The sequence below is a fragment of the Theropithecus gelada genome, chromosome 4, assembly GCF_003255815.1.
Source record: "Theropithecus gelada isolate Dixy chromosome 4, Tgel_1.0, whole genome shotgun sequence".
Taxonomy (NCBI): domain Eukaryota; kingdom Metazoa; phylum Chordata; class Mammalia; order Primates; family Cercopithecidae; genus Theropithecus; species Theropithecus gelada.
In genome coordinates, this window is record NC_037671.1 from 153,280,142 (window position 1) to 153,352,230 (window position 72,089).

Sequence of the window (72,089 nt, forward strand, 5' to 3'; positions counted from 1 at the left end):
AAAAATCAACTGTGGATGCTGAACACAAATATTTTCTTTAATCTTTCTATATTCTTATAGGTGAATGGAATTTTAACAATTTATTGTAAATATAATAGAGATTTTTAAATGCTTTAGAAATTAATTTCCCATGAAGTTAATTTTTCTCATAACATTATATATTCTAAATAATACCCAGGTATACAGTTTGAACAATGAGGTGGCAGTGGCAGGCAGTAAAATCATAAAACTATTACCTGACCATTCTGCTTTTCAGAGTATTTTCTACAATTTTCTTAAGTCAACCCGTCATTCAGACAAGGTTTTAAAAAGTACATTTCAGCCTCCAAAATAAGGTTAAAACAACTAGAAAAACAAAACATAACAGAGCTCTAGCACCCCTCCATTAATACATACCTTGTAAATATAGAGCTGGAAATGTATATTATTTTTGACAGATAGAGCTTTCAATAGTGAGGGTTTTATTACATAAAAGACAGCAGGAATGGTATATGCAAAAGCTGTTAAGGTCTCCCTTTTCTTAAACTCAGCAGTTTGTGATTATTACTATTTGGCAAGCAGGAGTAAATTGGACCACAATTTCAACAGCCTCGTAGAAGTATTCCAGGAGACAGTGCTGATAAATGAGTCCTAGAATGCCATATAATTTTCCTGCAGCTTCATTGTTTGATGACTTACTTTTCATGGACACACTCTGCCCTCAGGTTTCATGTCCTGCTGCCAAATGTGAAAGCTGTTTGTCAGAAATCAACGGGCTCAAGTGGCCTATCAAAAGCTTCTGCCTTTTTGTTAATAGGAAACACTTTGTATAGGAATCTGCTTTCTAGAGAACTCATTGCTATTCCTTTTGTATATACCTGAACCTTGTCCCAGCTATTATTATGGTTTTCTTTGCCAGGGGATTCTCAGTGAAGGGTGCTCTGCCCAGTACTGCTTGGGATACTCTCAAGATGACAACTCCTCCAATACAGGAATGACTGCAAAGCTCCTATGGCCAATAGGATTCAGAGTGTCTTCTTCCACCAAAAGCCTGACCTAAATATAGCCTAAATATAGCTTTTTGTATTTTGTTCTAGGGGGTCATTGAGGTATTTAGGGTAAGGGATAGATAGGAAATTTTCATATGTTGTGAATGTATTATGTAGCAGGCACTGAGGTGCTTTCCGCATGCTATCTTTTTTAATTGTCACACAAAAACTCTCTATAAATTATATATTATCCCCATTTTGCAGATGAGCAATCTGCTACTCAAGAAAGATAATATTTGCTGAAAGGCAAATAACAGAGGTGGGATTTCAAATTCAGTTTTATCTCACTCCCAAGATCATGCTCTTTCTACTTAGCATTTGGTTAACCGGGTTTAATTTGCACTGAGACCAAATGACAGCGAAAGAGTTTCTCTTCTGGTAGGCAAACTGACAAATCAAATCTATGCTTTTGAAAAGTCTTTTACTTCCCATGACTCTGCTTTTTGTTTGTTTTCTATTGGTGAGAATAGAGCACATTCAGTCAAAAGTAACTCTGGTTAAGGTGGGATTTTGAAAGTTGGAAGTTAAGTGTCTGACTAGTTTTGTCCACTCTTTGTCCCAAATCTCCATTGTGATAGGTAGGATATGCTCAGTCCAGGTGTCTGTGTGTGATAATAGGTTAGAAAGATTCTTGTACTTGAGGCTTTATGAAGTTGACCAAAAGACATTAAGAATAACTAACTGGGCTGGGCGTGGTGGCTCACACCTATAATCCTGGTACTTTCAGAGGTCAAGGCAGGCAGATCACTTGAGGCCAGGAGTTTGAGACCAGCCTGGCTAACATGAAGAAACCCTGTCTCTACTAAAAAATACAAAAATTAATCAGGCGTGGTGGCATACACCTATATTCCCAGCTACTCAGGAGGCTGAGGCATGAGAATCACTTGAACCTGGGAGGTGGAGATTGTAGTGAGCTGAGATTGCACCACAGCACTCCAGCCTGGGTAACAGAGTGAGGCTCCATCAAAAACAAACAAACAAAAAAAGAATGACTAACTGCACTTAGGAATGGAGACTACATTCATTCTCTGTATAGATACTGGAGGTCTTACTAGGGGGTTGCGGGATTAGTCTTCATATGTAATTGTTCTAAATGCTTTGCAGCCTCACAGTTTTGAGTCTTTTGATCCCTTTGGTGGCTTATCCAGGCTTTACTACCTGGAACTGCTGATACTTGGTTTCAGAACTCTTATTAGCAAGATCTTGGTTAGTCCTTGCATCTACAAATAGCTAAAGTTCACTTTAAGTAGAAAGCTTATCAATAGATTTCTATGGAGACTGTGGATCCCTCCAATATGCTTGTTGCTTGATTTATTTATTAGCTCTCATCTCTTCTTGGCTTTATCTCTGCCTTTTTAAGTAGGAGTTTGTTTTCTCTTTGTTTTGTTTTTGGTTAAAGCAACAGAGAACTCAACTCAAATTGGCTTAAAAAGTGAAAATGATTAAAGTTTTCGTGGTATTACGGGCTTCAGCTTTTGATCAATGAAGAATCTGGCTCTATGTCCCTGTTATTCTTTTGGCTCTGGTTTTGCAGTTGTAGCTTTGCCCTAAGTCTGGCTTGTTCTATGGTTATAAAACGGCTGCCAGCAACTTCTGAAGTGACCTGTTTCTCCATTCAGATTTATAGAAAGGAAAGAGAGAATTGCTACTCAAGCCATTGAATTGAAGTTCTAAATATTTCTCTGAAGGAATCAATCATGGATGCTTGGGGTAAATGAGATTAACCTGATTTATTCTAATCAAGGTGCACCGCTGGAAGAGGTCAACTCTTCCAACAAATGCACGGTTTCTATACAATGAACAGTGACAAAGACTTATTTGGAGGTAATCAAAATGCCCACCACATTTCACTGATCCTAAATATTAAATTTTTCTTTATTTTTTTGTTGTCTGTTTTTCTACTAGCAATGGAGCAGAGAAAGTTGGAGGAAGGTTATTGGGATCATTTTGAAGAGAAAATCACATTCTCATTGGTAACCATGATGAAAACTTATTTTCTTGCTTATGTGAGTCTGAGACAGTGTCATAAACTGCTTTCAGCAGTAGTTAGTATGGTCTAACCGAGTGGTTCTCAATCAGTTCTAATCAGTGGCTCTTTCTCCCAGGCCAGCAGCATCAGCATCTCCTGGAAATGTTTAGAAATGCAAATATTGAAACGGAAACTCTGGGGATGGGGAAAATCTGTGTTTTAATGAACACTGCCATTGATTCTGATCATGCTGAAGTTTAGAAACCACTGGTCTGATGCTTATTTGCACTATTATACTGTAGTTTACATATAGGTTTGACAGGCCCATTTACTTTCATTTACTTACTATTTGAGATTTTGTCTGGTCAAACAACTGAGCCTCAGATAAATTATTTTCTTACTATATTCTGGTAAATACCAATAAAACTTTGAATACAACCAACATAAGACAGTCAGTTCTGCTATAATGATTTTTAAAATGGGAATCTGTTTCAATGCAATTAATATATTAGGAAACAAATTTAGCGTAAGGCAAAATTTGCATTTATTTGTGCACTACTTCATCTGCTCGACCAACCAGGTGAATGCAAGAAACCATTCACAGTTGAACTGAGTCTCATAAGAACACACAACATACACACACACCTCACAAGGACAATCAGTGGCCCAGCCCATGCACATCTACTATTACAACTTCTTGTCCATTTCCACCGCTTCACTATTATTAATACAAGCTGCAACTCTTCCACAAACAAACTTCAGGTGGTTTTCAAGATAAAGTGCCATATTTCTTGCAGTATTTATGTATTTTTTAATCATTTAATGAATGTAAAACTATGCTAACATGTATTAGCTCCTTCTTTCTATAAACGTTCCACTGACAAATGTTTTGAGTATTATCCTCCAAGGCCTATGATTTTTATTGTGTTCTTTTGCATTGCACAGAGATTTTTAGCAAACCCTATGTTGCACTAAAGCAGAATTGAGGCTAATTTGAGCAAAACTTAGCAGCTTATAACCGTTACAATCCTTATTTCAGGGCAAACTTTTCATTTGATAATCACAATTATTTTGTTTCCTCTTAAGTAGCACACACACAAACACACACACACAAATCTAAGGTGTTCACTATCACAGAATAATACCCTTTAGAATGTTTACTAGTTTTCATATTGATATATTTTGTTTGACTCTGTCATTCTGGGCTTTAAGTACTAAAATATATTAGTCTTTTTCAGAAAACATCCCAAGAAAAAAGTTAAATTCCTACCTAGTTTCCTCTCTCTTTGATAACCTATTGTCATAGTAATATACAAATACCTGAAAATTGCCCAGATTATTATTTTCTTCTTGGAACACAGATTTGTTGGTAAGTGCCAAAGGATTTTTACAAAAACATGAGAAGTTGGGCATCACGGTAAAATTTAAAAGGAAAGGTTGTTTATTATTAGTATCATCATTGCTATTACTGTTTCCTTGAGTATATATTTCTTTGTCTTATCTGTCCTTTTCCAAAAGATTTTTGTTCTTATATTTTTAGTTAGCTCTTTAAAGAAATCAAGAAATGCTTGTTGATTATAGTCATCCTTACTGTATAAAGGGGGAGAAGTTCTTTGGTAATTAGCTGTGTATGTGTACTGTTCATGTACAGAAAGAACTCTTGTATTTCCTTATTTTTCAGTATATTCTCCATTCCATCACACCTCTTTTTCCAATGATGCAGTGCGAAGAAAGTGTAATCTCTGGAGTAATTACAGTTCAGTGAGGAAATGATATCACCTGATGCCCCTATGAAGCATTTAGCAATCAAAGGTGAGTTGTCCAAAATGCATTTACCCTGAACAGGAATACAATGAAACTACTAAGTTTTATCTTTATAATGATTCGTTGCTTATTATTTTGTTGCTTGCATATGTTCTGTTTCCCACATCAGTACTGTCTTAGATTATGATCTGTCTTGACCTAGACTCTGTTTTCTACATTGCTCTGTGCAATTAAATGCTTTGTGATCATGATAAAAAGCATCATGATAACTGTTAGACTAGAGGTTTCCATACAAAGCTGTATCCCATGGAGAGCAGCTACTGGCACTGAACAATGGCTAGAGACACTCTACATAGGGAAGGGGCTGACAATTATTCAGTTTACATCAATCACTTGTGCATATATCTCAATAGAGAACACCAGGCTAGTTTGTGTGTGTGTGTGTGTGTGTATGTGTGTGTGTAACTCACTGCTTACTCTATAACAGAGAGAATACCAATTAAATTGGGCCATACAGGAAGATCAATTAATATATTTATTAATTGAGGGCCTTTTGATGGCCTTGCTGATCTCCTATGGTTTAATCTTTAAATCTATAGTGTTTATTAGATTCATTGCAGACTCTCAGTACATTGTAAGGCATTTGCACCTATAAATGCATTTTAAAATATCAAATTTTAAATTTTGTAGCACTAAAATGTGTCAGACAATATTCTGAATTAACTTGCATTATTTGCTTAGTGTCTGATAAATCACTAGACAAAGTGTCCTACATAATCAACAAAATACTCTTCCAAAATTAAACTAAAAGTATTTGTTAAGCTGTGGTCGGGCGCGGTGGCTCACGCCTGTAATCCCAGCACTTTGGGAGGCCGAGACGGGCGGATCACGAGGTCAGGAGATCGAGACCATCCTGGCTAACACGGTGAAACCCCGTCTCTAGTAAAAATACAAAAAGTTAGCTGGGCATGTTGGCGGGCGCCTGTAGTCCCAGTTACTCAGGAGGCTGAGGCAGGAGAATGGCGTGAACCCGGGAGGCAGAGCTTGCAGTGAGCCGAGATCGCGCCACTGCACTGCAGGTTGGGCAACAGAGCGAGACTCCGTCTCAAAGAAAAAAAAAAAAAAAAAGATGTGAACTTCTTCTTCTTCTTCTTTTTTTTTAAAAAAAAAAAAAAAAAAAAAAAAAAGAACACTACTGCGCAAATCAAGCCAGTGAGCCCCAGTCAGTTGACAGAAATATATATTTCGGACTCCTTCTCTAAATCTTTTATAAAAACACCTGAAGGATAAGAATAGTCATTTGCTTTCTTATTTTCAAAAGATCTGTTCCCCCAACTAAGTTTTTAATCTTCTACTTGTTACCAAATATCAACTGGACTTTAAAAGGAGAGGAGGAAAAAACAGACACCAATGTTTCATTTGTGAATGTAAACTTTGGTTTTTTGGTTTTCTTTTCTTTTTTTTTTTTTTGAGGCAGGGTCTCCCTCTGTCACCTAAGCCGGAGTGCAGTGGAACGATCTCAGCTCACTCACTGCAACCTTCACCTCCCAGCTCAAGTCATCCTCCCACCTCAACCTCCCAAGTAATTGGGACTACAGGTGCAGCCACCACACCTGGCTAGATCTTTTCTATTTTTAGTAGAGAGAGGGTCCAAGTTGCCCAGGCTGGTCTCTTAACTCCTGGGCTCAAGTGATCCACCCACCTCAGCCTCTCAAAGTGCTGGGATTACACATTGCACCTGGCTAAACTTCTGAAATTAATGAAGTGCTCCTAAATCCTTGATGAATGAACATCTTGAATGGCAAATTAAGTTTCAAGTGACATATAAGTCAACAAGTATTTCTAAGTTTCTAAAATAAATTTCCGAATTCGAAGTTATTCTTTCTTTGCTTTGCTTTTCTTTTTCTTTTCCTTTTTTTTTTTTTTTTTTGCCGGTCTGTTTTTAATCGTGGTAGGGCCTCACACACACATTCAGGGTTCAGATCTTGTTGTAAGCTGCGATGTCCACACTCTGCACATGCTCCTCAAACTTGGTGATCTCCTCCTCCATCAAGTCTGTCCCCACCTTGTCCTCCACCATACACTGAATATGCAGCTTCCGGATACCGTAGCCCAAGGGGACCAGCTTGGAGGCCCGGCTCACCAGGCCATCCAGCTTGAATGGAGCGCACACATGCCTCCACCTGGGTCATGTCCGTCTCATCGTCCCAACGCTTGATGTCCAGCAGGATGGAGGACTTGGCCACCCGCGAGGGATTCTTTGCCTTCTTGGTGTACTGCCGCAGCCGCTCCTCCCACAGCCGCCTTGCCTCTTTGTCTTCCTCCTTATTGTCGCTGCCAACAGATCAATGTCATCATTCTCGTTATCCTCTGCTGCCTGGCCTGGGGTGTAGTGGGGGCCGGGGAGAGCTCCACTTGGTGCATGGGAGACATGTGCTGGGTCTGCGGGGCTGTGGACCGTGGCCGGGCGAGCTCTTCTGTCTTCTCCAGCACGTTCAGCCGGGCCTCCAGCTTGCAGATGGCCCTCTGCAGCTCCTGCACCACGCCGCACAGGCTCTGGTTCTCCACTTTCAGGCTGGCGATCTGAAGGAAGAGCTCGCTGTGGTCTCCACTGGAGCCGCCGGAGGCCCTGAGGCCGAGCTCTGGCGGGAGGTGCTGGCCACAGGCCCATTCATCTGCTCTAGAATTTCCTTTCTGCATCTTCATATTTGAATTTGTCGAGCCAGATCTTCTCATGTACTAGGAAGTTTGTAGCTATTTTTCTGACTCCAACCAACGATGCGGCTACCAGAGATGAGGAATCGGTGGACACGGGACGCCTAAGGGCGAAGTTACTCTTTCATAACGTGCAAAACCCGTAAATCTTCAACAGAAAGTACCTTTTTTATCGAAAAGAAAATCCTGCAGTTTGAAAATAAAAGTTTGTATTTCAGAGAGTTGGTGAGGAAATAATCCATTAAAGACTGCTTTTATAAACATAAACTGCTGGGAATAAAGTAAGATTTTTAAAAGACAATGAAAACATTCTGACGTCTCAACAGGAGTTAGCCTGATGAATCCATCTCATACCAGAAGTCTTTGTTTTCTATTTCTGGCTCCTTCAGGAGCTCAAGGTTTGACCTTGGACAGGTCATTTCATCTCTCAGAGCCTTGTTTCTCTTATGTCAAAGGAAGAGGCTTGCCTGTAAAATCTTTAAAGTTCTTCTGTTTCTAAAATATAAAATTATCATTCAGATACTCGTGCTATAGTATTTAAAAATTCTTTAAATGTGTACGGAAAAATGTTTTGAATATTTTTCTATATACTGAGCTGCTATGTTGAGAAATTTCAGAGGTATCACTTCAGTGTACTGTTGCTCTGATGACCAGCTATTACTGGAGAGGGCTACTGTTTCTTCCTTAAAACTTGTGTATTCCCCTCAGATACTGATGGAGGAAAAAGTACATGAATCTTTATAGTAAAAGACAGACAATTAGATATAATTGATCTTAATAGATCTGTATATAATATGGACCATTATCTACATATCATTTGTTAAATTTAATGCGCTCTAGCACTCAGCTAAACTAATTGTATTGTGTATGTATATATCTTAAGCACAGTTGATTTCATAGATCAGCGCCCCTGGGCTAGGCAGGAAAAGGTCAAAGCTCTTAAACCAGTCCACCAAACTATGTTAACTAAAAGCCTCAGAACTAGTAGTATTTCTCGTTAGTCTTTCAGCTGCAGGGTAGAGAAAGAAAGTGAAATCACAAGGCAAGTATTTTTCTACAGCAGTTTGATTTAGCAAATGTTGAACAAATAAAACATTAACTAAATAAAATATTGCACACATATATATATATATAGTGTTTATTTTCATGTTGTCTGACATCCTGACAACTAAAGGGAAAATAATGTAGAAGTAGGCGAACTTTGTGTCTCTGAGTTTCCTGGGCCTGAAATAATTGGCAGGTGAATCTGAAATGCAGACACAGAAAGTCACCCTTGTTTTGATGCCCTTTTTTTTTTTTTTCCTTTTCATGTTTATATTTTGGTGCATTTCCCTCCAATATCAAATATTACCTTGGTACTAAAAAAATCAAGAAGGGAAAATGCAGGCAGGAAAACGAGGAGAATCAGCTTGTTACTTCTCTCCCATGTATGATTGGGCTCATGTGATTGGTGCATTAGACTTTGTAGTGTCATTTCACTCCTTTCTCTGTAGACATCAATACTAACAAATGAACTGCAAAAATCCTAAAGTGTGAGGATGAACACTAATTATTTATGTATGCACATCATTTGTATGGATTTCTAACTATTGATCTTCAGGTAAATGTCTAGACAGAAGTAGATTTACATATAGGTAGTTGTGCTATACTTTTACATTTATAGTAATTAATATCTAGAAAAGCAAGAAGGAAAAGACAAAATATCACTATTATTATTTTGCCTACTTGCCTCTGCAAAAACGAAGAAATAAAAGGATTGCCTTCTATCTACCTGAGACAGACATTTAAACTATAGTGAATTCAGAATCTTTAGGCATTCTCCTCAAAGTTTCTTTCAGTGAAAATTGATATGAATCAAAAATTTATGTTAAAAAAAAGTCTGGGCCAATGCTCCTAGCAGAGTTATCTGAATGACTTGCTAGGTCGAGCCATCGGTCAACTATTTTCCTCTAGATTGTAGGATTAGTATATCAGGCCAGATTCTTATCCTGTGCAATGTGGAGCACAGTTATTTTTGGAATCTGAGAGATCGTATGATTTGACGCTCCTAAAGGAGACCTTCTAAGACTTTACTTCCAAAAAACGGAGTGGATATTATAGTAAAATATAATTCCTATACTAAAATACAGCTGTAAAAACCAAAATGCAGTTTGAATACATTTAGAGGGAGTCTTCAGTGCTTTGTCCATTAGATAAAAAGATTGCAAATTAAAAGTACTCAAAAATTGCAGTTGACATTCAGAAACTCATTAGCTTCATTCTTTTCCAAAATCACCATAGCAATTAGTCTAAACTTTAATTGGTCAAAATTATTCATCATTAAAACACTGATTTCTAAAAGACTATTTTGTTTTCCCTCTGTCTTGGACTTACATTTTTTAGGAATTTAAATCTTTCTCTACCAGTTTCTGAAATGATTAAGCACATTTGCATGTTATGTGTCTAGAGAAGATATTCCTTCCCTTGAACTCTCTCATTCTGGCCTCTTCTGCTTGGTCAACTGTCTGTGGAAATTCTGTGCTGATCATCTATAGATTACATGCTAATCTATATTTCCTAAGAAAAATAAGAAAAATATGTACATAGGGTTCAGTTTATATTTAGAAATCTCAGGATCTTTGGTCAATTCTTACTCCATTTTCATGATAATCCCTACATTTTTATCTCAATTTAACTTATCCCGTTTAAGATGTTGCTTCCTTATTAAAATATTTATCACCTTAAAATTATCCACTACTATTTAATATATACAAGCTTTTATATTCCTTCCTTCCTTCCTTTCTTCCTTCCTTCCTTCCTTCATACGTGCAGCCAATCAGTCATTTGTTCATTCAGTATCTTCCAGTGCCAGCACTGTGCTAGAAACATGGAATAAAAAGAGGAAAGAGTATGTTCTATGATCTAAAAATGCTCATAAAGATCAGGTAAACAAATAAGTGCATTTAATTGTTAAGAGAACAAAGACCAGGACATGCTGGAGGCCCAGTGGAAGGTAGGAATTTTCGTATCTGGGAGGCAGGTGGTGAACCAGAAGGCTTATAGGTGCAGATGATGCTTGAACTGAATGTTCACAGGTGCTTTTTGCCAGATAGTCTAACAGATTAAGATGCTTTCTCTACAGAGGGAGAACCAGAGTGCCGGAAACTGAAGGATGAATTCAGAGAAAATGACAAGTAGTGCAGTCTGGCTAAAGCAGAAAGGCGTATCAGTGAGGCAGGGACCAGTTAATGGATAATAACAAGACAGAGAGTTTGGATTTCAGACCACAAAATATGGTCAGGGGAAGAATCAGCAAAGTTAAGCAAGAACAATAATATGACATATATTTTTTCATTTAGACAGAATGCACTGAATATTTAAAGAAATAGAAATAAAACATTTCAGAATCTACCTTTTGCTTCTCATTGACAAAGTCTTCACTAAGATGGAATAAAAATGGAAGCATGAAACAGAGAGAGAGAAACTGTGTTTCTGCATGGGATGACAAGAAGGGTAGTGAGGCTCACCCAAGTACAGTAATGTTTACAACTAATTGATCACAACCAGTTACAGATTTCTTTGTTCTTTTTCTACCCCTATTGCTTCACTTGACTAGCCTTAGAAATGAAAAAAAGAAAAGAAAAAGGGTAGATTACAGAGTTCAGGATCTGTGTTTCGGTCCCCATATTTCCAGTCCTTTTCACCAATGCTTAGTAAATATGTGGTTAAATAAAAAAATTGTATTCAATTAATTAATTATTAGTATTATTATTTTTTGAGACAGAGTTTCACTCTTGTTGCCCAGGCTGGAGTGCAGTAGTACAATCTCAGCTCACTGCAACCTCCGCTTCCCGGGTTCAAGCGATTCTCCTGCCTCGGCCTCCCAAGCAGCTGGGATTACAGGCAACTGCCACTATGCCCAGCTAATTTTTTGTATTTTTAGTAGAGACAGGGCTTCGCCATGTTGCCCAGGCTGGTCTTGAACTCCTGACCTCAGATGATACTCTCGCCTCGGCCTCCCAAAGTGCTGGGATTACAGGTGTGATCCACCATGCCTGGCCCTTAATTAACTTTTTTTGAAAGCTATGTGACAGTGACCAAAACTATATGATTGAGGAAATATTTGTAGAAATGATATATATGACAACAATAGCAAAAAGGACGGGGCAAATAAACAGAAGTCTTATTTTTCAAAATTCTTGCACTTTATTAGAAGCATTATAAAATTAACTGTAAGTAGATTGTGGTACTTAATAATAAATGTTGTAAACCCTACGGCATACACTAAAAATAATGTAAAAAATGTGTATTTAAAATGCCAACAGAGGAATTCAAAGGAATATTTTATAACAACATCAGTTAACCTAAAAGAAGACAGAAAATAAGGAAGGCAGGAACAAAAATACAGGTGAGATAAACAGAAAAGAAATAGCAAGTTATAGTTGGGTCTTGATTTTTAAAATCTGGGCTAAGAATTTCCATCTTCTAATGGGGAGAAGTAATCTATTTATAACAAATATAGTTATTAATTAAGTTGGGCTTAAGCCATATTAAAATATATAGATTTTTAGTCTGGATAAAAATGTATGGCCCCATTATATCCTGTCTATAAGAGAAAAACTTTTTGTTAAGAAAATACAGATTGATTGAAGGAAAATAATGGAAAAAATTACAGCATGCATTCAATAAACTTAGGCAATATGGGGTGCCTATTTTAATACCAGAAAAAAACAGACTTCAACGCAAAGAGTATTATCAGATATAAAGAAGAATATTCCATAATAATAAACTGCTGATTCATTAAGAAAGTATAACAATTATATATGTGGGAAGGTGGAGCAAGATGGCAGAATAGAAGGCTCTAACGATTGTCCCACTATCCTGCAATGACACCAAATTAACACCTATCTACACAGAAAAAAAAATCTTCAGAAGAATCAAAAATCAGGTGAGCAACTCAGTACCTGGTTTTAACTTTATTGCTGAAAGAGACACTGAAGAAATAGAAAAAACAGTCCTGAATCCCAATGCCTTCCTCCCCACCCACAGAAACTGGCAGTGTGGTGTGGGGAGCATCTCTCAGTGCTGAGGGAGGAGAATACAGCAATTGTGAGGCATTGAACTCATTGCCGTTCTGTTAGAGCAGAAAGGAATATCACATCAAACTTAGCTGATGTCCATCCACAAAGGGAGCATTTAAACCAGCCCCAGCCAGAGGGGAATTGCTGATCCCAACAGTTGAAACCTGAGTTTCTGCAAACCTTGACACCAAGGGCTACAATGCTCTACGTCTCCAAATAAACTTGAAAGGCAGTCTAGGCAACTTTTAGGCAAGTCCTAGTGCTGAACTAAGCCCAGAACAGTGGACTGGGTGGGTGCTGTACATACTGAGACACCAGCTGGGGCAGGGCTGCACAGGGTAGAGTAATGCTAGCACTCCCTGAGCCAGACACCACCAGCTCTCCCTTAACCCTAGGCTGCACAAGTCTCTCCAAAAGAGACCCCTTTCTTCCACTTGGAGAGCAGAGGACAGAGTGGGGAGGATTTTGTCTTGCAATGTGGATATCAGTTCAGCCACAGCAGGATAGAGCAATGGCCAGAGTCAAGAGGCCCTTGTTCTAGGCCCTAGGTCCCAGACATTTCTAGACATACCTTGGGCCAAAAGGGAACCCACTGCCTTAAAGGAGAGGACCCAGTCCTGGCAGTATTCATTACTCGCTAACTGAAGAGCCTTTGAGCCCTGAATGACCATTAGTGATACACAGGTACTATGTCTTGGGCCTTGGGTGAGTCTCTGAGACTTTCTGACTTCAGGTGAAACTCATCATCTTACTAGCTTGGATGGCTATGGGTCAAAACTCCTTCTGCTTGTGAAAAGCAGAGGGAAAAGTAAAGTCTTGCACCTTAGGTACAAGCACTGCCACAGGTGAGTAGAGCACCAAATGGTCTCTTGGGAGCCCTGATTCTAGCACTTGACTCTTGGATGGCATTTCTGGACCTTCCCTGGGCCACAGAGGAGCTCACTGCCCTGAAGGGTAAGTCCCAGGCAAGGTAGCATTCACCACAAGCTGACTTAGAGCCCTTGGGCTTTAAGGGAACGTTGGAGATAGTCTGTCAGTACTGCTTGTGGCCTGGGGTGGTGGTGGCTATGGGGTGAAGCTCCTCTGCCTTTGGAAAGGGGAGAAAGTATGGGAAGGACTGCATCTTGTGGTTTGAGTACCAGCTCTGCCACAGTACAATAGAACACCAGGCAGACTTCTAAGATTTTTGACTCTAGTCCCTGAACTACCGGACTGCAACTCTGGACCCACGTGGGGCCTAGGGGACCTTGCCACCCTGAAGAAAAGGACACAGGCCTGGTTGGCTTTGCCACTGGCTGATTGTGTAGCCCCAGGGCGTCGAGTGAACATAGGCAGTAGCCAGGGAGTGGTTACAGTAGGCCTTGGGCGAGGCCCAGTGCTGTGCTAACTTCAGGTCTCACCCAGTGCAGTCACAGTAGTGGTGGCCGCAGAGGTGCTTGTGTTACTCCAACTTTAGGTGGCTTGGACATAGAGACTATGTTTGTTTGGTAGAAATTAAGGAAAGAGAACAAGAGCCTCTGCCTGGTAATCCAGAGAATGCTCCTGGATCTTGTCCAAGACCATCAAGGCAGTACTTCTATGAGTCTGCAAGAACCACAGTGTTACTGGGCTTGAGGTAACTCCTAAATCAGATACAGCTTAGATCATAAAACCTAAGCCCTTTGAAATATCTGGAAAGCCTTCCCAAGAAGGACAGGTACAAATATTCCCAGACAGTGAAGACTACAATAAATACTGAGTTCTTCAATGCCCAGACACCAAAGAACATCTGACAGCATCAACGCTATCCAGGAAAATATGACCTCACCAAATGAACTAAATAAAGCACCAGGGACCAATCCTGGAGAAACAGAGAGATGTGACCTTTCAGACAGAGCATTCAAAATAGCTGGACTGAGGAAATTAAAAAGAGATTCACAAAAAGACAGAGAAGGAATTCAGACAAATTCTATCAGATAAATTTAACAAAGAGAATGAAATAATTTAAAATAATCAAGCGGAAATTCTGAAGCTGAAAAATGCAGTTGGCATACTGAAGAATACATCAAAGTCTCTTAATAGCAGATGTCATCAAGCAGAAGAAAGAATTAGTGAGCTTGAAGACAGGCTATTAAAAAATAAACAGTCAGAGGACATAAAAGAAAAAAGAATAAAAAACAATGAAGCATGCTTACAGAATTTAGAAAATAGCTTCAAAAGGATAAATCTAAGAGTTATTGGCCTTAAAGACAGGGTAGAGAAAGAGGTAGGGGTAGAAGTTTTATTCAAAGGAATAATTACAGAGAGTTCCCAAACCTAGAAAAATATATAAATATTCAAGTACATGAAGCTTATAGAACACCAAGCAGATTTAATCCAAAGACTACCTCAAGGCATTTAATAATGAAACTCTCAATGGTCAAGGGGAAAGAAAGAATCCTAAAAGCAGCAAGAAAAAAAGAAACAAATAACATATGATGGAGCTCCAATAAGTCTGGCAGCAGACTTTTCAGCGGAAATTTTGCAGTCCAGGAGAGAGTGGTGTGCCATATTTAAAGTGCTGAAGGAAAACAACTTGTACCCTAGAATACTATATCTGGTGAAGATGTCCTTCAAACATGAAGGAGAAATAAATACTTTCTCAGACAAACCCGAGGGATTTCATCAATACCAGACTTGTCCTACAAGAAGGGCTAAAAGGAGTACTTCAATCGAAAGAAAAAGACATCAGTGATCAATAAGTAATCACCTGAAGGTATAAAACTCACTGGTATTAATAAGTATATAGAAAAACAGAATTTTATAACACCGTAACTGTGGTGTGTAAGCTACTCTCATCCTAAGTAAAAAGACTCAATGAAGAACCAATCAAAAATAATAACTATGGCAACTTCCCAAGACATAGTCAATACAATAATATATAAATAGAAACAACAAAAGGTTTAAAAATGGGGTGGGCAATGAAGTTAAGGCATAGATTTTTTATTTGTTTTCTTTTTCCTTGTTTCTTTGTTTATGCAAATGGTGTTAAGTTGTTATCAGCTTAAAATAATGGGTTGTAAGATAGCGTTTGCAAGCTTCATGGTTACTTCAAGTCAAAAAACATACAATGGAGACACAAAAAATAAAAAGCAAGAAACTAAATCATAACACCAAAGAAAATCACCTTCACTAAAGGAAGATGGGAAGGAATGAAAGAAGGAAGAGAAGATCACAAAACAACCAGAAAACAATTAACAAAATGGCAGGAGTAGGTCCTTACTTGTCAATAATAACATTGAATGTAAATGGACTTAATTCTCCAATCAAAAGACATAGACTGGCTGAATGGAAGGAACAAGACCCATTGGTCTTTTGCTACAAGAAACACACATCACCTATAAAAAATTGACTCAAAATAAAGGGATGGAAAAAGATATTCCATGTTGATGGAAACCATAAAAAAGTAGGAGTCATTATACATATATCAAACAAAATAGATTTCAAGACCAAAACTTTGAGAAGAGACAAAGAAGATCACTATATAATGATAAAGGGGTCAATTCAGCAAAAAATGTAATAATTTTAAAAATATATGCAATGAACACTGGAGCACCCAGATTTATAAGGTAAGTGCTAGAGCTAAAGAGAGATATAGAATCCAATATAATAATAGCTGGAGACTTCAACACCCCACTTTCAGCATTGGACATATCTTCCAGACAGAAAATCAACAAAGAAACATCAGACTTAATCTGCACTATAGACCAAATGTATCTAGTGGATATTTATAGAACATGTAATCCAATGGCTGCAGAATACACATTTTTTTCCTCAGCACACGGATTATTCTCAAGGATAGACCATGTGTTACATCACAAAATAAGTCTTAAAATATTTAAAAAATTGAAATAATATCAAGTATCTTCTGTGACCATAATGGAACAAAACTAGAAATTAATAACAAGAAGAATTTTGGAAACTACACTAATACAAGGAAATTAAGCAATATGCTGCTGAATGACCAGTGGGGTCAATAAAGAAATTAAGAAGGAAATTTAAAAATGTCTTGAAATGAATTATAATAGGAACACAACATACCATAATCTATGAGACACAGCAAAAGCAATACTAAGAGGCAAGTTTATTGTTGTAAGTGCCTACATCAAAAAAGAGGGAAAGCTTCAGAAAACAATCTAATAAGGCATCCTAAAGAACTACAGAAGCAACAACAAACCAAACCCAAAATGAGTAGAAAAAAAGAAATAATAAAGATCAGAGCAGAAATAAATGAAATTGAAGTGAAAAAAATACAAAACATCAATGAAACAAGAAGTTGGTTTTTTAAAAAGTTAAAATTGGCAAGCCTTTAGTCAGACTAAGTAAAAAAGGACAGAGGATCCAAATAAATAAAATCAGAATTGGAAAAGAAGACATTACAACTGATACTCCAGAAATTCAAAGGACCATTAGTGGTTACAATGAGCAACTATATGCCCATAAATTTAAAAATTAAAAGAAATGGACAAATTCCTGGACACATTCAACCTAGCAAGATTGAACAATGAAGAAATCCAAAACCTGAACAGACCAATAACAAATAATGAAATTAAAGCTGTAATAAAAATTCTCCCAGTAAAGAGAAGCCTCAGACCTGATGGCTTCATTACTGAATTCTATCAAACATTTAAAGAACTAATACCAATTCTACTTATACTCTTATTAATATTCTGAAAAATATAGGAGGAGGGACCACTTCCAAACTCATTCTACAAGGTCAGTGGTTACCCTGAGACCAAAATCCGACAAAAACACATTAAAAAAAAAGAAAACTACAGGTCCATATGTCTGATAAATATTGATACAAAAATCTTCAACAAAATACTAGCAAACAGAATTCAACAATACATAAGAAAGATCATTCATCATGTCCAAGTGAGATTTATCCCTGAGATACAAGAATGATTCAACATATGCAAACCAATCAATGTGATACATCATATCAACAAAATGAAGGAGAAAAACCATATGATCATTTCAATTAATGCTGAAAAAACATTTAATAAAATTAAACACCACCACATGATAAAAACTCTTAAGAAAACCTGGGGATGGAAGGAACATACGTCAACATAATAAAGCCATATACATCAGACCCACAGCTAGTATCATACTGAATGGGGAAAAACTGAAAATCTTTCCCCTAAGATCTAGAACACGACAAGGATGCCCGCTGTCACCACTGTTAGTCAACATAGTAGTGGAAGTCCTAGCTAGAGCAATCAGACAAGAGAAAGACATAAAGGGCATCCAAATAGGAAAAGAAGAAGTCAAATTATTCTTGTTTGACATTATATAATCTTATATTTGGAAAAATCTACAGACTCCACAAGAAAACTGTTAAAACTGATAAGCTAATTCAGTGATATTGCAGGATATAAAATCAACATACAAAAATGAATAGCATTTCCATATACCAATAGTGAACAATGTGAAAAAGAAATAAAAATGCAACCCCATTTGCAATAGCTACACATACAATTAAATACGTAGGAGTTAACTGAAGAAGTGAAATAGCTCTGGAAACTATAAAACACTGATAAAAGAAATTGAAGAGGACACAAAAAATGGAAAAATATTTCACATTCGTGGATTAGAAGAATTAATATTGTTAAAATGGCCACACTCTCCAAATCAATCTACAGATTAAATGCAATACCTATCAAAATACCAATGATATTCTTTACAGAAATAGAAAAAAAATCCTAAAATTTATATGGAACCACAGAACATGCAGAATAGCCAACTCTATTCTAAGCAAAAAGAATAAAACTGGAGGAATCACATTACCTGACTTCAAATTATACTATAGAGCTATAGTAATCAAAACAGCATGGTGCTGGCATAAGAACAGATGCATAAACCAATGGAACAGAATAGAGAACCCAGAAACAAACCCACACACCTACAGTGAACTCATTTTTGACAAAAGTGTCAATAACTTACCCTGAGGAAAGGACAGTGTCTTCAATAAATGGTGCTGGGAAAGCTGGATCTTTACAGGCAGAAAATTGAAACTAGACCTCTATCTCTCACCACATATAAAAATCAAGTCAAAATGGATTAAACACTTAAATTTAAGACCTCAAACTCTGAAAGTACTACAGGAAAACTTTGGGGAAAATCTCCAGGACATTGGTTTAGGCAAAAATGTCTTTACCGATACCCCAGAAGCATAGGTAACCAAAGCAAAACGAGACAAATGGAATGACATCAAGTTAGAAAACTTTCACACAGCTAAGCATACAATCAAGAAAGTGAAGAAACAACCCACGGAATGAGAGAAACTATTTGCACACTTCCCATCTGACAAAGGATTAACAACCAGAATATATAAGGAGCTCAAGCAACTCTACAGGAAAAAAATCTAATAATCCGATTAAAAAAAAATGGGCAAAAGATTTGTATAGATGTTTCTCAAAAGAAGACATACCAATGGCAAACAGGCGTATAAAAAAAATGCTCAACATCATTGATCATCAGAGAAATGCAAATCAAAACTGCAGTGAGACATCATCTCACCCCAGTTAAAATGGCTTTTATCCAAAAGACAGGCAATAATGAATGCTGGCAACGATGTAGAGAAAAGGGAACCCTTGTACACCATTAGTGGGAATGTAAATTAGTCCAACCACTATAGAGAACAGTTTGGAGGTTCCTCAAAAAAATGTATATATATTGAGCTACCATATCATCTGGCAATCCCACTGCTGAGTACATAGCCAAAATAAAGGTTATCAGTATACCAAAGATATTTACACTCCTATGTTTATTGCAGCACTGTTTACAATAGGTAAGATTTGGAAGCAACCTAAGTGTCCATCAACAAGGAATGGATAAAGAAAATGTGGTACATATATACATCAGAGTACTACTATTCAGCCATAAAAAGAATGAGATTCAGTCATTTGTAACAACATGGATAGAACTAGAGATAATTAGGTTAAGTGAAATAAACCAGGCACAGAAAGACAGACATCACATGTTTTCACTAATTTATGGGATATAAAAATCAAAACAATTGAACTTATTAACATAGAGAGTAGAAGAATGGTTACCAGAGGCTGGAATGAGTGGCGCGAGGCTGGGAAGGGAGGTGGGGATGAATAATGGGTATAAAAATTGTTGTTAGAATGAATAAGACGTCCTATTTGATGGCACAACAGGGTGATTATAGCCCATACTAACTTAGTTGTGCATTTTAAAATAAAAACAGTATAATTGGATTATTTGTAAATCAAAGGATCAATGCTTGAGGGGATGGATTACCCATTGTCCATGATGCGCTTATTTCACATTGCATGCCTGTATCAAAACATCTCATGTACTCCATAAATATATACACCTACTATGTCCCCACTAAATTTTTTAAAAAATTAAAACCAATTATATGTGTGTATGTACTAATAACAGAGCTTCAAATTCAATGAAAAAAAAAACCCAAAATTTGACAGAACCAAAAATAGAAATAGGCAATTCCAATAATTATATCACTTTTCTCTCATGGATGTGGAACAACCAGGCAAAGAAAACAGTAACTGTATGGAATATCAAAACAAAAATATCAGATACTTTCGTCTAACTAACATCAACAGAATACATCCAACAACTGCAGAATATACGTTCTTTTTAAGTGAACATAGAACATTCACCAATGTAGTTGATGTGCTAAACATGTCTAAATAAATTTTAAAACCTTGCAGTATTGCTGACTATAATCTCTAGCCACAATGGATGTAAATTAGAAAAAAATACATTGTCTAGGAAAGTCTGGAATATTTGAAAATTAAATAACCAACTCTAAATAATATTAATATATGGGTCAAAGGTGAAATCAGAAGAAATATTAAAAAACATTTTGAAGTGAATGATAATGAAAGTATAATATATAAGAATTTGAGAAATGGAATGGCAAATTCATTCTTTCATGAGGAAGTAACTAACATAGAATTTCCCCCTTTCTGTAAATAATTAGAAAACTGGACCAAATATGTAAAACAATTATTTTTAAAGATTGGCCTATAGATAACAAAGGACTATTATTTGCTTAACAAATGTGTTAAGCCCTACTAGCCAGAGGAAAAACAGGTATGTAAGGATGATCACAGATTTATCTTCATAGTTCAACAGCGACTATGTGTTGTCTGCATGAGATACACTCTTAATGTAATGATCCAGAAATACTTAAAAATAAAAGAATTGGAATATATGTACCATGCATTTAAAAATTGTTATGATATACTAAGAAGGCTACAGCACCATTTCTGTGGTATTCCTGCCAAAAGTATGTATCTTGAATCTAATCATGGGGAAACATCAGACAATCCAAGGTGAGCGAAACCCCACTAAATGACTGACCTGTCTTCTACAATAGTGTCAAGGTTATAAAAGTCAAGGAAAAGTCAAAGAAGTTGTTCCAGATGAAGAAAACTAAAGAGACCTGCAAGGGGTGATTCTGAACTGGAGCTTTTAAATATAAGTCTTGTTGGAACAACTGGTCAAACTTGAATAGGATTCAAAGAGGTGGCCTAAAGAGTTAAAAGAGTTAAGTGATAGTATTGCATCAGTGTTGATCTTCTGGTTTTGATGGCTACATTTTATTACTGTAAAAGAATGTTAAATGTCTTTGTTCATAGGAAATACACACTAAAGTAGTCAGGTATTGAGGCTTTAGGTTGATAATTTATTCTCAGATAGTTCAGGAAAAAATTCTTTCTGCTGTTTGTGCAACTTTTGAGTACGTTGGAAAATTTTTATACAAAAATCAACTTCAAAATTGACCATGTAAATGAATACCATTGAAATACCATTGAAATTCTCAGTAGTAACATTAGATGCTAGAGATTGTGGAGTAATGCCTTCAAAATTCTAGGGGCAACTGCTGTTCATCACTGAAGCATACCCTGATCACCTTTCAATCAAGCCTGAGGGTACAACAGCAACATTTTCAGATATATGAGAACTCAGAGTACCCATTCCCTCTATCAGAAACTGGAGAATCAACCTTATGCAAAAGAGGCAATAAAAAATGCATCCAGTAGTGGAAAGAAACATTAAAATGACAGTGCTCTGTTGGCCTAAGAGTTAAAAAGAGGGGCCAAAGAGTAGCAAAATGGGAGAGTGTGCAGAGATATATCTGGAAATTGGTATTTTCCAATGTAGATATTTTAAAATAGGTGCATTCATTCCTTTAATGACGATTAAAAATTATATTTAATATGAATTTAAAGAAGTGAGTGGGGAAATGAAGATGGCAAGTAAAGGCTATTTTTTTTTTTTAACAGCAAAATAAAGGAGAAAGCAGAGAAAGTAGTTAAAAAGGAATCTATGTTGAGAGACTGTTTTTCCTGCTAAATTAAGGGAAATAAGCACGGTAGTGTGATCTGAAGGAAAGCCAGAAACTGGGTGACCAAATAAAATGCACTAGAAAGAGTGCTTTTTCACTGAGGCTGGTAGAAAGGAGGTGATGTACCATGTAGATAGAAATAATTTGTAGTCTAGTGTGCTACAGAGAGCCTCACTTTTCTTTATACAAAGGCATATTCTAAGAAAAAAATAGGGCATAGATGGATAAAGAGGATTGCAAAGCTTTGCAAAAAGTTGAAATAACATCCGTGCCTCATAGTTGAGGGAGCTAAAAGAGGAACACATAGAAGAATTGCCCAGCAGCATGGATGGTCCTGCTGAGGAGGTGAACATGAATTTTTAACAGCATTAGCCATGCATTTGTATAGTGTTTTTTAAAGTTTTTATTCGAATGTTTTTGGCAGCCTGGGTGTAGCTACTAAATTTGGATTTGGGATTTGCCCAGTCTTGCAAACAAGTAATAACCCAGGGTATGGCATAAACTAAAAAGAAAAAGAAGAGAAACTATGCAAGTATGTCAGGCAGAATTCAATTGGAGGTCAAAATTTGCTGAAATAGCAGGTAGAGTGGGATTAAAGGAGCAAAAAGTGGGGATTCTGTGAAGTTGTGGTCCATGAAAGAATGAGAGGAGGAGGGGGAGAAATTCAGAATTGAAACTGACTACTCCAAAGACTCGCTGGTGAAAAAATCTGCCAATAAAAAATCAAGCATCCTTGTATACAAAGAAGAAAATCAAAGAGAGATGCCTAGGGACCTTCAGTTCTTTTCAGGAAGTTAAGCTGGCCTAGAGCTTCTTGCTGAGCATCCTTGCATTCATGGGGATGACATTTCTGGGACAAAGCAAACTTCCACCACATCAAACTACCTATGGATGATAAACCAACTACGATGAAGTTGGCCTTTTCCAGGTTTCTACCTTGGCACCAGTTTAATACTTGAGTCCTTTGTACCAAGGTTGTTTTTTATTTATGTTTTTTATTTCCTCTGCATTTCAGTGATAGTTGTCTTGGCACACAGTCCCAGCTGCAGACAGCTTTTATTTGTAGGTTTCCCTATTCAGAAAAAATAGTCCCATTTAGGGATTTCACTGTCATTCTAAGCTTTCCACTGAGCTACGACTCTGCAGCTTTCTTTAAATTCAAGTCACTGGGGAGGGCTTTTGAAATGCTCAAAAAACGAGACAACATTTTGTACAAAGGGGAAAAAGCAACCAAAAAGATATTCCAGAACCAAGTAGATACCACGAAAAAGAATGGAAAAGAGAAGACAGTGACAGGAACCAAAAGGGCAAAAGACAACACGTCGAATCTGTAATAAGCCAGCCAGAAGCCCCAAGGACAAGGGCAGTAACCTGCAGATAGAGGTTTGCACGTAGGGAAAGAAATTCTTACTTCGTAAGAATTCCCAAAAGCACCACCCAAGTTACTAGAGGTGACAAAAATACTTCCTCTTTTTAAGATAAGGAAGTTATTTTGGGACCACATTTTTAGTGAACTGGTTAGTTTTAGAGAGCTCTTCTAGAAACTCATTGAGGTATAGATTTTCAAAGTAGTTAAGTACATTGTTTGAGTAAAATAACATTATGTTCAACCTAACTTACAAAAGGAATAGTATAATTAAATAGATTTGTACCTGGAACTGAAAATATACTTAGTTAAGCATTGCCATATTTTATAAAGGATGTTAGAATCCCTTTTCCCTGTATTTAGCAATCCTAGCTGTGACGCAGGATAGATTAATAGATAAGCCACAAAGTAATTGTAATCAAACATAAAGGTACAATTTAGGAAATGGGTAATGTACCTATAGATGCCTAATCCAATATATACTTCATATGATGCCCAAATATGCCACATTTTTGGTCTGTTAGAGGAGCATGAAACAAGTGATGGTCAGGAAATGATTCAGACAGCAAGTCCTAAGGCAGTTAGTTGCAAAGCAGTAGAAGGAAAGTCCTAGAAAGCAAGTCCTAAGGCAGTTGCAAAGCTGTAGAAGGAAAGTCCTAGAAAGCTTTAATGTTTTGGGCTTGCAAATGGGTCTCTTTGTCCTCAAAATGTTTTAAGAATAATTTTTCAGTCATCATTTTGTAAAAACCAACGGCATTTTCATCGAAAATATTTTGGCCTCTTGAGGTGGACTTGCAAAAAATACTGCAACAGCACTTCTGTATCCCCACTAACCATTTTGATGCTGTATCATCTCCTGCCCTCACCCACTGATTCACTCCTGGTTACTGCCCTGTGTTCTTAGCATATATGGTACCCTGCCATGGCTCATTCATTTTCAGCAAGGGGACAAGGAACTCAAGAACTAGCAGCACAAGAGCAAGTTGCCTCAGGCCAGGGTTCAGACCCAGCTATAGGTCTCGCCTTGTCTCCTCTCCACTTTCTCCATTTCTTTGGCTCTCCTGACAATTTCTCATAGCTTCCCTGTTTGAGCACACATTTTGCTTTTCCCCTTGCATTTCTGTTGATCATCCAGAAGCTGTTTACTGGGGCCTCTACAACTCCCAGCTTGCAATATTTATGTCCATTCTCTTGATATCTGTGTGTATCCATTTCCCTGACATTTTAAAATGTGTTTCTCCTCAGTTTTAGCTCTTCTCCTGATTACTACTTTGCCCTGTCCCTAGATATCCTGCCATAATTAATGTTGAATGAAATAATCTAATCAACCAAGACTCGAAATTCATACAGACTTTGAAATGGGAACAAAATCTTACATTTTTTCTAGTGTGTCCTCATAGATTTGACTCTCACCCTTTGTACAGGGGCATCAGTGGCATTAAGTGACAAATTACTTCTGAGAGTTGTAGGATAATTCTGTATCAAGCTCTCCACTCAGATCCAATGAGTCACTAGTTCCTACTTATGAACGGGTATTAACTTGCTTCATTTGCAAACCCCAGCAAGAATTTTGGTCACAAGCCACAGTACCATAAGAACTGGCTTTGGAATAAGTTAGGTTTTGGTTCCTATGCCAGCTCTTCCATGTCATAACTTTGATCAGGATAACAATAATAATAATATTTTTTTCTCCCAAGACTTACCATAGAGTTTGGTACATAGAAAGTACTTAACTACTATAATGAGGCATAAAAATGTTTAATTAATCACCGAGATTTAAACTGACTTTTAGAGACACCTTCTTAGCAGGTACCCAGTTCCCCAAAGTTTCTCATATCCATGGCACTCACTATAACCTTAGCAAAGTTTATCAGGATCTTCTGTTGACTGTGCTGTTCTCTCTGTACTTTTGGCCTCTTGCAAACACTGTCCCTCCCAACAGTCCATGCTGACAGTTTCAAGCTGGTGTGATCGCGTCTGTCTAGTCAGATGCTAACTTTCAGCTTCCCAGAGGTATGTCTCTCAAAGTTGATCAGCTGACCTGAGGAACCATTTGGAAAGATTCCTTCCTTCAATATCTCTGGCCGAGTTATGCATACCTCCTCATCAAAGACAAATAGAAAACAAGGTCAGTACGAAAGTGGTGCTTGCCTATCTCACTGTCTGTACCTTTTCCTATTATAACTAGCCTCATAATCTTTAGGTTAGAATGACTTGCACTAACCTGTTCCTAGAGTCCCTTCCTTGTCCCTTGTGGCACTTTGCCACTTGTGATTGCAACTGGTGGTTTTAAGCATGTCTCCACTTCAAAACTCCAAGCTTTATGAAAAGCAAGAAGATGTATGTACTGTTCGACTATTGTTATATTCCCAGTTTCTAGACCAGGGGTTGGCATTATCACATAGCGGTTAAGAGCTTGTGATCTGGAGCCAGGCTGCTTGGTTCAGCTTACAACTCCACTCCATACTATTTACGTGAATTTAGGTAAGCTACTGAAATTACTCCTACTTCAGTTTACTTTCCTAAAAAATAGATATTTTCATAATAGTGTTTACCTCTTAGGAGAGATTAAATAAGTTAATATGCGTAAGCACTTGGGATAGTGTTTGGCACAGAGCAAATAACTATTAAAATAGGTGCTCAGTAAATATTTGCTGGATTAACAAATGCCAGAGTAGGTCCAGTCATCAGCATTCTGCAGACATTATTTAATCAACCCGAATAGTCCAGCTGCTTTAGAGTCTCTTGATTTTTTTTTCATGATTTTTTTTTTCATTTACTGCCTCTTAGGCTTTATTGCATTTGTGTCAAATCCGCTTGTCTAAACATTTAAAAAAGCAAAACAGTGTTACATAGTTTTAAAAACCATTATAATTTCAGTATATGAGTTTCTAAAACTTCATGTACAAGTGCTTAATTGTCTCATTTGAGGTTTTACATTGCTGATGAAATCCACTCATTTAAGAGGTAGGTAGTAACGCAGTGTGTGGGGTGTAAAGTAAGATGCTACGGGTATGTGTGTGTGTAGGTATGTTTGTGTATATGTGTGCCTGTGTATAGTTTTATGTGCGTGTGTTAGGGGTAGAGCTGGCTATGCCAAAGGTGAATAAGATAAAGTTCCTGCTCTACGGAATCTTGAAATTTAATAGAAGACATAACCATGCAAACAACTAACTAAATCACAAGGCACAATCCTCTGCCAGCCTATGAGTATCTGCATCCTGCTCTGGGAAAGTGTAATAATCTCTTTTTGTGTCTGCAATTGTACCCAGGCTGGCATCTGAATTAGATCGTAGGCTCCTAACATTTCACTTTATCAGTTCGTACAATGCCCCACATCTCTGCGAGCTAAAATAAAATGTTGCTATTAGCACAATGTGAAAAGAATGGTTTTTTTCCCCTGAAAGGAAAAAAGTAGTGCCATGAAGCTATAGAATAGGCACGTCTCTCAGTAAAACGAGTTTCCCTAAAAGGATTTCCTAAGGAACATCTTAAGGTATTAAACAAACAAACAAATAAGACAACTGAGTAGAATTTAAGTCTGTGTCTTTCCCTTATTCTCTAGTCCTGGTTCTTTTGACGTACAGTGAAACATTTTTGGGGTTATTTATTTCCACCCCCACTCTGTCGTAATATTAAGAGAATTCTCAGAGGGGAGAGTATAGAAGTCTGTCAGAAGCAGACTCTATTCTGGCAAGAAGATTATCCTATAAAAAAAGGAAGAAATGGATTTCCTCTCCTTGTAGTTCAATATTTTCTTCCTCTACACATTGGTTAAATTCTTCCATCCTATTTCCTTGAAAATGTCAGGGTTGGGCTGCCCCAGTCTCAGACAACTCTCTTCATTATGATTATCAGTGTTAATGCCATGTCATTAATCCTCATGAGTATATGGAGGCCTCACACTGAATGAATGGGGAAGGTCACCATGGAAACATTTGTCTCCATAGATGACTCACGGCAACCCCCATAACTGCTGAACCACATCCCGTCTCCCAAATGCACTGGATGAGGACACAAATTTGGCATTTCCTATAGGACCATATTATTTTTAAAAGCTATTAAAAATCTATGCCAGGGAAGCATTCTTCAGACTCATGGTAATAATACTCTTTGCAATGTGTTTAAGTGGGTGATGCTATGCAATTAGTTGTTAACACCTTTTAATAAATGCACACAGTAAACATTACCTGTGGTTTTTCAGCTCCCGGTTTCTTTGCAGTGCTGTCATCTCTGGAGACAGGCACTGGCAGAGAGAAAAGTGCCCATGTAGAAAATAAGCAAAACACCTGCATTCTCACATTTCAGAAATGATCCTCCTTAGGGGTTAGTGTGGTCTATCAACCTGCATCACAGTGAAGTGGAGGGGAATAAAATGGTCTTTGCTGGATTTATTTTTTTTGGCTGCCTCAATGAAAAAATCAAGCAAGATAACTCATGTAGAAAAATTACATTTGAGGACTGCAGACTTCTCACTTAGCCTTATCATGGAACGGCAGTATATCAACATTTCCTAGATGGAAAATTAGGTCTATGGTGGGAGCTATCAGGCTTAAGTAAAATCACATGAGAACTACTGTGTATACATATACCAGTCACCTCAGCACAGCTACGCTGAGCAATCTTTCTAGGGTTGCTATGTTCGGAGTTGGCCGTAACTATACACACCCTAAGCCCAGCTGGAAAAGCAAACAAGGGAGTGAAAAAGGAACAGACTATTTCCCAGGCTGTACACATTTGCTGAATCTTCACAGAGGCAGGTTGTCATTTCTTGTTTATTTTTTGAATCCTAGATGGAAACCTTGAACTTGAGTGATAATAATAGTAGACATTTGCTAACTGTACATATATTAGCTCTTTTGTGTCTGTAAATGATCATATAATTCGGGTAGTATTCTTTACTTCATTTGACAGATTAAGAGACTGAGGCATGGAAAGATTAAGTGATGTTACCATGGTCACGTAGCTCTTAAATAGCTGAGGCGAGACATGAACCCAGGAATCTGGGATCCAGAGTTTTTTTCCTTTAACTTTAAGCCATGTGTTTACCTCTTGTAGAGTCATATTTATTCCTTTTCTCTCCTCTTCTTTCCTCCTCTCTTTCTCTTCCTCTCTCTTTCTTACCATTTTTCTACTACTCTTTCACACCTGCCCCCAATCTTTCCCCTCAAGCCCACACCCACTTCCCACTTGTCTCCTCTCTCTTCTCTCTCTCCCTCTCTATTACTGGAAGTGATGGGCCCCATCTGGGTCCACCAGCTGGCTCCAGACAGGAGATTTTGGCCTCTCCCAAACTAAATCCTACTTGTAAAGCAGGAAAAGCTACTCCCTGCTTCCAGATCTCCCCTTCTCACTGACCCTCCCTTGTCCCTCTGTCACCTTCCTTTTTTTGCATAGGCTTCCAGTTCTCTTGTACTCTTTTCCCACAGTTTTCTCGGGAAAGAATGGGTTTTCTTAAAGTCATCTGATGTGGTTTGGCTCTATGTCTCCACCCAAATCTCATCTTCAATTGTAATCACCACGTGTTGAGGGAGAGAGTTGATTTGATCATGGGGGTGGTTTTCCCCACGCTGTTCTTGCGATAGTAAGTGAGTTCTCATGAGATCTGGTGGTTTTATAAGGCAGTTTCCCTGCTCCCGCTTGCTTCTCTCTCCTACCACCGTGTGAAGAAGGTCCTTGCTCCTCCTTGTCTTCCGCCACCATTGTAAGTTTCCCGAGGCCTTCCCCAGCCATGTGGAACTGTGAGTCAACACAAATCTCTTTTGTTTATAAATTACCCAGTCTCAGGTAGTAGCTTTACAGCAGTGTGAGAATGGACTAATGCATTATCATATAGTAAATTCAGTCTCATCATTTACATTAAATGTAAATGAACTCTTTATGAACATTTGCTTTTTAAAAAATTTTTGTTATTGAAGTACAGTTTACCATATAAATGGTGTCGTGGACTGAACTCTGTCCCAAAATTCATACGCTGAAGCCTTACCTCACAATGTGACTGTATTTGGATATAGGGCCTTTAAAAAGATAATTAAAGTTAATTAAGGCCTATAGGGTGAGACCTTAATCCAAGATGACTTATACCCTTATAAGAGAAGGAAGTGACACAGGGATATGTATAAATAAAGGCCATGTGAGGACACAGTGAGAAGGTAATCAGAGACCTCAGGACAAACCAAACCTGTTGATATGTTGATCTTGGAATTACAGCTTCCAGAATTGTGAGAAAATTAATTTGTTGTTGAAGCTTCCTAATCTATGACATTTTGTTATTGCAATACTAGTAGGTAAATACATATGGGGAAATACACAAAAATACACAAATCTTAAGTATACAGCTTGATGGGTTTCTACATATTTATAAACCCATGAAATCACTCCAGATCAAGAAATAAAACCTCTCTCCTGCCCCTTCCCACTCACGTTAGCAGTCTGTGCCCATATTTTCAGATCTGTTTCCCTGCAGAGAGGGTTCACTTAGGCCCTTCTCTCTCATGTGGAAGAGCTTTTCTTCTGCAAGTGCTCCTGTGCCTGGGTCTGGATATGAGAGTCAATTTTGGGAGTCACGGTTGGCAGGGCCATTTGGTCAAAGAGCTAACGCAACATTTTCCAAGCTGTTTTCACAAGTAATAAAGATGACACTATAATCTTCATCTGATTTCTGCATCGATTTCCCAATTGTTTCTGAACTAGGGAGGAGAAAAGGGTATAATTATCTCCTTGATACCTAACATCTTGTTGGTTGACTGTGTTCAAGTTTGGAATTTAAAAATAACCTATTTTTATTATAAAATATTTCAAACATTCAAAAATACCTATGCTAATATAATGAACTACCACCTGATTTCAATAAATAAAGATGATTTACTATATTTGCCTTTGAAAAACATTTTAATTTAAACTAGTAAATCAGAGTTTCTTCTAATAGTCTTGAAATCTAAAGGCTTTGGGTCTTTTGAACAAATAATGAATGCCTCTAACAATCAAATAAAAAGCACAACATGACACAAAGCTCTCATAATTGTCAATTCTACTTTTTATCTAATGCACTTTCTATCATGTTGCATGCCATCTGCTAACTAATGAAATGCCCTAAGGCTCAAATTGATAGATGTAAAAATCTCCCAATTCTACATAAAATAGAATTTGATATGTGATTGGGGATTCCAAGCTGATTTGGATTAGATCTTTGATGGAGTAGAGACAACTGAAAGTTTAAGCAAATTTGGGGTTGTCCTACATCACTAATATCATCCTCTGGGCAGGAATGGGTCTTGGGATCCATTTACTTTCTCTTCTCTCCTATATATATATAGGAAGAGCACCTGGTGGACCATGCCTTGATGATCAGGCAGCTACACCAAATGGTTACAGAAAATATGAATAGGTTTGAGAGGGGAAGGGCATCATAAATTCTTCAAAGAATTGCTATATGGGTTTAGAGGTGACAAAGCTATTACTGGTGAAGAGTCACCACAGAAAGTCCTGTGTCCTGAATGAAAATGCTCAAAAAATGAGAAAATCGGAACTTCAAAGATAGGCATAAACAAATGGAAGCATATTTCAAGAGAACCAGGCAGAGCATCAAATTCAAGCCAGGGTTAGTTATTGTTTTGGAGGAATTATCTAATTTAGGGCAGTGAATGTGAACAGCTATGAATGATTTTGAACATAAAGAACTCATTGACTTCGTGTGCTCACTCCAGAGATCTAAACAGCATGTTCGAAAAACAAATGGCCAAGGAGGGAGACAGGGAGTGAGAGAGGGAGGGAGGGAGGGAGGGAGGGAGATTAAGTACTGAAAGTGGTGTGAGCCCTACATTAGGTTGAGAAGAAACAGGATGTAATAAGAAACAAGTTAATGGGAACATGTTTTGATTTGCTTGTGTAATTCTTTTAATTCTTTAGAATTATCAATATGAATGATAAACCACATGCATCCAGTAATAAAAAATCCCGGTCTACAGCTGCTGAGGAAACTCAAAACCCATTCTGGTGTTTAAGTGAGATACTTCTGTCAGCATTCCACAGTAGTTTTGCAAGGATTTACACTGGGGTCACACCCCTAGTCTCGATCCAGCCCTCATATCCACCTACTCTTAGGAGAAGGAGAAAGTTACCTGATTGGTGGATTTAGGATTAGTTAGATACAATCAATGCAGCCCATTCCTCTCTTTTTCTTGAGTCTGTGTGCTGGGAGAAGGGATGTATTGTATGCTGTTTACCCTTTGATACGGACCCTGCTACAGTGTGGTGGGTCTGCCGCTTTCTCGCTGTACTTATGGACAGAAGGGAAGGGGAAAATTTGTTCATTTCAGAGGTGAAGTCTTAACAAGTTCACGCTGCCAGTGTCTAAGTCATAGTCTCCAATCACTTTTGTTAGTAATAAAAGTGTATTTTGTTAGTAATATACCTTTTGTCACTTTTGTTAGTAATAAAGGTATATTTTGATGTTATCCCAAAGTTGAACATGGAGGAAAGATTGTTTTTCAACAATGCTTTCAGCAGTATTGGGCTCTATTTCCTAAATGACTGGATAGAATTAAAATAAATTTGTACTGATGTACTAACATAAATAAATGAAGTATCAGTAACGAATATATGAATTAAGACAGAGCATGTAGCCTTGAACAAGCTGGGGGACAGAATATAAGGTCTTACATAATAATCATATTAGTGGCTAATATTTATTAAGTGTTTATTCTGTCCAATTAATTTTGGTACTATTGTGAGCCCCATTTTTTGTGAGTCCCAATATTGTGAGATGACAGCCAAAAAGATGTGGAGAATGGATTCATAATCAAGGGCTTGATCTCAGAGTGGGTTCTCTTAACTTAGAATATACTGGAAATTTATTAAGATAAATTTGTCTCTGAACTTCCTTGAAAACAGAACTTTTGTTATCAGTGCTAATACTTCTTTCCTTTTTCCTTTTTATATTGAGATACATTACCAGGAGAAAAAAAAATTATCTGTTAGGACATCCTGCAAAAGTATACTCCAAAAAGTTTCCCGCAATTTATCCTGCCAGTAAGGGGACATAAGTATGCACATTTTAATCCACCTTGGATTAAAACATATTTAAATTAAAATGTATTTAAAAATAGGCTGTTGTAACTTTTTATATTTAATTTCAGTCAGGATAGACTATGGTCATCCACAGTATCAAGCAGCCTCAGAACTTCATTGGCTTAAAACAACTTAGATGTATACCTTGCTCAAGCTACATATTTTTTTGCAAGCTAGATGGGTGCTCTGTTCTGTATCATCCTTTCTCTGGAATCCCACGCAGGAGAGCTGTATAAGGTTTTGCATCTGCTATTCAATGTTCTTTTCCAGAAGTAAAAAATATCACTTAGTTCACAATCCCATTAGTCATAACAAGTCATCTGGCTTCACCCACTTACAAGTTGCCTGGAAGTGCAAATCCACCATGTACCAAAAAGGAAGAAAGCTAGACAACACTTTGTGATCAGCACTAGGATTGCTACATGATTTTACAAGTTTTATAGCTGAAAAATGGCAACTAGCCTTATTTGGCATTTACATTACACGAGAGGTTATGCAATTATTTTCTCTTTTGTGAATTGTTTGTACATGCCCTTTTGTGTCTGACATATTAAAATGGGTATGTTGGCAGTGTCCGGTAGAAAAGTTGGTGGAGGAATTTAAGTTGTTCTCAAGTAATCAACAAGGGTTATCCACTTTTTCTCCCTGCCCCTTACCCGCTGCTGTCTCCCTTATCCCTTGGAACTAAAGTTCTATATAGGAAAATATTCTGGAGGGTGGTGGTTACCTCATCTGTAACACACTATAAGCAACGTGTCTTAGAATGGTTTCCATGGGGGCATTGATCATTTGGTGTTTCCTAACCTGTGATTGATTCATAAGTTTATCAATATCTCATGTCCGGCTACTTCAGGTACTCTGTAAAAGATACCTATTTTTCCAAGGTGTATTTCTTAGGCATCTCTTAATTTGAAGTGACATAATTCCAATCTGAACTCATTAAAAAAAAACAAAATGGTGTGTCCTCAAATAAAAGTTACAGGGGTTTCCTAGGTTTAGGCATGGCTGGATATGTGAAGTCAAGTAATAACATCAAAACTTATTCATTTATCACTAAGACCAAACTGGGAAGTTATGTGAGTCTTTTCTTGCTCATGTATGTATTGGGGATAATTATTATTTTTCTGCTGTACTTGTTGTGAGGATTCTTTCATTAATTCATGCAAAACTTTTTTTTTTTTTTCCTTGAGATGGAATTTCACTCTTGTTGCCCAGGCTGGAGTGCAGTGGTGCAATCTCAGCTCACTGCAACCTCTGCCTCCCGTGTTCAAGCGATTCTCCTGCTTCAGCATCCCAAGTAGCTGGAATTACAGGCATACGCCACCATGCCCAGCTAATGTTTTGTGTTTAGTAGAGACGGGGTTTCACCATGTTGGTTAGGCTAGTCTGGAACTCCTGACCTCAGGTGATCCACCTGCCTCAGCCTCCCAAAGTGTAGGGATTACAGGTGTGAGCTACTGCACCCGGCACATGCAAAAGTTTTAATACAATGCCTGACATAGTAATAGTAATAGAAGATAACTGCCTACTATTGTTCTTACTACATATACTATTACTATTTATTCTTACGTATGGATGGTTCAATACACTGAAATGATCTAATTGCATCTGTCATTTGGAGATTTGAATTTAGCTTAATTATTATCTTTAGACTTTATTATTGACATATAGATGAAGGTGATGGGTATGAAAGATTTGAAATATGTTTTTCAACTATGTCCTAAAACAAATTTCAGGAAGAGACTAGAAACTGGACTTGCCAGATTCCACATATCTCAATGCTGAGTGTGTGGAATTTTTTTATTTTTTTATTTTTTTTTAATTTGAGATGGAGTCTCGCTCTGTCACCAGGCTGGAGTGCAATGGCGCAATCTTGGCTCACTGCAACCTCTGTCTCCAGGGTTCAAGCGATTCTCCTGCCTCAGCCTCCTGAGTAGCTGGGACTAGAGGTGCACGCCACCACACCCAGCTAATTTTTGTATTTTTAGTAGAGATGGGTTTCACCATGTTGCCCAGGATAGTCTCAATCTCCTGACCTCGTGATCCATGTGCCTTGGCCTCCCAAAGTGCTGGGATTACAGGCGTGAGCCACCGCGCCCAGCCTGAGTGTGTAGAATTTGACGTACCTGTGTGGTAACAAAATGGATATATCCAGTTTATAGCTGGAACTCTGATTCTGTACAGAGGTCATGACAGAGGTCAGGATAATAAACATTAATTGAAGAGTCATATGTTTATGTCAGAGATTTGTTATGTAGTATAAAATATATCCATGATGTTATGCAAAAATGGATTGTGTATTTTTTCCCTCCTAAATAGATCTTAATAAATGGGCTACTTTAACATATTACATAAAAATAAAAAATTGAGTTTTAAAGAATAAATTTGCTTGACACAACAAATATCAAAGGGAACTGAGGAGCAGCTACTTTGGCCAGGATTCCAATTCTTCATTCAGTATGTGTGCATACCTATTCCCCATTTGTTTGGGTCACTTGCTTCCCCTCTGGAGGAATCTGAGCACTGAGTCTGCTTAAGGGTAATAGAGTCCTTGACAAAGTTCCTGCTAAGGCCAGAGGTGTGAGGTTGCCATCTGGAAACAGAACAACAGGTGGCCAATTATGGAAGTGGGGAGAAGAGCCATCCAAAGAAACTGAGAAGAATCAGTAAGAACAGTAGGAGAGAGCAATTTCACCCAAGTCAAAGTAGGAGATAGTGTTATCTTTTTATTTATATTATTATTTTTTAATTTTAGAGATGAAATTTTGTCCTGTTGACTAGCTGGAGTGCAGTGGTGGGATCACAGCTCACTGCAGTTGCAATCTCCTGGGCTCAAGCAATACTCCTGCTTCAGTCTCGCTAGCAGCTGGGACTATAGGTGCTCACCACCGTGCCTGGTTAATTTTTTAAGTCTCAAAGAATGATCAGTGCCATATTCCCAGATAAATCTAATAGACTTAGTGAAAATAATCTATGAATTTCATCAATTAAAATATAATGACATACAATGAAAGCAGTTTCACTCTTGTGATAGGGCAGAAATGTACGATAGAGGAGGTGAGGATGTCTTTTTAAAATATTTTTTTAATTTTTAAGTCTTTTGTTTAATGGAATGACAACTAAACGAAGTTTTAAGAAGGGTTGCTTTTTTAAGTTATAGAATTAGAAAATGTTTTATTGCCCAACTGGGAAGAAGTTCAAACATGAGATGCTACAAATAGAATGGAGACACAGAAACAACTGATGGAGCCCGATTCCAGTGGAGATTGATTCAGCAAATTTTAATCACACCTATGTATGTGAATTTTAAGACTTGCTGGTCTTAAGGTGAATGTTCCATAAGTTTTTGGAGCTCAAATCTTTTACAATTAATTTCATTCACTAATTGATCCTACCCAGCCTCAGAATTCTATTCTTGTATCCCCTCTCCTAGCTACCTACTCTGAAATAACTATGAAAGTCATTTTGTACGTCTCTCTTTTCTTCTTATCTTTCCTGCCACCTCCCATCCAATCAGACACAAAGTCCTACAGATTCTTTTTTAAAAATACATAGAGAGAGTCTTCACCTTTTTTTTTTTTTCTTAAAAACAAGATTCTCTTTTTTTGTGATCTCCATTAAACTGGAAGCTCCTTGGAAATGACACTTATTAATATTTTCCCTCATTTCAAACCCTTAAAATGTATGTAACATAGTATTCAGTAAGTTTTGTGGAGTTGAGCTAAATGATCCTGTTTCAAGTTTCACGACCTACCACCCTTGAATTTTACATTCCAGCCATACTAAACAACCAACTCTCCCAGCGATACTCCAGACTGTTCTTTTGTCATTGTACGTGTTTCCTTGTCTTTTCACACTCTCTTACTTCTGCCTGAAATGCTCTGATATGCATTGTTCACCTGGAAAACGGACCTTATCTTTCAAGAGCTAGAAGAATTTATGCCCCCGTGAAATTTCCCTTTGTTTCTCTACTTTTGTGCAGACTGTGCTGCAGAATACCAAACACATTTCTTCTCCTTTCTGGCACAGAGCTAAACATTTCCCAATCTCATTTGTTGTTTGAAACGGCGACAGAAGGTGAATGGAAACAATGTGTACACTCTCAGGCTTGGAGGGTAAATTCCTCCCAGTTGTGATTTTCCCTGTTGTTTTCCACATTCAGGTGGCTGATCTAAAGAACCCTCTCAAGGAGGTCTCAGGAACCACATGTTGAAGAGGGTAGAGCTGTTAGAGAAAGCAGCCCAGGCCCCCTGAGTCTCCTTAGAAGAGAGCTGCTCAACCAGTAACTCCTGCATAGGACCATTGTGAGAGTGGGAAATAAACCTTTATTGTGTTAAACCACGGATTTCAGAATTTATTTATTATAGCCGCTCATGTAATCTTAACTAATGCAGCTCTCATTGCATGTTGTATGCACCTCTATGCAGCTCTCAATGCGTCTTGTATGCACCTCTATCATAATTTATTATATTAGATTGTAATAATCTGCAGATATGGCTATTTCTCCACCAGACTATGCCTGTTCCATAGACTTTGTGTATATCAATATTCCCAGTATCCGCTACAAAATATGTGTTTTACAAACATTAACCCTAAATTCTATGAGTGTGCCACAATTTAATCTCTTATCTTTTTCTCAAGTTTGTTTATTTCTGGGAAATGTTTTCCAATTATTTTATTGTGATAAAATACATATAACATAAAATTTACCATCGTAACCATTTTTTAAGTGTACAGTTTAGTGGTATTAAGTATATCCATAATCTTACGCAACTATCACCACCATTCATCTCTATAACTCTTCTCATCTTGTAAAACTGAAACTCGATACTCATGAAACAATTACCTATTGCCTCCTCTCCCAGCCCCTGGGAACTGCTATTCTACTTTCTGTCTCTATGATTTTGCCTACTCTAATTAGCTCATGTAAGTGGAATCATACGGTATATGTATTATTGTGACTGGTTTACTTCATCTAGCATAACACCTTCAAAGTTCATCCATGTCATAGCATATATCAATATTTCCTTTTTAAATTTTTCTTTAAATGTTTTTAGAGATGAGGTCTCACTGTGTTGCCTAGGGTGACCTTGAACTTCTGGGCTCAAGCAGTCTTCCCACCTCAGCCTCCCTAGGAGTTGTGACTATAGGCATGTATCACATTTTGCTTTTCCATTCATCCCATTGGTGAACACTTGAGTTACTTCTATGTTTTAGCTATTGTGAATAATGTTATTGTAACATGGGTGTATAAATATCTCTTCAAGATTCTGTTTTCAATTCTTTGGGGTATATACTAAGAATTGGAAATTCTGGATCATATGGTAATTCTATTTTTAATTTTTGAGGACTCGCCATACTGTTTTCCACAGTGGCTATAACATTTTGCATTCCAGCAACAGTGCAGAAGAGTTTCAATGACTCCACATTCTTGTCAACATATTTTCTATGTTTTTAAAAAAGTTTTCCTGTAATCTCAGCACTTTGAGAGGCCGAGGCGAGTGGATCACGAGGTCAGTCATTCAAGACCAGCCTGGCCAACATAGTGAAACCCTGTTTCTACTAAAAATACAAAAAAAAAAAAAAAGCTGGCTGTGGTGGAGGGGCCTGTAATCCCAGCTACTTGGGAGTCTTAGGCAGGAGAATCTCTTGAACCTGGGAGGCGGAAGTTGCAGTGAGCCCAGATCATGCCACTGCACTGCAGCCCGGGCGACAGTGTGAGACTCTGTCTCAAAAAAAAAAAATTTTTGTAGTATCCCTCTTAACAAGTGTGGGGTAATAGCTCAATGCAAGTTTTGGTTTGTATTTCCTTAATGATTAGTGATGTTGAACACTTTTCATGTACTTATTGGCCATTTATATATCTTCTTTAGAGAAGTTTCTACTCATGTCCTTTGCCTACTTTTAAATCAAATTGTTCATTTTTCATTGTTGAGTTTTAGGAGTTCTCTATATATTAATATCTTATCAGATATATGATTTGTAAATATTTTATTCTGCAGGTTGCCTTTTTACTATGCTGATATTGTCTTTAAAAATGTATATTAAAAAATTCTACCCAGCTTAATATATTATTGACAAATAAAAGTTACATATATATATTTGTGGTAGGCAACATATTTTGATATATGCATACAGTATGAAATGATTAAATCATGTTAATTGACAAATCAATTGCCTCACTTAATTATTCACAAATTTTTTTCCTTTCCATAAAATTCAATTTGTCTGTTTTTTGGTCTGTAGCCTGTGTCCTTAAAATCATATCCAAGAAATCACTGCCAAATCCAATGTCATAAAGCTTTTGCCATATGTTTTTTCTTAAGAGTTTTACAGTTTCTTAAGATTTTAAATGTAGATCTTTGATCCATTTAAATAAATTTTTGTATATGGTGTTAGACAAGGGTCTAACTTCATTATTTTGCATGTGGATATCCAGTTTTCCCAGCACCAGGTGTTGCAAAGACTCTTTTCCTCATTGAATCGTCTTAGCTCTCTTGTGAAAATCATTTACCATATATATGAGGATTTATTTCTGAATTATCTATTCTATTCCATTGGTCCATATCGTCCATTGGTCTATAACTATGTTTATGACAGTACTACACTGTTTTGATTACTGTAGCTTTGTGGTAAGTTTTAAAGTGAGGAACTGTGACTCCTCCAGATTTGTTCCTTTTTCAAGACTGTTCTGGCTATTCAGGGAACTTTGATATTCCATATGAATTTTAGGATGAATTTTTCTATTTCCATAAAGAGTATCATCAGGATTTTGATAGGATTGTATTGAATCTGTAGATCACTTTGGGTAGTATTGCTATCCTAAAAATATTGTCATCTTCTCTGTAAACATAGGATGAGTTTCTATTTTTTATGTCTTTAATTTCTTTCAGCAATATTTTATAGTTTTTCTTGTACATGTCTTTCATCTCCTTGGTTAATTCCTATGTATTTTATTTTCATTCAGAAATATTTATTAGGTGCCCACTTTGTTACCCATATTATCCCAGGGAGTTATTACAAAATGATGAGCAAGACAGACAAGGGCTCATGGGGCTTCCTCATGCATGTTTTTTGGTATCACCAATTTACCTCCTGTGGCCTGTAGCAAATGTATTGTGTAATTCTAGTCCATGAGCTTAGTATATTTATTTTCAGGTACTCACTCAGCTGTACTTGTTTAAAAAAAAAGCCTGAAACTTGATAAGTTTGTATGGATATTAAGAGTAAATCAACTATTCCATACGTGTAAAGTACATTTTATTCTCCCTGTAAAACTCTCAATGTTTTTCTTCAAAATATGCTTTATGATGTATATACTAACTTATTTTAAGATAGTTGGGAAAATGAAGGGCCCATAATTAAAAAGAGATGGAACATTTGACACATTATGCGGCTGCCTGTTTTTATTCTTGTCACCTTGTCTGTTTTTCAGGTTTTTAAAAATATTATAAATGCCCACACATGTACACATACTCACTTAATTTCTTCTTAATCTGTGATCTTCCAGGTTTCTATTATATAGATTAATCCATGTATATTTGCTAGTCTTTTTAAATTAAAGTCAATGACAAAAGGACCATCATGTGGACAACCACTGGGAAATGTTTCATTCACTCTTGTAAGTTACTTGTTTCCAGTGCAAATGTTTAAAAGAAAGTCTTTTTATTTATTCAAAAGTTGAAGGTTTTTTTTTTTTTAAATAATTTTCTCTTTAGCACTGGAAACTGTCAGGAAAAACAGTATATAATATATCCCTAATAACTATTTCAGAAATAAATATATCATTGTTTATAATAATTGGATACAGTATATAAATGTTGTTTTGTAAAGTCTGAATTCTACTATTAACTGAACAAAATATAAACCAGGAAATTAACATAAAAGAAATATCCACATTCACCTGTTCCTCTCCTCTCTCAACATTCTGCTTTTCCTTTGCTCTGTAGGGTAACCATGGTGAGAAAGATGTTGACGACTTGGATGGAGAACAGGTACAAAAATTTCTCATTCTACGTTCCTCCTCTACTAGTTTGGCATTTACACATGTCATGATTAATCTAGAAATGTAAATATGCATATTTAATGTTTAATGTTTATCTACGTTTGTTCTTATCCCAAATATACAAGAACCTTAGAAACCTAACTTGAATCAACCTCTCCCATATTACATTTCTTTCCATCTTATTTTTGTTAAATCTATCACTTAGACATTGTTATTATTATTGTTTTATATAGTCAATGCTTATTTAGCTCTACCATCACATTTCTTCCATTTTCTGGAAGAGTTCAAGAAGGGTTAGTATTAGTTCTTTAAATGTTTGGTAGAATTCACTGAGGAAGCCATCAGGTCCATGGCTTTTCTTCAGGATATTTTTTGATTATTGATTCAATCTTCTTACCAATTTTAAGTCTATTCATATTTTCTATTTCTTCAGGATTTCGTTTTGCAGTTTTTGTGTTTCTGGAATTCTTTTATGTTTTATATAGGCTACCTGGTTGTTGGCATACACTTGTTCTTAGTACTGTTTTATAATTTTTTGTTTTTTTGAGATGGAGCCTTGCTCTGTTGCCCAGGCTGGAGTGCAGTGGTGTGATCTTGGCTCACTGCAATTTCTGCCTCCTGGGTTCAAGCGATTATTCTGTTTCAGCCTCATGAATAGCTGGGATTGCAGGCATAGGCTACCATGCCTGGTTAATTTTTGTATTTTTAGTAGAGACAGGGTTTCACCATTTTGGCCAGGTTGGTCTTAAACTCCTGACCTCAACTGACCTGCCTGCCTTGGCCTCCCAAAGTGCTGGGATTACAGGCATGAGTCACCTGACCCAGCCAATTATAATTCTTTTTATTTATGTGGAATCATCTCCACTTTCATTTTTGATTTTATTAATTAAAATTTTTCTCTTTTTTCTTAGTTCATCTAGTTAAAATTTCATCAATTTTGCTGATCTTGAGGAATCAACTTTTGGTTTTATTGACTTTTCTCTATTATTTTTCTATTCTCTATTTTATCTTCGCTCTAATCTTTATTTCCTTCTTTCTGCAAGTTTTGAGTTTGGTTCTTCTTTTTCTAGTTCCTTAAGGTATAAAATGAGGTAGTTGATTTGAGAACTTTTTTGTTTTTAACATTAGGTGTTTACAGCTATAGTTTTTTTCCTTTAGTACCACTTTTGCTGTGTACCATAAGTTTTGGTATAATGTAGTTTCATTTTCATTTGTCTCTAATTATTTTCTAATTTCTTTTGTGATTTCTTTGATCCATTGGTTGTCGAAGACTGTGCTGTATGATCCTTTTGTAGTTCACAAGCCTGATGATTGGGTTTCATGTACTTGGATGAGATGCACCTCCTTCAAACCTGGTGTTACAACATAGGCACATTATTTGTCTGACATGAAAAAAAGGAAAAAGGCGTGTGCTGTGCAGTTTCTACAAATTTGTGAAGTTTCTAGTTTTACTTGTGTTATTGAGTTCTAATTTCATCCTGTTGTGGTCAGAGAAGACAATTTGCATAATATTTATCTTTTATAATCTATCAAGAATTTGTGACTTAACATACTGTATCCGGAGTTGGTTCCTCCCAGTTGGGTTTGTGGTCTAGCTGACTTCAAGAATGGAGCTGCGGACCTTCGCAGTGAGTGTTACAGCTCTTAAAGATGGCACCGACCCAGAGTGAACAGCAGTAAGATTTATTGTGAAGAGCAAAAGAACAAGGCTTTCATAGCATGGCCGGGGACCTGAGCAGGTTGCCGCTGCTGACCGGGGTGCTGAACTTTTATTCCCTTATTTGTCCCTGCCCATATCTGGCTGATTAGTCCATTTTACACAGTGCTGATTGGTCTACTTTACAGAGTGCTGATTGGCCCACTTTACAGAGTGCTGATTGGTCCACTTTACAGAGCGCTGACTGGTCCATTTTACAATGTGCTGATTGGTTCATTTTACAAACCTCTAGCTACAGAACGCTGATTGGTATGTTTTTACAGAGCACTGATTGGTGCATTTTACTAACCTCTAGCTAGCTACAGAGCGCTGATTGGTACATTTTTACAGAGCACTGATTGGTGCATTTTACAAACCCCTTGTAAGACAGAAAAGTTCTCCAAGTCCCCACTGGAACCAGGAAGTGCAGCTGACTTCACCTCTCCATGTGATATGTCTTGGAAAATATTCCATGTGTACTTGAGAAGAATGTGTATGCTGTTGATGTTGGGTAATGCTCTGTATATGTCTGTTAGATCTAGTTGGTTTGTGTTGTCTTCTATTTCCTTTCTTATCTTCTGTCTGATTGGTGTCTTCATTATTGAGAGAGGAGTACTGAAATCTTTGTTATTGTAGAACTGTATTTCTCCCTTCATTTATGTCAGATTTTGCCTTATATGTTTTGATGGTCAGTTATTAGATGCATGAATGTTTATAGTTTTTTTATCTTCTTGCTGTATTGAACATTTTAATTTATAATGTCCTTCTTTATGTCTTTTTCATTTTCTGAATTTAAAGTATATCTTGTCTGATATTCGTATAGCCACTGCTGCTTTCTTTTGGTTACTATTTGCATGGAATAGCTTTTTCTTTTTCTTTTCTTTTTTTTAAATAAACACACTTTTTTTTTGTTTTCGTTTTATTTTTAGAGATAGAATCTCTCTGTTGTCCAGTCTGGAATGCTGTGGTGCAATCTCAGCTCACTGCAACCTCTGCCTCTCAGGTTCAAGCAATTCTCATGGCTCAGTCTCCAGAGAAGTTGGGACTACAGGTGCACACCACCATCCCTGGCTATTTTTTTTGTATTTTAGTAGAGACAGGGTTTTACCATGTTGCCCAGGCTGCTCTTGAACTCCTGACCTCAAGTAATCTGCCCACCTCCTCCCAAAGTGCTAAGATTATAGGTGTGAACCACTGCACCCAGCCAGAATAGCTTTTTCTATCATTCCATCTTTTTTTTTTTTTTTTTTTTTTTTGAGACAGAGTTTTGCTCTTGTTGCCCAGGCTGGGGTGCAATGGCTCAATCTTGGCTCACTGCAACCTCCTCCTCCCAGGTTCAAGTAATTCTCCTGCCTCAGCCTCCTGAGTAGCTGAGATTACAGGCATGCCCCACCACCCCAGCTAATTTTTTATAGTTTTAGTAAAGACAGGGTTTCACCATGTTGGCCGGCTGGTCTCAAACTCCTGACCTCAGGTGATCCACCTGCCTCAGCCTCCAAAAGTGCTGGGATTACAAGCACGAGCCACCATGCCTGGTCTATCATTCCATCTTTTCGCTTTCCATCTGTTTGTATTTTTAAATCTAAAATGAGTCTATTGTAGACAGCATTTAGCTGGATCATGTATTTTTAAATCTATTCTGCCAATATGTAATTCTTGGGTGGAGAGTTTTACTCCACATTTATTTAAAGTAATTACTGATAAGGAGAGACTTACTTCTGTCAGTTTGCTATTTGTTTTCTATATGCCTTATACTTTATTATTCCTCAGTTCCTGCATTATTGTCATCTTTTGTGTTTACTTGATTTTTTGTAGGAAAGTGTTTATATTTATTTCTCATTTCCTTGTATATATTCTGTAGTTTTTTTTTATGGTTGTCATGAGGATTACATTTAACATCTTGAAGTAATACTCTAATTTAAATTTGTACCAGCTTAACTTTAATACTATACAAAAAGTTTACTCTGTTATAGCTTCATCCCCACTTATTTCAGCAGCTGATGTCATAAAATTACATCTTTATATATTATGCATCCCAAAACATAAACTCATAGTTCTTTTAAATACATTAGTCTTTTAAATTATATAGAAGATGAAATGTGAAGTTACCAACCAAAGTTACAATAATTAGGTTTCTGAGTAATAATTTTTTAAATGTATTTTTCTCTTAAATCATGTAGAAAACAAAAAGTGGAGTTGTAAATCATTATTACAATAATATTTGATTTTATGATTGCACAGGTATTTACCTTTACTGAGACGGTTATTTTTTCATATGTCTTTGAATTACTGTACTGAGTCCTTTCATTTCACGCTGCAGGCTTCCTTTGAGCATTTCTTTTGGGGCAGCTCTAGTGGTAATGAACTCCCTCAGTTTTTTAATTTGGGAATATCTTTTTTTTTTTTTTTTTTTTTTTTTTGAGGCAAGATCTTGGCCTGTCACTCAGGCTGGAGTGCAGTGGCACAACTGTAGCTCACTGTAGCCTCCAACTCCTGGGCTCAAGTAGTCCTCCCATTTCAGCCTCCCAAGTAGCCAGGACTACAGGCATGCACCACCATTCCCAGCTAATCTTTTTTAATTACTATTTTCTGTAAGGATGAGGTCTCACCATGTTTCCCATGTTGGTTTTGAATGCTTGGCCTAAGCAATCCTCCTGCTTCAGGCTCCCAGAGTGCCAGGATTACAGGTGTGAATCACTATGCCCAGCCATATGGGAATATGTCTTAGTTTCTCATTTTAGAAGGATAGTTTGGCAAGAGATAGAATTTTTGGTTAGTAATTTTTTTGGGGGGTTGTTTGTTTGTTTGTTTTGCACTTGGAATATATTGGCCCCATGGCTTTTGGCCTCCAAAGTTTCTAATGAGAAATCTGCTTATGATCTTATTGAAAATCTTTTGTATGTAGTGAGTCTGTCTTTGTTCAATCAAAGGTTTGATTATAATGTATCTCAGTGTGGGTCTCCTTGAGTTCATCATATTTGGATTTTCTTGAGTTTCTTGGATGTTTATATTCATGTCTTTCATCCAGTGTCAGAAGTTTTTCAGCCATTATTTTTCCAAATATTCTCTCTACCCCTTTCTCTCTTCTCCTAAAACTTCCACAGTGTGTATGTTGGTCTGCTTGATGATATGCTACAGGTCCCTTAGGCTCTGTTCACTTTTCTTCAATATTTTTTTCTTTCTGTTCCTTAAACTCAATAATTTCCATTGTCTTATCTTCAAGTGTCACTGATTCTTTTGCCTGTTCAAAACTGCCTTTGACTCTCTCTAGGGAATTGTTTTTTTCAGTTAGAGTACTTACCATCTCCAGAATTTATTTTTGGTTTCTTTTTAGGTTTTGATATCTTTATATTTCTATTTTGTTCATTTATCATTTTCTTGATTTTTATTTTTTACATCTTCCTTTAGTTTTTAAAATATATTTAAGGCAATTGTTTTAAAGACTTTGTCTAGTGGATCTTCCATCTGTGTTACTCAGGGACAATTTTGGTTGATTTATTTATTTTTTCCTTTGAGCCATAGTTTCCATTTCTTTGAATGCCCTGTGATTTTTTTTTGTTGAAAATTTGCATATTTGAACCTAATAAAGTGGTAACTCTAGAAGCCAGATTCTCCTCCCTTTCCCAGTGTTTGCTGTTTCTTGGTTACATTTCATTGTTTATTGATTTTTTTTTTTTTTTTTGAGTGTTCTAAGCTATCTCTGTGTCAAGGATCAGAATGAGATGTATACTTAAGGTCTTCTCAGGTATTTTCTGAGTCTGTGCCTTCCCATGGGCTTGTGTGGTGATAAAAGAAAAACTTCAGCTGAATTACATTTGAAGGAGTTTAATTGAGCAATGAATATTTTGCAAATTGGGAGCTCCCAGAATTGCAGCAGATTCACAGAGACTCCAGCACAGCCATGTAGTGGAAGAAGATTTATAGACAAAAAAAAGGGAAATGACCTACAGAAATTGGCGGTGAGGTACAGAAACAGCTGGATTGGTTACAGGTTGGTATTTGCCTTATTCGAACACAGTTTGAACACTTAGCAGTCTATGAGTGGTTGAACTATGGCCGCTGGGATTGCCCAAGACAGTTATTGTTACAGCTGCATACTCTTAAATTAGGTTTTCAATCTTGTGTGACTATTAAGCTAGGTTACAGGTCATCCACAAGGACTCAAGTATAGAAGTACGGAGTCCTTCTCAGGCCATATTTAGTTTGCTTTAACAGTGACCACTTTCTAATTTTCCTCACATATACAGCTGCTTTTGAATGTCCAAGACTTTAATGTCTGGCTCCCAGAAAGGCAAAAAGAAAAAAATTAAGGGGAGAGGGAAGAGGCAGTGGCTCTTAAAATTCCCTGGAAGTCAATTCATTTGGGCATAGAAGGGAGTAGCAGCAATGTGAGAAGGTACAAAACAATAGCTGCCTGCTTCTTTGCACCACTGAGATCAAAAACAACAATCAGTAATCAAAGCTCAGATCTTGATATTTGGAGGACAGAGTTCTTTTTGTCACACTGATTTCCACGAGCTGCATTCTAGCTGCCCCAGGAACATGTGCATTGCTACCTACCAAGGAACTGGGTGTGGGGGATGGGGAGCTCCTCCTTTGCAAACTAAAGTTGACAAAAGTAATAGCAATTCACTAAACAAGCCTTCCTTTGGAAGGTGCAAGCCTTCAATAGGATCCACAGTTCCAAAATAGTTACATCAGATAAATTCTGTCAGTACAATTGTAGTAGGCAGATAGATTTTAGGTAGGCAGATAGATTTTAGGTAGGGAGATAGATTTCTGGTTCTTCCTACTCTGCCATCCCATCTTCTAAAATTACGCCTCATATTATTATCATTATTACTATTATTATTACTTATATTTGAGACAAAGTCTCACTCTGTTGCCCAGGCTGGAGTGCAGTGATGCAATCTTGGATCATCACAGCCTTGATCTCCTGGGCTCAGGTGATTCTCCCACCTCAGCCTCCCAAGTAGCAGGGACCACAGGCATGAACCACTATGCCTGGTTAATTTTTATATTTTTTGTAGAGGCGGAGTTTCACCATGTTGCCCAGGCTGGTCTCAAACTCCTGGGCTCAAGAGATCTGCCTGACTTGGCCTCTCAAATTGTTTGGATTACAGACATAAGTCACTGTGCCCAGCCCTAAATTTATTTTTTAAATAGAAGATTCACAAAAAAATTGACCGCACGATTATAGGTAACTAGATTTTTTGCACATGAAATTATCTTATTAGAAAGTATATTAGGTATAAGCAGTCATATTTTTACCCCGAACCACAAGCAGTTCTTTCCATTCAGAGTAAAGAGTGATATTGGGCATATTTCCAAATTCAAATGTCATTCTAAAATATATTTGTGTTTTTATCGGTGCCAAGTGCAATGGTAGTATGTGCAAATTAGTGCTCACAGTAGGATAGTTTTAGTACTATTGAATAATAACAGTGTAATTTGAAAGGTAATTTCATTATGGCAAGCTTCCTGGGAAAAACAAGTGGCCTGCCTTATAAATTTGGACTCATTGTTAGAAATTACAAGTTCAGTGAATAATAAATACAGTAGTCACTGGGCCTTTAGAAGTGAAGTTTTAAATTGGTAATAAAAAGAGCTAGTCTCATGGAATTCCTTTTATACTTGTTTCTTTTTCCCGAAATTATCAAACCTTGCTTTGGATGTAAGAATGAGTTGTGAAGGCAGCAAAAGGGCAACTGTTCTCTGTTCTTCATGCCAAAAATAATCACTCATTTAGTTTTTTCTAAACATTTTCTTTGTTCCAAGGTAAATAAGATTTTCAAGCTACTTTAAGTACAATGAATGATTGTTAAAATCATAGAGAACAAAAAATGTTACTGTTATTCAGGATTAGTAGGATGCTCAAAAACTTCATCAGTTAAATACTATTAATACAAGGTAAGAGCCTAATAAAAATAGAACAGTTTTATACATGTTAAATAGTTAAAAAATACATCAATGGTTACAATACATTTGACAATTTACTTTGAAATAGTCTACAGTTTGCTCATGAAAATGAGAGTTGGAAGGATTGCAGCTTGTGAGTTACTATGTAGTAGTGAAAAGAGGGTTGTCAAAATCTGCAGTCTTTTTGCAGCCTTAAAACCTGGAACATGTTTGTTTTCCCTTTGAGATGCAGTTCCTTGGAAGCATATGTTTATAATAGTTACCTATGTCATAAATATTTAAAATTTGATCCAATACATAGCCTTGTTATTCAATTAACTTCCGTATCCCTTCTGGAAATCTGTGACTTTCTCTTCTACACTCAAAGCTTTACTGATATGAAGGCTTTAGGAGTTGTAGTGGTGTTTGAAACCACCAAACCACCCTCTAGTAGCACTGAAAGGAGAAAATTATGCAGGATTTGGTGATAACGGTCTTTGTATAGAGATAGTGCTTTCTCTTTGATTAAGTTTTCTCTTTGATTGTGAGAAAGGTTGTTTTTGATCATCGCACTATTTGGTCTTCATATGCTCAACAATATTTCAATTTCTTGTATTTCTTTCGTCCTTGTTCTTATTGATTTCACAGCGCTTGAAGTCATTCAAGACATAGCCATGTATTTTTGCAGAGTTGTGTCTGATGGTCCACCATGTGGATTCCTTTATGCTTGTTGCTCTGGAGATAATACATATTCCCTCCTTTCTTTCAAAACACTTTAGTTCAAGATGATCTTCAATATCATCAATACCTAAAGATTTTCTTTTACATGCATGGCTTGCTGGTTTTGAACACAGATGCTTAGATACGTTTGAGAGATTAATTAAAATAGTGTGTTTTTTGTATTGAAAAGTTCATGAGTTCAAAAGAATGGAAAAACAATGTAGGCTAACACACGCTGTGGACTGAGGTAACTGGTAGATGGCTCAGGTCTGAGCGTGTATATGTTTTGTGTACTAATTCCCGTATGGCTCCATCTAACCATGCAGTTTTCTGCCTTTATCTAGTGTTTCTTAAGTGGTAATGATTCATAAGGAGATACAAAATTTATTTTATGCTGAAATCATTCCTTCATATGTCAATCATGTTGGAAATTCATGTTTTAAAACAAGTGCTATAGCAGAAATGACTGTGATAAAAAAGTTTACAAAGGAATAAAAACTTATGTCTGTCATTATAGTAAGTGTTAATTGACTGAAATCTCACTTTACAAGACCATCAGATTGAAGTAAAAAAGCACAACTATGTACTGCCTTTACAGGAAATACATAATAACAAGAGATGAGCAGAGCTATATGCCAAATGGAAACAAAATAAAGCAAGCATGGTATTATAAATATCAGAGAGGCTGAAATTTAATGATAATAGCAATAATCAGGATAAAGAAAGACATTATATAATAAAATTACTATTAATGAAAGAGATACACTTTTATAAACTTTTATGCACCAAATATAGCAACTAAGCATATAAACTAAAATATATTAGAAATTAAATTAAAATCTATTTAATATAGTGAAACTTTAGAATACCACTTTAAATTTCAACTTTGTCCAGTAGAAAAAAAATTTTAAGAGATGCTTTAAATAAAACAATATTAGACACACACATATATAACACACATACATACATGAATATGAACATAAATATAACATTTTATAGCCCTTAAGTAAAGAAAATATAGCTTAGTCCTAGATTTTAACATATAGGTAAAAAAATAAACATTAGAAGAATCTTAGAGTTTATCAATCACTTGATACACTATGATAAAGGTTTTATTTTAGAAATGAATGGTGGTTCATTATCAGGAAGTTTGTCACCAGAATGTTTTTTCATCAGCTTTTAAGTTTTGTGGTACATATGCAGGATGTACAGGTTTGTTACCTAGGTAAACGTTTGCCATGGTGGTTTGCTGCACCTATCTACCCATCACCTAGGTATTAAGCCCAGCATCCATTAGCTTCCTGGTGCTCTCCCTGTTCCTACTCCCCAACAGGCCTCATTGAGTGTTGTTTCCCCACCATGTGTCCATGTGTTCTCATCGTTCAGCTCCCACTGATAAGTGAGAACATGTGATGTGATCTTCAACAAACCTGACAAAAACAAGTGATGGGGAACAGATTACCTATTTAATAAATGGTGCTGGGAGAACTGGCTAGCCATATGCAAAAAATTGAAAGTAGACACCTTTCTTACACCTTATACAAAAAGTAAGATGGAATGAAGACTTAAATATAAAACCCAAAACTATAAAAACCCCAGAAGAAAATCGAGTCACCAGAATTTAACACAAAATTTAATATTAAACTTAAAGAGAATAATCATGTGGTCATAACAGCAGATGATGAAAATGACATTTTAAAAATGTATCAGGAATTTCTAATAAAACTTGAATTAGAAAAAACAAAAAGACCATTTACCAAAAATACAGCTGAACTTTTTTTCTTTTGTAAGTGATGAAATACTAAAAATACTTAAAATTAATTGAGGGTATAGTTTCCAAATGAAAAATGGACAAAGGACATGAATGGGCAATTCACAGGACAGCAAATCCAAAAGGGCAACAAATATATAAAATGATGTGCAAATAGGCCTGATGCAGGGCTTATCCCTGTAATCTCAGCACTTTGGGAAGCTGAGGTGGGCAGATCACTTGAGGTCAAGAGTTTGAGACCAGCCTGGCCAACATGGCAAAACCCCATCTCTACTAAAAATACAACAGTTAGCTAGACGTGGTGGTGCATGCCTGTAATCCCAGCTACATAGGAGGCCGAAGGAGGAGAATAACTTGAGCCCAGGAGGCAGATGTTTCAGTGAGCCGAGATCACACCACTGCACTCCAGCCTGGGTGACACAGCAAGACTCTGTCTCTAAATGAATGAATGAATGAATGAATGAATGAATGAATGAATGTGCAAACTCACTGGGATTCAGGGTAGAGTGAATCTGGGAGGCAGAAGTTGCAGTGAACTGAGATCACACCACTGCATGCCAGTCTGGGTGACAGAATGAAACTCCATTTCTAAATAAATAAACAAACAAATAATTAATTAATTAAATGATACACAAACTCACTGGGAGTCAGGGAAATATGAATTAAATTGAAAATGACATGTTATTATGCACTTAATTAGACTGGCCAAAATAATAAAATACCCATATCTTCCTACTATTTGTGGTGGCGTAGAGAAAAGTATTTCCAAATATTGCTGGTGGATATATGAGTTATTATATTTTTTTGGACAGAACATTTAGCAGTAAATATTAAAATAAAATTTTTTTAAGCCCTCATATACCCTTTGGTCCAGAAATCCCAAACCAGGTATTTAGGCTATAGAGTTAAAGCACCAGTATGTGAGTATTAGTATATAAGGATGTTTAATAATTTAATAATGATTGCTCATACTAGCAAAAAATGGAGGAAAATGAATATCCATTGTAATGGTTAACTTATGGTACCTGCCTATAATGAATTATTTTGCAGCTATTAAAACTTGTCACTGTTTGCTGATGATATGATTGTATGCCTAGAAAACCCTAAAAACTCATCCAAAAAGCTCCTAGATCTGATAAATGAATTCAGTAATATTTCAGGATACAAAATCAATGTACACAAATCAGTAGCACTGCTATACACCAACAAATGACCAAGCTGAGAATCAAATCAATAACTCAATCCCTTTACAACAGCTGCAAAAAAAAAAAAAAAAAAAGGGAATACTTAGGAATATACTTCACCAAGCAGGTGAAAGATCTCAAGGAAAACTACAAAACACTGCTGAAAAAAATCACAGATGACACAAACAAATGGAAACACATCCCATGCTCATGGATGGGTAGAATCAATATTGTGAAAATGACTATATTACCAAAAGCAATCACAGATTTAATGTAATTCCCATCAAAATACCATCATCATTCTTCACATAACTAGAAAAAACAATTCTAAAATTCATATGGATCCAAAAAAGAGCCTGCATAGCCAAAGCAATACTAAGCAAAAAGAACAAATCTGGAGGCATCACATTACCCAACTTCAAACTATACTACAAGGCTACAGTTAACAAAACAGCATTGGTATAATAGGCACGTAGATCAATGGAACAGAATAGAGAACCCAGAAATAGAGCCAAATAGTTAGAACCAACTGATCTTTGAAAAAGCATACAAAATCATAAAGTGGGGAAAGGACACTCTATTCAATAAATGATGCTAGGTTAACTGGCAAGCCACATGTAGGAGAATGAAACTGGATCCTCATCTCTCACCTTATACAAAAAGTCAACTCAAGATGGATCAAAGGCTTAAATCTAAGACCTGAAACCATAAAAATTTTAGAAGATAACATCAGAAAAACTCTTCTAGACATTGGCTTAAGCAAAGAATTCATGACTAAGAACCCAAAAGCAAATGCAACAAACCGAAAAATAAACGGGAACTAATTAAAAGAAAAGGCTTCTGCACAGCAAAAGAAATAATCAGCAGAGTAAATAGACAACCCACAGAGTGGGAGAAAATGTTCACAAACTGTATATCTAACAAAAGACTAATAAACAAGTGTATATAAGATTTTATTTTTATGTTGTAAATAATTGTAAAAGTATACATTTTTGCACGTATATGCTGAAATATGGTGGAATAGTTACTACATTTTTAAAATGTTGGAATATATTAAATATGGGAAGGAAAAATCAAATGAATATTATAATGTGGGGTGGGGGGGCAAGTGGAATCAAGAATAGAGAAAAACAAGCAAGTGATAACAGACTGCAAAAGAAAAAACAAAATGTTTGGGAGGCCTAGGCAGGCACATCACTTGAGCCAGGAGTTTGAGACCAGCCTGGGAAAGATGGCAAAGCTCCATCTTTACAAAAAATACAAAAATTAGCAGGGCGTGGTGGTATGAGCCTGTAGAACCCCGCTACTTGGGAGGCTGAAGTACTAGTAATGTTTCTTGAACACAGAAGGTGGAGGTTGCAGTAAGCTGAGATCATGCCACTGCACTCCAGCCTAGGTGACAGAGTGAGACACTGTCTTGAAACAAAAAACAAAATGTCTAACATATAGTGGTCTCATTTATGCATTTATGTAAATTAGTATTCTGCTAGTCTTACGCTTGGATATTTAATAATAGGCTTAATTATAAATGCAAAAAAGTCCTATTAATGAACAACCTTAATCTACCAAAATATGAGTTCAAAAAATGTACAATTATATGGAAAATTTGGATTTTAAAATGGTGTATTTTGTCTAGGCTACTCTTGTATCCTGCAGACCAGAGAGGGCATAGGCAAGATGCTGACCTTACCTTGTCTAGGAAATAGTAGTGATGGCTGGAGGGTTACCAATTTCAAAATGAAGCAGCAAGATTATATTTAAATGGGGGGTCTCAACTGGGCGCTCATGCCTGTAATCCCAGCACTTTGGGAGGTTGAAGCAGGCAGATCACCTGAGGTCAGGAGTTCAAGACCAGTCAGGCCAACATGGTGAAACCTCGTCTCTACTAAAAATACAAAAACTTAGCCAGGCATGGTGGTGTGCACCTGTAATCCCAGCTACTCAGGAGGCTGAGGCAGGAGAATGGCTTCAACGTGGGAGGCAGAGGTTGCAGTGAGCTGAGATTGTGCCACCGCACTCCAGCCTGGGCAACAGAATAAGACTCTGTCTCAAAAAAAAAAAAAAAAAAACAAAAAAAACGGGGGGTCTCATTACTCTGCTTTGCTTTCTCCATTGACCATTGGAACCAATTGCTTTGAAGGTTATGGCAGGTAGCCACCTATGTATAGGAATATGAACAATACCTACCTAACTGAAGGTGTCAATTTTTAAGTTACCAAAAAATTCTGATGCCCATGTTTTCATTCCAGAGATTCTGATTGAATTGGTATAAGAGGTGTGGCTGGTTTTCTGAGGCAGAGAGAGTGAGAAATTTACCCTCTCAGGTTTGTTCAGCTAGAATTATAATTCATTTCAAATCTATCTAAAATGTTTGTCATTACAAACGGTTCCACGTTGTGCTTAGTAACCAGATGAAACAAGAGCAAACAAGGGCTGCATTATTTAATTCTCATCTATTAGTAAACTAGGACAAAATAGAGTAATTAAGTAATTATTATCTCAAAGGCACTGAGAGTAGGGAAAAAAGGAATGTCATCAAGTGAATATACATGAGGTGAGAGACAGACTAGTATAGAAAAAATGAATCTCCCTTGACAGTACATTGGAATCACCTGGGGAACTTTAAAAAATACTGATCCCCACCCCCACCTACCGCTCAAATTCTGATGCAAGTTGTCCTGGGCATAGTGATTTTAAAAGTTACCCATGACATTCTCTTATGTAGTCAGAGCTGAAAACCAATAACCTAAAAGGAAATAGGATGAAAAAAGTAATTCGTGTAGAGGTTCAAAGACCCTTTAAGATGGATGTCATTCATTCATTTTTTTATTCTGTTCAGGTATTCACTTTAGTCATTCTTTTCATTACATTCAATTAATCCAATATATATGAAGTACACATTTCATATTTGTCACTGAATTAGAGTCCCAACATCACCACTTGATAGCTAAAATGCAAATTTGTTTTTACTAATTTATTTGTGACTGGAAGGCCTCTCATTCTGACTCTGGCTCTATTAGAAAGAGAGGCAAGTTTTGTCCTCTTTTCTCTTCTCTCTTTTCTCTCTCTTTCTTTCCCCTCCCTCCCTCCCTCCCTCCCTCCCTCCCTTCCTTCCTTCCTTCCTTCCTTCCTTCCTTCCTCTTCTTTCTTTGTTTCCTTCCTTCCTTCTTTGATTCCTTCTTTCCTTCCTTCCTTCCTTCATTCCTTTCTTTCTTTCTTTCTCTCTCTCTCTCTTTCTTTCTTTTTCTTTCTTTTTCTTTCCCTTCCTTCCTCCTTTCCTTCCTTCCTTCCTTCCTTCCTTCCTTCCTTCCATCTTTCTTTCTTTCTTTCTTTCTTTCTTTCTTTCTTTCTTTCTTTCTTTCTTTCTTTCCTTCTTTCTTTCTTTCTTTCTTTCTTTCCTTCTTTCCTTCTTTCCTTCTTTCCTTCTTTCCTTCTTTCCTGGTCTTTCGAGACCAGGCTGGTCTTGAACTCCTGGCTTCGTGATCCACAGGCCTCCCAAAGTGCTGGGATTACAGGTGTGAGCCACCACCCCAGGCCTAGGGATTTTTAAAAAACGAAATCTCACTCAATATTCAGGATTATTTATATTTTTACAATAATAAAATTTATTTTATTTTAGAAAATAAAATTTTTCCTTCCTTCCTTCCTTCCTTCCTTCCTTCCTTCCTTCCTTCCTTCTTTCCTTCTTTCCTTCTTTCCTTCCTTCTTTCCTTCTTTCCTGGTCTTTCGAGACCAGGCTGGTCTTGAACTCCTGGCTTCGTGATCCACAGGCCTCCCAAAGTGCTGGGATTACAGGTGTGAGCCACCACCCCAGGCCTAGGGATTTTTAAAAAACGAAATCTCACTCAATATTCAGGATTATTTATATTTTTACAATAATAAAATTTATTTTATTTTAGAAAATAAAATTTTTCCTTCCTTCCTTCCTTCCTTCCTTCCTTCCTTCCTTCCTTCCTTCCTTCTTTCCTTCTTTCCTTCTTTCCTTCTTTCCTTCCTTCGTTTGGTTTTAGTAAAGTGGGAAGATTAGGGGATTGAGAAAGAGCCTAGGAAATTCATTTGTTTTCTACTGTGTTAGCTACGGATTTACATTTCACAGGCAGAATCTCACAAATCTGTGTCAGAGGCATTATTCACTCCAGTTTACAAATAAAGATTCTGAGACTAAAAATCATTGAGTAACTTGCAATAAGTAAAGCCACTTATTGCAAAACTAGGATGTAAACTGCAAAGTTACTTCCCCCAACACTTTTCCTTCCAGTTTTTTTAAAGTCAAAAGAGAATATAGCCATGTCCCCCTGCAAATCGTATATGTATACATGTATTTGAGGAAGTTGTTCTGGCAGTGTTGTTTCTTTGAAATTTCTTCTTGTATCTTTAAAACCCACTTGAATTTTTATTCACCCCCTATATGATGATTACAATGCAAAAATTGGCTTTAATTTGCCATTAGGAAAAAATAATCTATTTCTGCCTCAAGGGATGCAATTGCATTGAGTTTATCAATTTCAGAAAATCGTGTTGACTAAAGAGAACTGACTCAATGTGTAAGGCTCAGCATCTAGGAAATTGCTCTGTTCTGGCTTGTAATCACTGAATTTCATAGATCTGGGAATACAAATGGTAACAGCTCCCTTTCTCCATGCTTCTGGGTCTCTGACAAGTCTTGCTGAAAAGAAATCCTCAAATGCTGCCTGAATTGAAAAGGCCTCCACATCCACTGACCAGTCTCACTTAATTCAACTGATGCTGACCTTTTTTATCCCCCGCTAATGGTATAATTCTCATCTCATGAATCAAGAATCTCAAGGACAAGGCAGGTGGATCACTTGAAGACAGGAGTTTGAGACCAGTCTGGCCAACATGGCAAAACCCCATCTCTACTGAAAATACAAAAATTAGCAGAACATGATGGCGCATGCCTGTAATCCCAGCTACTGGGGAGACTGAGGCAGGAGAATCACTTGAATACAGGAGGTGGAGATTGTAGTAAGCCAAGATTGCACCACTGCATTCTGGCTGAGGAAATAGAGTGAGACTCTATCTCAAAATAATAACAATAATCATCATCATCATCGTCATCATCATCTCAGGTGACTCATAGTCCCTATTAGTAACTCTCTTCATCCAGTTGAAATTTTATTTTATTTTATTTTTTGGTGGTGATTCTGTGTCTATTTCAAACACTCACTTGGCAGCACTTTGTATTCCTGCAGTTATTTATTCAACTCTTGTAAGTATCTGTTTAGTTTACATATTTTCTGCTGGTATAAGCTCTAAGGTAGAAACTTAGTCTATCTTTCTAACTAACTCATCTTCCACACCTAGCATTTTGCCTGGTACTATAAATATTGGGCTTTTAGTATTTGTTGAATGATTGCAGCATAGGACTTTCACAGATAATTTACTCCTAAAATATGCTTTTGACATGTCAAGCTTCACTGACCTTGAAGAAAGCCTGAAGTAATTTTTAGTTTAATTGATTTTGCCTTTTTATTGTATTGTTCTATTCGTGATTTCTTTTCAGTTGCAAAACATTCTGAAAAAGTTTTGAGAGATTTGTTTGAAATGTTGCTATAAGAATGGCTGTCCAGGGATTTTTTTTTTTCTTTTTTCTTTTTTTTTTTTTTTTTTTTTGGGGCAGAGTCTGTTGTCCAGGCTGGAGTGCAGTGCTACTTGGCTCACTGCAACCTCCACCTCCTGGGTTCAAGCAATTTTCCTGCCTAAGTCTCCCGAGTAGCTGGGACTACAGGCATGCACCACCATGCCCATCTAATTTTTGTATTTTTTAGTAGAGATACGAGGTTTCACCATATTGACCAGGCTGGTCTCAAACTCCTGACTTCATGATCCACAGGCCTCCCAAAGTGCTGGGATTACAGGTGTGAGCCACCACCCCAGGCCTAGGGATTTTTTAAAAAAACGACAACTCACTCAATATTCAGGATTACTTATATTTTTACAATAATAAAATTTAAAATATAAATAAGCATCAAAATTCACCAACATGTTTAGTATTGATAGTTTATGTTACCACCAGTTCACAAGTTTAGGTTAAGAAAATATCATTTGGTTGTTTCTTCTGTCAAGATCATTTCAGGGACATCTGAAGAGTAACTGACTCCATAATATTAGATTTCTATGCATTTCCATTGTCTTGTATGTTGTTACTGGTTTCAAGTCTATTTTCAAATTACTGGTTTTTAAATCCCACTCAATATTGCCAGTTGAACATGTAACTTAAAACTTATTTCCCTTCATAAGGTATATGAAAGATAACAAATTTGCTTACCTATCTACTGTTATTGAAATTTCCGGCTGGGCACGGTGGCTCATGCCTGTAATCCCAGCACTTTGGGAGGCTGAGGCGGGTGGATCATGAGGTCAGGAGATCGAGACCATCCTGGCTAACACAGTGAAACCCCATCTCTTACTAAAAATGCAAAAATATTAGCCAGGAGTGGTGGCGGGCACCTGTGGTCTCAGCTACTCAGGAGGCAGGAGAATGGCGTGAACCCGGGAGGCGGAGCTTGCAGTGAGCCGAGATCGCGCCACTGCACTCCAGCCTGGGCGACAGAGCAAGACTCCATCTCAAAAAAAAAAAAAAAAAAAAAAAAAAATTCATGTAATTTTTGGGGAGTTCACGATATTGGTAATTAGATTAGTCTCAAACTTGCCCTGAGCATATCTAGTATTGAGATATATGCAACTACTATATTTCATTCATCGTATTATTTTATGTGTATTCTTTATCAATCACCTGTCAAATTAGGTAATTTTATTACACACACAGGTATCTATATCATTTTTAGTGACACAGGACAATTATATATCATTTCATATTATCCTCACACTGTCAGAGAAGATATTTGTTGTTCCTTAAAAAATAAAACAAAGAATAGAAAGCAACTGAGAATATTGAGATTCAGTCTTGCCGAAGGTCACATATGCTCACAGGAGCTGGAACCAGTCACGGATCTGCTCTTCATCTGGTGCTGTCTACTCTGATTTTCAAAATAGTGGCTCCTGTTCACTCTCTCCTATTTTAATTTCAGAGTTCTGGCAGAATGGAAGGAATGTAAAGAAAATGGTTCACTGCTTACTCTGGTATACACTTTATCTTGTAAGAATTTATGGTAGGTGGTGTTGGGGAACAGTGCCTGCATGGCAATTCTTGCAGCATCTCTGCTGCTATATATCATCCCGTTTTCTTATTTGCCACATTGTAAATCAGCTTTGCAAATAGCCACTCATACAGGGATATAACACTTTAGGCTGGATAGTACAGTACTTTCCAATCTTATAGATATTTTAGGAAGCTGTATCTGCTGAATATGCCACATTTCTTATCACTGTCATCTCAAAACCATAATTAATATTAACCGACAAATGATGATCAAGGTAATAGTCTCAAAACTCTTTGGCAAACAGACCATGCTATTGCAGCACAGCTTTGTTAGGCAGGATGTATATAGGTAATTAATACTTTTAGGATATCTAAATAGCTATTCTGTGGGGTTGAGGTAGAAAACCTTTACCAAGAGAGTGGCAATTAAAAAAAAATGATGCAGTACAGCAAGATGCCGCTGAAAAAATAATCTTTGCAGAAAGCAGAACAGGCATAAAGTACATATTTGGAGCTCCTTTCAAGAAAAGTTTTAAGCTGATCCAACTGAGTATAAAGTGGAGCTGCATGCTCAGGGTAAGGCTCTGCAGAAAGCATTGACCGGGTGTGTGTTTATGGTTTTCAAAGCCAGAACTAGCTACTGTGCTGGTGGCTTTTATAGCATCTGGTGGGTAGGAACCAGCATGAGTCATCCAGGGAGCACTAGACTAGCCGGGGCACCCCAGTACCCACTAAAGAGCTGACCTAGCCTCTTGCCTGGGGCTGAGAAGCTGCATTCGGTCTAGATCAAGGTCCTAGGGAGGAACTATGCAGATGGTTTGATCTGAAATACTTGAACTGGCACAACGTCAAGTAGGCCAGACAGGTAGGGCAGAGGCAGGCATAGCAAGAGCACCATGAACTGGTGACTTAGTAGTTGCGTGGCCTCAGTTCTTTTTGGCTAAGGGCTGCTCTGTTGTTCTTTGCCTTTTCTGCTTCCCTGTGGGATAGAATTTGCAGGTCTAAGAGGTTCAAAAAGTTGAGAAAAGCCCTGTTACCTGGAAAAAATATAATATTCTTAGTTCCCTAGGAAAAGTCTTCTGATTCTGAATTAGAACTTGTTATTGACCTTTGTCCTCACTGGTAAAATCATTCCCTGGTGTTAGAAAAAGTGAAATTTGTGCTAGGAAAAGAGGAGAGTCTTAAAGCCAAGGATGCATCTGTCCTTAAGCAGTAAAATCCTAACCCGAGCAAATCCATGAAATCTGCAGCTCTCCTTACTTTGCCCTTGACTCTGTCAGCTCGTTTACTTAAAAAGGCAATGTGGGGCAGACTGATAAGATGGGTTCCCCAGAGTATATCCACCGCCTCTTCAACCTGGCTGCGGGTTGACAGTTTATATAACACTAACTCTGAATATGTGGAACTGACAGTTGTCAAATTAATATTTATACAGAATTTGCTCCATTTGTGAAACCAGTCAGGCTCAAGTTTTAAACAATGGACACTGATTTTACACTTTCTGATGCTTTAAATACCATCCTAGTATAACTGAACCTTACCTTGGCATAGAATTGTGGTAGGATAAGCGCTGGGCTACTTTTAGTGCACAGTCATTAAGTACCTCTCACGAGATAACTTTATTATTATCCCTCAAGGGAACTATGGGCTTTTAAAAACTATTCTTCTTTTTCTCTCCTGTTGAGTTCCAGTCACAAATTCTCACAGAGAAGAGGCTTAACTAAAAGTTCATTTTCCCCATAAGTTTTGTACAACTCTGTTAGAGCTTCAGCATTTGGAATAGGCCCCAAAACTGCCTTTAATCCATTCACTGACCAAAAGTTTCTCTTCTCTGCATTTACAAAATGAACAATAAACTAATGATGTCATTTCTGCCAGAAACTGCATGAGCTGAAAATATACACGTTTAAAAAAACATTTTAGATACCTCTGAGCAGTGTTGTCACCATTTGTAAACATCACGGAAGACAATTATTCTCATAACAGGTCTCAATGATAGTGAAATGGTCAGAGCCAGCATTCCTGAAAGTTATGAAGATGTTTGAGAAACAAGGTTTTAGTCAATGGCATCTACTGAAAGATTTCTGAGTGTGGAAGTATATACAACTAAGAGGAATTAAGAAAGGTAATGTAATAAAATGAGGAAGAGAATCCTTTCTCACTTCCCCACCAGACATTTTTATCATTTTATATGTTTTTCCCTTATGTAGAGCTTGGTAAATTTAGAATTATATATATGTAAGTGAGTCTTTGAAGAATGCCTTATTTCCCCCAAATAAACTATGAGATCCACAAGGGCAAGATCATTACCCATTTTCCTCATCTTGAATCCCCCATATACTGTGTATGATGCATGGAGCCTGCAAAAGGTGAGTATTCAATTTATTTTTATGAAAGAATAAATGAATTAAAGAATGAATGAGTCTAGTAGATAGAGGCTTAGACAGTTGAGGAAATAAGTCCAAAGATGCCACAGAGAGTCAAAAGAGTTGACAGTGAATAATAGACTAAAGGTTTTATGCTCTGTGCCCTGATTTATAGCCTGTTGGGTACCAACGGCCCCGAGTGCCCAGGTATTGACCATGACCAGCAAGCATTGTGAGACCTGAAGGTGACTCTTTTCTCTGATTGTGTTGGTAGCAGCAAGCTGTTATCTTACTCTGGATTCTGATTACATACTATGTATACAGTATTATGTAACAGGCCAGGTGAGCATTAAACAAAGGCTGTTTTCATTTCTTAAACTTCCTGTGCAATTCTTTAGCATAAGGATGATACACAATCTGGCAGAAAGTCAAGTGTTTTAAAAATATTTTCGGGATGGTCATTAAGATATCATTGTTGTAATTCCTTAAAATTTATGGTAACTTTTAATTGTATGTTCAATAGGAACAAATCCAAGCTGACCTATCGAACTGGTTGGTTGTGTAATTAATACACATAATAAAGACATTAAAGGACCATCTTAGCTAATAATAGCAAGCTTATCTTCCTTAAGTGGGCTATTTTTTTCCAAACAATTTGCAACATAATTTATTTAGGCTAGTTTATGTTCACCAAATTTCTTTACGTACTGTCTACTAGAAGCAATTTATCTTTTCTTCATAGGCTTATAAATTTGAGTTTTAAAGCCAATTAAAGAAAGAAAATAACCAAATTAACTCTGCTAATTTATTTAACTAAGAACTTTTACAGAATAAAAAATACATGGAATTTTATGTCTTACTTTGTCTTTAATGACTTTCCTTTTAGTACATTAGACTTCAATGCCCCATTATATAATTTTTAGAATTGAGTTAATAATTTAACTAATACATCCATATTTATCTTCTGTATATAATAGATATGTTATAAGCTATAAGCTCCTCTAAACAATATCAAATATGAAATGTTCAACACAAACCTGTATTAAAGAATTTGTTTTTACTTCTTATTTGGTAAAACATTAAAAAGTCTCAATAGTTTTAGAAAACATTTATTCAAATACCAGGCTAGATGTTGAGGATATAGTGATGAAAATGTAATCTTAAGTTCACTGTGTATTGGGAATATAGATAAGGAATCCAAGGGTTTCATTACAGTGTGATGAGTAATATAACAGAGGAATTCACACAATATTTAAAGATGAGAGCAGAGAATAGAGGCATATTTTTTAACCTAGAAATTGACTTTGTTGTCAAAGAAGATTTTCTATAGGCAACTAAACTTAATGGGTTTCTTGAAGGAAAAGAAGGTATCAGCCAGGAGGAAACACGTGTGTGTGTGTGTGTGCGCGTGCGTGCGTGCACACACACACACACGAGAGAGGGAGACAGAGAGAGAGGTAGTACTTTGGGTATTTCAAGTATGTGCAAAGCATGTGCAAAGACATTATGGCATCAAATAGCAATGTCTCACTTTTAATTCTGTACTAAACCTAAAGGTTTAATAACCATTGATGGAAAGTTGGAGGAGGTAAACAGGAGACAGATCATGAAGACACCTGTAAAACATGCTAAACAAATGGCTCTTTATTCTAAGAATAATGTGGATCCACTAACAACTTTTACACAGAATAGCCCTTTTTTCTTTTAGACCACAGGCTGTCCTTCAATATATATACAAATAATATGTCTTCCTTTAAAAATTTTTGAAGTACAAAATAATCATTTTTAAGGCTAAAACAATTATAATCTTTGATAAGATTTTCTGAATTACTCTGTCATATGATTTAATTAAAGAAGTCTCCTTTCTTTCACCCTACCCCTTCCCCAACCCTTAGATGGGATTATTATATGATTTCCTTGCAGTCACTCAGTTGAGAATAACAGATTTAGGATCAGTGTGGAATGTGGATAAAGAAATCTCAGAATGAACTGGGGAGATCTGTTAGCAGGCTATCGGGTATTGCAGGTAAGAGTGATGTGTGCCTGTGCTGACATAGCAGTGGTAGGAACTGAGAGAATAGGATTGGTTTGAGAGATACTATGGAGGTTGCATCAGTGAGACTTGGTGGTAGATTGAATGGGGGATGGAGAGACAGAATGGTTGAAGTTGACTGCCCAGTTTCTGGCTCAGCCTATTGGGTGGATGGTGACACATATCACAGTATTTTGAAGGAGTATGAAAAAGAGGTAGAAAAGATGGTGAGTTCAGTTCAGTTCTATTGACTTAGAGATAAATAATGTGTAATAGGCATATGGAGATATGGGTTGGAGCTCAGAAGAGATATCTGCTAAGCAGTTATGAATTTGAAACTCATTACTGAACAGATAGTTCAAGTTACAGGTTTGGCCATGATGTTCCAGGACAGAGAGTTTACTGGAATCAGAAGAGTACAAATCAGGAAACTTTGGCGAAAACTCCCATATTTAAAAGGAGAAAGACGAAGATAAAACCTGAAAAAAACTGACAAAGAGCAACCATTGACATAGGAATTAAACCGAGACAGCAAAATCTTGGAAGATGCTAGAAGAAATAATCATAATGTCAAAAGTGACGGAGAGGTCAAGTAAGATGAGGATCTACAAGTGTCCATTCAATTTGGAGTTACTTTTTTTTAACTCCAAAGACACAGGCACACACACTTGGCAGCCAGATTACCTCATTTGTAAAAATTCAGGTGGCATTTTAATAATTTCATTAAGCAAAATAATTTCTCTAGAAGAGATAAAACCAAGCCAAACCAAAAAATACTAATAGCATAAAAGCATTTCCTTTACTTATCTGTATAAATGTAATAAGACACTTTAGTCTTTTGGTTGAAGAGAAAGGAGAGGGAGAGGGAGCATTTTATTTATGGCATTAACATCCTTATTATTTAAGTCAATTACAGATTTTAGTAAATCCATATATTCAAAATGACAAAATGTGCCCCTCTTATCTATTTCTCTTTTTTTCATGGCAGTATTTGTATTTCTTTTTATAAATTTAAATAATAATTCTGAATGTCATTTTCTAGAATTGCATTAGCAATTCTAGATTCATAATATAAGATTATAATGTGAAATTTAATATCATATTAATGCTTTTGGAAGAAGGTAAGAGATAACATAGCTTAAAAAGTAAACAATTATAGCATCCTTTATGCAGAGGGGCTATAGTTTTCGGGTAATTAGTAAATTTAAAAGCATCAAGGAAGATTTGTTCCCAGAGTGAGGTTTTTCTCTCTGATGCAGGTTTTCCAGTTTGATCCTTAAACATGGGAAGAAACATACATGAAGTTTGAATCTGGAGGCAAGACAGGAAAGAGAAGGGAAATACAGAGACTTACCAGTGTTATTTAACAGTGTTGTGAACAACAGGCCAACTTCTATTTCAAAGTAAAGTGATCACAAAAGCTCAAAATAGCCTTGGGCAGTACAGGAGAGCAGAGAAAGCACTGAACTGGATGCCAAGATGAAATCGATGAGAGAGAACCGTTGAAAAATTGTCAGCAAGAGTTACATTTTGGGCCTAGGCAAGAATGTGATGGTTCCAAAGGGCTACCCACTCTCTGAAACAGGATTGTATGAATTATATTTCCTAAATATATAGCACCTGCAGTGTGGATGGCTAGGAATTTTGGAGAAGTTAAATTGGTTGCTTATTTCATTGCACGTCAATGCAAACATTTTTCGATGAATAGAATATGTCTACAATTAACAAAAGAAAGTTCCAGAAAATGTAGCACTCCCTAAGCCAGAGTCTTCTTGGTGAATAAGTAGATATGTTCTTATATCCTTGATCAGCAAAACCCAAAGGACAGAGACAGGACTGATGAAGATTTCTATTCTCTCAATAAGTTTAGCAGAACTGACTGGAGTCATCTGCCTTAGAACATCCACAGAGCAACGATGTCTGTGTATCTCAGTAGATCTCGGATGTCCTCTAATTCAGATTGTGAGGGATGGAAGAACTTTTGTCTATTTAGAGTCAGAGGACACTCTAGACACTCTAGACAGTTATGTGTACAAAAAACATTCCAGAAATCCCCCAGGGTGCCATGTCTAGAAATAGTAATTTCTTTGATTATTGATTTAAAAATGTCTCAGTCTGGAAACCAATTAGAATTTTTACCTAAATATTTCAATAATCTAGCATTGTGTGTCTGATTTAAGACACCTTTGAAAATCACTGCAAGGTTGGGTGTGATAGTTTACGCCTGGAATCCCAGCACTTTGGGAGACTGAGGCAGGTGGATCACTTGAGCCCAGGAGTTCCAGACCAGCCTGGGCAACATGGTGAGACCCTCATCTCTACAAAAAATACAAAACTTAGCTGGGTATGGTGGCGGGGCCTCTGATCCCACCTTCTTGGGAGGCTGAGACACTCAGGCATCTCCCAGGATCTCTTGAGCCTGGGATGTCGAGGCTTCAGTGAGCCATATTTGCACCCTTGCACACTCCAGCCTAGGTGACAGAGTGAGACACTGTAAAAAAAGGAAAAGAAGAAAATCACTATATATATATCCACATGAGTATATGGACATGGACACACACAAGATTTGGAAATTTGATTCTGGACATGACTTGGAAATATGAGATTAAACTCTGCTGTGGAAAATGTTCAAGTCCTGATATTAATGTCTATACCATAATTTCCATCTTGCTAAATGTGAGAATTTTTTAAAGAACTATATAAAAGTTGCTTGGAAAAGCAGTATACTTCTCTAGAAAGATGATTAACCAAATGCTAACCAGACATTATCAATGAGGAATAGGTGATTGTTCACATTTCTGTGATCTTTCGAAACATGATAGGAATAGTTAACTATTCCATAAAATGTGTTTTCCATTTTATATATGTGAGGGTTGCTGGAAACAAATGAAACACGAAAGTACCAAATTCTCTCCTTGGAATGAATCAATTTTCCACCAGAGCCACTAAGGCAATTCCTTAGCTCCTGGTTGTCAAACCCTGCCTTCAGAGAGTGACATCTATCTTTCTGAAGTCCAACTCCTACCCCTCGTGTTCAAAAATATTCACTGACTGCATATTAATTAGCAAATAACCCTCCCTCCAGCTCTCCCTGACAAAAATCAGACTCATTTTCAGATTCTTTCCGAAACGTCATCTCCTTCCTGAAACCTTTTCTGAATCTTTTCAACCAAATATACTCTCTCCTTCCTCTGACCTCACAAACTATCTCACTCTTCACTTTGTGACATTTATTTGTTTAATTTGTTCATTTGCCACACTATTTTGTAACTTCCTTGAAGGCAGAGTTTCTTCTTCGGGTTTGTATTCTCTATCTCATTAGATCAATATTAGATAGGTAGATAGATAGATAGACAGATTGATAGATTGATACAGAGCGAGAGAGAGAGAGATAAGTAGATAGCTCATGTTCAAATAACTTGTTTTTAGTGGAATTAACTTACAGAGAAGAAAAGCAGGCAAACATAAAAGGATTCTGAAAGATAGAAGATACTTTGGCCAAAAACATATTTATCAGCAGCATACTAATGAGCTTAAACTTGGAGGCACTATGCCAACCCAAATATAAACTAGTTCTTTTTTTTGTCAACACATTTTCACTATTGTCACGATAACTTATTTATCATATTTTTCTTTTGACTCACTTGCCTCCAATTATTGGGTCCTAGAATGATCATGTTCCTGCTGGACAGAGCAAGACACGTTTAGAAGTTTGCTTATGGAGATCAAAGTTGTTACAATTTCAAGGTCATCTTATCCTTGCACTTTAAATCTACTATTTAGTTCATCTTAATCTTTAGCTTTTGTCTACTTCCAACCTCTGAAAGTAATTTTGCTTCTCATTTTGAACTCCATCCCTGTGTGGAGTTTCATATGGCTCTTGGCTGTCCCAGTCCTGCCTCTCAATGACTCACAACCCTGGCATGATCTTTAGTAAGATTCTTCTTAGTTGTTTTTTGTTTGTTTGGTTGGTTGGTCAGTTTTTTGTTTGTTTGTCCGTTCGTTTATTAAAGGGCAAGGTGGGTAGGGAAATGGCACAGAAGAACATACATCTGGTTGTTTTTCAGGGTACGTACGTTTATGTGATTATCATCAGGTAGCTCTTGCTCTTTACATGATTTGAAGTCTTGTCAGGGACACTTCTGCTTCGGCAATGATTTCTATAGGAAAGTGAATCCCATAACATTCAAACTTGTGTTTTTTATCTTCTTGATTACTAGTTAGCTCTAACTTCCAATATCCACAAGTAAAACTTCAGTGTCAAATTAAAAGTCTTTAATTGATTACTTTAAATTCGAAGGGCATGCATACTTACTTCCATGGAATTGCAAGATCAAAGGGGATGAAATGCCTGAAAGCAGTACTGTGGCCCTCAAATCTTCTGATATTAACTGCTCTTAAGGATATGGGGAAATGGGATATTTTGGGATGGTCTGTATCATAGCTCTTAGGAAATAAAAAATAAGAATGGAATAGAAGCTTCAAAATACATTAGGAATAATGTAATTACACATTTAAAAACTTAGATATGTGTGAAAATAATGTTTTAAATGAATTATTTGAATAAGTAAAATAAATTTAATTTTGAAATACTTCTATTTTTTTGTGAATTATTTCTTCCATGATGATTTTGAGGGTCTATCATCAAACCAGTACAAATATTTCATAAATAATATCTGCCTCTTTTCTAACCAATTGAGTAATTTGTTGCACAATAAGCCACTTCATATCCTTCTGCAAGAAAAACATTAGCTGTGAATAGTAAAGTCATTACACAATGAATTAGGACACAATTGAAATTTGCTTTAAATATTTATTTAGAGGAGGGAACACCACACTTCCACTTAAGGAAAAGAAGTGTTTTTACAGTCCAGAGGTCTTTTGCTTCTTTTACACCTATTATGCCATGAATGCATAGGAGACAGGTTCCAGCAGCTCAGGCTTCTTTCCACTGATTCTCACAAAATGTGCTTCTCTGGGTGGGACAGGCTGGTGCGTCAGTTGAACCCAGGAACCTCTCTCTTGGCTTCCTTCTTTTTCTGACCATTTTCCTTTATGTGTTTTAGGAAACTGTCTCAGCACTTACGGTGCTTAATATGCTCAATACGCACATGAACTCCCTTGGCAAGAATCTTGCCCTTAACTTGTTTACAATGATGCCAGCAGCATGCTGGGTAACATCGTAGACTCTTCCAATTTTGCCATGGTAGCACTTGTGGGGCATTCCTTTTTGAACAGGACTCATTCCCTTGATGTCTACAGTAACACCTTTCTTAAGTTTGCATGTACAGGGCCAAATGAACAACTCCCTGTTTTCCAAAAAGCCTAGAGAACATCTATCAGTGCCTGTCCTCTTTCCCTGTGTGTTCATCATTGTGGTGAATTACTGAAAGATGATGGAATTACTGAAAGATGGTGGTTCTGGCTGAAAGGCTAATTTTTTAATTTAAAAATTTCTAATGATTCTACTTTTATAATTTCTAATTAATTTCTAAAAATCAATTGTATAGTATTAAGTAAATTTCACTTTTCAGAAATGTTCTAAATTTGTTTTTTCTAAACATGCTAATACCACAATTTCAGATTCAGATTGATTCTGTTTAGTAAGCCATTTATAATTTGCTTGTAGTTCCTGGTAATAGTATGAGAAGGCAACTTCTTCTTATTTATTTATCCAAATTTGCAGTACTATTCAATTCATACAGTATTTACTCATATCCCATTTTAGCTTTGGTTAATTTCTCTTTGGATAAATATGGGAGACAATGGAATCTCACTTTGGAAAAGAAAAAGAGAAACTAATTCTTATTCAGTATCTATTACATACCAACCACTGTGTCAGATACTTTAATCTCACAACTATCCTTTGAGGTTGCCAAATTTTTGTGCATTTTTATTTTTTTTTCTTTTTTTTATTTTATTTTACTTTTTACTTTATTATTATTATTATTATTATACTTTAAGTTCTAGGGTACATGTGCATAACGTGCAGGTTTGTTACATATGTATACTTGTGCCATGTTGCTGTGCTGCACCCATCAACTCGTCAGCACCCAACAACTCGTCATTTACATCAGGTATAACTCCCAATGCAATCCCTCCCCCCTCCCTCCTCCCCATGATAGGCCCCGGTGTGTGATATCCCTCTTCTCGAGTCCAAGTGATCTCATTGTTCAGTTCCCACCTGTGAGTGAGAACATGCAGTGTTTGGTTTTCTGTTCTTGTGATAGTTTGCTAAGAATGATGGTTTCCAGCTGCATCCATGTCCCTGCAAAGGACACAAACTCATCCTTTTTTATGGCTGCATAGTATTCCATGGTGTATATGTGCCACACTTTCTTAATCCACTGATGGACATTTGGGTTGATTCCAAGTCTTTGCTATTGTGAATAGTGCCGCAATGAACATACGTGTGCATGTGTCTTTATAGCAGTAAACTAGTTCAATCATTATGGAAAGCAGTATGGCGATTCCTCAAGGATCTAGAACTAGATGTACCATATGACCCAGCCATCCCATTACTGGGGATATACCCAAAGGATTATAAATCATGCTGCTATTTTTGTGCATTTTTATACGGTTGAAGAAATAAAGTATCAAGAAGTTAAGTAACTAAGTTGCAAATAACCTAAATGACTCAAAGTTTATGGATTGAGTAAATTGTAGTACATTCATGTGTTACAATGCAAAAAAGGTAATGAAAGATTAGCAATTATGTTATTATTTGATATCATAAAATGCCTACTTGATATTGCCAAATTTAAAAAAGAGTACACACAACCATTTATATGTATGTATATGGGTGTGTATACACACACATCTATTCTTTAAAAAATAAACTAAAGACATACATACAACACAATACTCGCAGAATCACATAAAATCAAAAAAACACATTAAAACAGAGAAACCTGGTAAAAGTTGTTTTAGCACTTATATCAGGGTAGTGAGTTACAGATGATTTTCATTCTTCTGTTTATTTACTCTAAATTTCTGACAATGAGTATATCTCAGCTTTATATTTTTAAAAAGCAATGTATCAATCATTTAAAAAATACATATTCCAATGTTACACAATTATAAACATTAGAGCTCAGTTTTGAAATACAAGGTTATATTCTTTCCTCCATGATCAAAGATAGACTACTCAGGCCTAAAGAAAAACACTCAGACACTTGCATGTGGGAAGTGGGGGGCAGGGAGAGAAAGAGAGAGGGGAGAAAGAGTCAGACACACACACACACACACACACATACACACACACAGAGGGACATAGAGAAAAGAGCTTGCATTTGGCTGTTCTTCACATTAGGCTACCTTCACTCTAATTACTGATTGTACAGTTGCAAAAGTCCTTCCCCATTACATATAAGGATATTTTTGAGTTCTACTGGTTGCTATTGCAAAGCTATGAAGATCTTCATAATTACCTTCAGGCAGTTAAAAAGTTAGAGATCCAGAGAGGTCTAGGTATAGATTCTTTTGAAATAGCTGGTCCAGCTGAAATTGTTAGGAGGTTAATATTCAGTACAAAGGAATTTGGCTCTTCCTGTTTAAATCACAAATTTAACCAACGCTTAGGTTAGAAGATTCCAAACCAAATCAATTGTATATAGAGAAGAACCGAGAAAAAAAAAAAAAAAGAATCCATTTAAACAGCAGAGTAGGTATAGTAATTGGGCCTATAGATCACAGACCCAACTAGTAAGATTGTATTACTAAGCCAAAATCATCACTGAAAGAAAATAAAGCCAGGTGACTAAGTCAAGGTCTGGTATGACAGTGGTCATGAGTCAGCACAAATAATCTTGGCACAAAAGTTTCAGGACAGGCTGTCCAAAAGCAGCTGAGTGGAAGACTCAAGTAAGGTTTTGTGTGTGGTGTGTTACTCTGATCTTCCTCCCTCACTTACTTCCTTGTTTTCTCTTTCCCTCCTTCTTCCTCTTCCTCCCTCCCTCCCTTCCTTCCCTTCCTTAACTTCCTTCTCTCATTTTCCTTCTTTTACAAAAATAATCTCTACTGCATACATTGTTTGAAGCACTTATAATGATGAATAAGATGTGTCTCCTGCCTAAACAGAGTTTACAGAATATGTGTGTTGAGATCACAGGTTAATATTTGTGTTTACTTATTATATCTTGAGTACTCATTTGCAGTGTTTTACTTGTTCACAATCTAACATATGGATTTAATGCTGAACACACGGCTCATGCTGTAGAAAAGTTATGGGCCTTTGGACAGAAACCCTACTCCTGATCTTCAAACTGAAATGGATGTCCTAATTGATGTAATGTGTATAGCTAACGATGTTATACAGTAGAACTCATTTGTAATAGCGGTATTGAGAGACTTGGCTAATGGCCACATGTAGACTTAGTGATAAAATGAGAGAAATTCATGATGAAACTTTAAGAGAACATGATTTTTCTTCCAGTATAACTGAATCCTTGCTATTATAAGAAATATTAGGGTGAAATTTAATAGAATTACACAAAACATATTGAACTACTGTTGGAATAGTATGGAATGTGGTATCAAAATCATGCTTCAATAGAATATAAGTTTAGGCTTGAAATATGTTATATTTCAAGTTGAACTTCATGACAGCTGAATAAGGGGTATGATATTGCCTTTTAATGAGCTAATTTCTTCCCAATTTTAAGAGTGACCAAAGGTCAGCCCTTTTGGATTGCACAGCACACACTTGTAAGAAACCGTTATAAATCATCCTCATGTTCAAGTGCAAGGCAACTCTAACACAAGCCCATGTATTAAATCAAAAGTGCCTTTCAAAATATGAGAGAGAGAAGCAAATGTTCACAGTAACAGTATGATAAAGGTTTTATGAAATAGAAAATTAACCTTGGTAGTTTCTCAGTGGACAAGGCTTAGATAAAATAAAAAAGTTATTCCTTTGGTATGCTTAGAGGATACCAAACCATGTAGAACAATTTGCATT

At 36.8% G+C, this 72,089-nt stretch overlaps 1 non-coding gene and 1 pseudogene across 1 annotated transcript; one reads left to right on the top strand and one right to left on the bottom strand.

Moving 5' to 3' along the window:
• Positions 1-6,739: 6,739 nt before the first annotated feature.
• Positions 6,740-58,808, bottom strand: LOC112622679 (annotated as a pseudogene).
• LOC112624011 lies at positions 41,624-41,728 on the top strand. The gene has a single exon (XR_003119341.1). It is a non-coding gene; the product is annotated as a small nucleolar RNA U13 (small nucleolar RNA).
• Positions 58,809-72,089: the final 13,281 nt, after the last annotated feature.